The sequence below is a fragment of the Oncorhynchus tshawytscha genome, linkage group LG30, assembly GCF_018296145.1.
Source record: "Oncorhynchus tshawytscha isolate Ot180627B linkage group LG30, Otsh_v2.0, whole genome shotgun sequence".
Taxonomy (NCBI): Eukaryota; Metazoa; Chordata; class Actinopteri; order Salmoniformes; family Salmonidae; genus Oncorhynchus; species Oncorhynchus tshawytscha.
The window spans coordinates 51,696,432-51,768,520 of record NC_056458.1 but is presented as its reverse complement, the minus strand read 5'-3'; the positions used below and the strand labels follow the sequence as shown (position 1 = coordinate 51,768,520).

Sequence of the window (72,089 nt, the reverse complement as noted above, 5' to 3'; positions counted from 1 at the left end):
TCAATGTGGAGGCTATATACAGGGTATTACGGTACAGAGTCAATGTGGAGGCTATATACAGGGTATTACGGTACAGAGTTAGTGTGGAGACTATATACAGGGTATTACGGTACAGAGTCAATGTGGAGGCTATATACAGGGTATTACGGTACAGAGTCAATGTGGAGGCTATATACAGGGTATTATGGTACAGAGTCAATGTGGAGGCTATATACAGGGTGTTACGGTAGAGAGTCAATGTGGAGGCTATATACAGGGGGTACCGGTACAGAGTCAATGTGGAGGATATATACAGGGTATTACGGTACAGAGTCAATGTGGAGGCTATATACAGGGGGGTGCCGGTATAGAGTCAATGTGGGGGGGCATCAGTTAGTTGAGGTAATATGTACCTGTAGGTAGAGTTATTAAAGTGATTATGCATAGATAATAAACAGAGAGTAGCAGCAACGTATAGGAGGGGTCTCGGTAGCCCTTTGATTAGCTGTTCAGGATCTGTTTGGGCGGTATGCAAATTGGAGTGGGTCTAGGGTTTCTGGAATAATGGTGTTGATGTGAGCCATTACCAGCCTTTCAAAGCACTTCATGGCTACAGACGTGAGTGCTACAGGTCGGTAGTTATTTAGGCAGGTTGCCTTTGTGTTCTTGGGCACAGGGACTATGGCGGTCTGATTGAAACATGTTAGATGTCAGCAAAGGCTATTTTTCAGATGTTGCCCTACCGGAGTTACACAGTAATAGCGTCACTGCTATTAGTTTCACGACTGACATTTGGACAAGCGATATCAGCCCCATGCGCCTGCTGAGTCTGACAGCACAGTGGGTCGTCGAGGAAGTCGTACTGAGGAAAGTCGTATTGCTCATGAATATGCTGGTTGTCATACCACTGCTGCCATTTCAATGGCATTTGAGAACACGTTTGAAACTAGGAAACATGAACACACACTCCTAGCTCTATTCAAACAACTTACTGTAGAAATAAGCTCATCAACAGCGCCTGCAGCAGACGTGATGCCCTCTGTCATGGCGTTGAAATATGGAACGCACGTAAAATAACACTATTTGTCGTGTGAAATAAGCTTGTCGACCAATCAGGACCTGCATATGACTGCACGTCACATAATAATTTAGTGCATTCTTCCTTTTTTTTTACATAGTTATTACACATTGATTACACTATCACTCGTATTTCATATGTCACAGGGATTCATCGATACGTATGCTATGATGCTGGTAAAGTTGTCTCACTCAGCTACAGTGCTGCTCATTAAAAAAGCAGGCTAGCTCATTGGATGCAAACAATATTATTCCCCAAAAACAAGGACATCTGTTTCCGTAGCTATAGCTAGCTAACTATATACAGTGGGTCAAAAAAGTATATCTGTACTGTATCTGTACTGTATCTGCTCTGTACTGTATCTGCTCTGTATCTGTACTGTACTGTATCTGCTCTGTACTGTATCTGTACTGTATCTGTACTGTATCTGCTCTGTACTGTATCTGCTCTGTATCTGCTCTGTACTGTATCTGCTCTGTACTGTATCTGTACTGTATCTGTACTGTATCTGCTCTGTACTGTATCTGCTCTGTACTGTATCTGTACTGCATCTGTACTGTATCTGTACTGTATCTGCACTGTACTCTATCTGCTCTGTACTGTATCTGCTCTGTATCTGCTCTGTACTGTATTTGCTCTGTACTGTATCTGTACTGTATCTGCTCTGTACTGTATCTGCTCTGTACTGTATCTGTACTGTATCTGCTCTGTACTGTATCTGTACTGTATCTGTACTGTATCTGCTCTGTACTGTATTTGCTCTGTACTGTATCTGCTCTGTACTGTATCTGCTCTGTATCTGCTCTGTACTGTATTTGCTCTGTACTGTATCTGTACTGTATCTGCTCTGTACTGTATCTGCTCTGTACTGTATCTGCTCTGTACTGTATCTGCTCTGTATCTGTACTGTCTCTGTACTCTATCGGCTCTGTACTGTACTGTATCTGTACTCTATCTGCTCTGTACTGTATTTGCTCTGTACTGTATCTGTACTGTATCTGCTCTGTACTGTATCTGCTCTGTATCTGCTCTGTACTTTATCTGCTCTGTACTGTATCTGCTCTGTACTGTATCTGTACTGTATCTGCTCTGTACTGTATCTGTACTGTATCTGCTCTGTACTGTATCTGCTCTGTATCTGCTCTGTACTTTATCTGCTCTGTACTGTATCTGCTCTGTATCTGCTCTGTTACTGTATCTGTACTGTATCTGCTCTGTACTGTATCTGCTCTGTACTGTATCTGCTCTGCTCTGTACTGTATCTGTACTGTATCTACACTATCTGTACTGTATCTGTATCTGTACTGTATCTGCTCTGTACTGTATCTGTACTGTATCTGCTCTGTACTGTATCTGCTCTGTATCTGCACTGCACTGTATCTGTGCTGTATCTGTACTGTATCTGCACTGCATCTGTATTGTATCTGTATCTGCACTGTACTGTATCTGCACTGTACTGTATCTGCTCTGTACTGTATCTGCTCTGTATCTGTACTGTCTCTGTACTCTATCGGCTCTGTACTGTACTGTATCTGTACTGTATCTGTACTGTATCTGTACTGTATCTGTGCTGTATCTGCACTGCACTGTATCTGCTCTGTATCTGCTCTGTACTGTATCTGTGCTGTATCTGCTCTGTACTGTATCTGTACTGTATCTGTACTGTATCTGCACTGTACTGTATCTGCACTGTATCTGTATTGCATCTGCACTGTGCTGTATCTGCACTGTATCTGCACTGTACTGTATCTGTACTGTATCTGCTCTGTATCTGCAATGCACTGTATCTGTACTGTATCTGCACTGTATCTGTATCTGCACTGTACTGTATCTGCTCTGTATCTGTACTGTATCGGCACTGTACTGTATCTGCACTGTATCTGTACTGTATCTGTACTGTATCTGCACTGTACTGTATCTGCACTGTGCTGTATCTTTACTGTATCTGTGCTGTCTCTGTACTGTATCTGCTCTGTATCTGTACTGTATCTACTCTGTACTGTATCTGCTCTGTACTGTATCTGCACTGTATCTGTACTGTATCTGTACTGTATCTGTGCTGTATCTGCTCTGTATCTGCACTGCACTGTATCTGTACTGTATCTGTTCTCTATCTGCTCTGTATCTGCACTGTACTGTATCTGTACTGTATCTGCTCTGTACTGTATCTGCACTGTACTGTATATGCACTGTATCTGTACTGTATCTGTACTGTATCTGTACTGTATCTGCACTGTACTGTATCTGCACTGTGCTGTATCTGTACTGTATCTGTACTGTATCTGCACTGCATCTGTATTGTATCTGCTCTGTACTGTATCTGCACTGCACTGTATCTGTACTGTATCTGTTCTGTATCTGCACTGTACTGTATCTGTACTGTATCTGTACTGTATCTGCTCTGTACTGTATCTGCTCTGTATCTGCACTGCATCTGTATTGTATCTGCTCTGTACTGTATCTGCACTGTACTGTATATGCACTGTATCTGTACTGTATCTGTACTGTATCTGTACTGTATCTGCACTGTACTGTATCTGCACTGTGCTGTATCTGTACTGTATCTGTACTGTATCTGCACTGCATCTGTATTGTATCTGCTCTGTACTGTATCTGCACTGTACTGTATATGCACTGTATCTGTACTGTATCTGCACTGCATCTGTATTGTATCTGCTCTGTACTGTATCTGTACTGTACCTGTACTGTATCTGTACTGTATCTGCACTGTACTGTATCTGCACTGTGCTGTATCTGTACTGTATCTGTACTGTATCTGCACTGTATCTGTATCTGTATCTGCACTGTACTGTATCTGTATCTGTACTGTATCTGCACTGTATCTGTATCTGCTCTGTATCTGCACTGCACTGTATCTGTACTGTTTCTGCACTGTATCTGCACTGTATCTGTACTGTATCTGTATCTACACTGTATATGTATCTGCACTGTATCTGTATCTGTACTGTATCTGTACTGTATCTGCACTGTATCTGTATCTGCTCTGTATCTGTGTCTGCTCTGTATCTGTACTGTATCTGCTCTGTATCTGCTCTGTATCTGTATCTGTACTGTATCTGTATCTGCTCTGTATCTGTACTGTATCTGGACTGTATCTGTACTGTATCTGCACTGTATATGCACTGTAGCTGCACTGTATATGTACTGTATCTGTACTGTATCTGCACTGTACCTGTACTGTATCTGCTCTGTACTGTATCTGCACTGTATCTGTACTTTATCTGCACTGTATCTGCACTGTATCTGTACTGTATCTGCTCTGTACTGTATCTGTACTTTATCTGTACTTTATCTGTACTGTATCTGTACTTTATCTGCACTGTCTGCACTGTATCTGCACTGTATCTGTACTGTATCTGCTCTGTACTGTATCTGCACTGTATCTGTACTGTATCTGCACTGTATCTGCTCTGTACTGTATCTGCACTGTATCTGTACTGTATCTGTACTGTATCTGCACTGTATTTGCACTGTATCTGCCAAAGTGGATGACATTTAGATTTGTTCGTCAAATTAATTTAAAATGATAATGTCTTGAGTCAAGTATTTAACCCCCTTTGTTTTGGCCTAAATACATCCAGGAGACAACATTTGCTTAACAAGTCACATAAACTGCATGGACTCACTCTGTGTGCAATAATAGCGTTTAACATGATTTTTAAATAACTACCTCATCTCTGTACCCCACAAATACAATTGTCTGTAAGGTTCTTCAGTCTAGCAGTGAATTTAAATCTGATTGAACCACAAAGACCAGGTTTTTTTTCTAATGCCTCACAAAGAAGGGCACCTATTGGTAGGTGAGTAAATATGAAAAAAAGCAGACATTGAATATCCGTTTGAGCATTAATTACACTTTGGATGGTGTATCAATACAACCAGTCACTACAAAGATACAGGTGTCCTTCCTAACTCAGTTGCCGGAGAGGAAAGAAGCCGCTCAGGGATTTCACCATGAGGACAATGGTGACTTTGAAACAGTAACAGAGTTTAATGTCTGTGATAGGAGACAACGGAGGATGGATCAACAACATTGTAGTTACTCCACAATATTAACCTAAATGACAGAGAGAAAGGAAGGAAGCCTGTACAGAATAAAAATATTCCAAACATGTATCCTGTTTACAATAAGGCACTAAAGTAAAACTGTAAATATAAATATGGCAAAGAAATTAACTTTAAGTCCTGAATACAAAGTGTTATGTTTGGGGTAAATCCAGCACTTAATATTTTCAAGCATGGCGGTGGCTGCATCATGTTATGGGTATGCTTGTCATCGGCAAGGACTAGGGAGTTTAAGGTAAATGAAACAGAATAGAGCGAAGCATGTTTGGGGCAAATCAGGGAGTACCACTCTTCATATTTTCAAGCATGGTGGTGGCTGCATCATGTTATGGACATGCTTGTCATCGGCATAGGAGGGTTTTTTTGTATGAAAACAAATGGAATAGAGTTAAGCTCAGGCAAAATTTTAAGAGGAAAACCTGCTTCAATCTGCTGTCCAACAGAAACTGGGAGACAAATTCACCTTTCAGCAGGAAAATAACCTAAAACACAAGGCCAAATAAACACTGAAGTAGCTTACCAATATGACAGTGAATGTTCCAGAGTGACCCAGTTTTGACTGAAATTGGCTTGGAAAACTATGGCAAGACTTTAAAATAGCTGTCTCACAATGATCAACAACCAATTTGACAGAGCTTGAAGAATTTTTAAAACAAATAATGTGCAAATATTGTACAATACTGGTGTGCAAAGTTTTTAGAGAATTACCCTGAAAGACTCACAGCTGTAATCGCTGCCAAAGGTGTTGGTGACATCATACGGTGTAGTTTTATCCGCACATCCTTAGCTTTTAACTTATACATAAATGCTTCCAAAATGTTAAAAGATGTTAATCGATGAAGATTATCTCATAGAACAAAACGGATCAGATCTCCTAAGCCTGTGTTTACCACAGAACTTATTTTTCGTCATTTATCCAAAAAAACTTTTCATTTCGCCACGAGTCATTTCACACACTGGGTCGCCTGCTCCGATCAGCCTTGTGACTGTTCAAGACAGTTCAAAGGAGCTTACCCACTGGGCAAAAACTGGTTAAATCAACATTGTTTCCATGTCAATTTAAACAAAAATAATCGATGGGATGACGTTGAATCAAAGTGGAAATGTAATTGGATTTTCAAAAAGTAATCAATGTAAAGGCATTTAGTCTTTTTTTTCACCCAACTTTGACAACTCAACAAAGTGTAAATCAAAACTAGATGTTGATCTGTGCGCAGTTGGTCAGTCTAGGGACTGTTTGAGAAGTTATTGGTTTTCAGTCTGCTCCTCTTCGCCCTGTTCCTCTTGTAGGTCTCACCTATTAGTCCCCCTGCTCTGCGCTTCACCTCAAATGGGCTCCATTTCACATGGAAGAAATGTAGACTCCCTTTAATACAGTGAATATGCCAATATAAATGTGATGCATCTTTTCACGTAACAAAAACACTATTTTTTTCCTCAGTTGCAGCTGGTAAGGATTCTGAGAAAACATCTGGAATAAATAACTGGAATGACTGGTTCTGTTGATGGAAAAAAAACACAGAAAACTACCTGATACGGAAACTAAAAGAACACTTCCATTTCAAATGTAGGATGATGCCTCATGTGTTTCCAGGACCAGACTGAGTGGTAGGATGATGCCTCATGTGTTTCCAGGACCAGACTGAGTGGTAGAATGATGCCTCATGTGTTTCCAGGACCAGACAGAGTGGTAGGATGATGCTTCAATTTGTTTCCAGGACCAGACAGAGGAGAGTGGTAGGATGATGCATCATGTTATTTCCAGGACCAGACTGAGTGGTAGGATGATGCATCATGTTGTTTCCCAGGACCAGACTGGGGAGAGTGGTAGGATGATACATCATGTTGTTTCCAGGACCAGACTGAGGAGAGTGGTAGGATGATGCCTCATGTTGTTTCCCAGGACCAGACTGAGTGGTAGGATGATGCATCATGTTGTTTCAAAGGACCAGACAGAGGAGAGTGGTAGGATGATGCCTCATGTTGTTTCCAGGACCAGAGAGAGGAGAGTGGTAGGATGATGCATCATGTGTTTCCAGGACCAGACAGAGGAGAGTGGTAGGATGATGCCTCATGTTTTTCCAGGACCAGACTGAGTGGTAGGACGATGCATCATGTTGTTTCCCAGGACCAGACTGGGGAGAGTTGTAGGATGATGCCTCATGTTGTTTCCCAGGACCAGACTGAGTGGTAGGATGATGCATCATGTTGTTTCCCAGGACCAGACAGAGGAGAGTGGTAGGATGATGCCTCATGTTGTTTCCAGGACCAGAGAGAGGAGAGTGGTAGGATGATGCATCATGTTGTTTCCCAGGACTAGACTGAGTGGTAGGATGATGCATCATGTGTTTCCAGGACCAGACAGAGGAGAGTGGTAGGATGATGCCTCATGTTGTTTCCAGGACCAGACTGAGTGGTAGGATGATGCCTCATGTTTTCCAGGACCAGACTGAGTGGTAGGATGATGCATCATGTTGTTTCCATGACCAGACTGGGGAGAGTGGTAGGATGATACATCATGCTGTTTCCAGGACCAGACAGAGTGGTAGGATGATGCCTCATGTGTTTTCAGGACCAGACAGAGTGGTAGGATGATGCCTCATGTGTTTCCAGGACCAGACTGAGTGGTAGGATGATGCCTCATGTTGTATCCAGGACCAGACAGAGGAGAGTGGTAGGATGATACATCATGTTGTTTCCAGGACCAGACTGAGGAGAGTGGTAGGATGATGCATCATGTTTTTCCAGGACCAGACTGAGTGGTAGGATGATGCCTCATGTTGTTTCCAGGACCAGACAGAGGAGAGTGGTAGGATGATGCATCATGTTTTTCCAGGACCAGATTGAGTGGTAGGATGATGCATCATGTTGTTTCCAGGACCAGACTGAGGAGAGTGGTAGGATGATGCATCATGTTTTTCCAGGACCAGACTGAGTGGTAGGATGATGCCTCAAGTTGTTTCCAGGACCAGACAGAGGAGAGTGGTAGGATGATGCATCATGCTATTTCCAGGACCAGACAGAGTGGTAGGATGATGCATCATGTGTTTCCAGGACCAGACTGAGTGGTAGGATGATGCCTCATGTGTTTCCAGGACCAGACAGAGTGGTAGGATGATGCCTTATGTGTTTCCAGGACCAGACAGAGTGGTAGGATGATGCCTCATGTGTTTCCAGGACCAGACAGAGTGGTAGGATGATGCCTCGTGTGTTTCCAGGACCAGGCTGAGTGGTAGGATGATGCCTCATGTGTTTCCAGGACCAGACAGAGTGGTAGGATGATGCATCATGTGTTTCCAGGACCAGACTGAGTGGTAGGATGATGCCTCATGTTGTTTCCAGGACCAGACAGAGGAGAGTGGTAGGATGATGCATCATGTTTTTCCAGGACCAGACTGAGTGGTAGGATGATGCATCATGTTGTTTCCAGGACCAGACTGAGTGGTAGGATGATGCATCATGTTGTTTCCCAGGACCAGACTGGGGAGAGTGGTAGGATGATACATCATGTTGTTTCCAGGACCAGACAGAGTGGTAGGATGATGCCTCATGTGTTTCCAGGACCAGACTGAGTGGTAGGATGATGCCTCATGTTGTATCCAGGACCAGACAGAGGAGAGTGGTAGGATGATGACTCATGTTGTTTCCAGGACCAGAGAGAGGAGAGTGGTAGGATGATGCATCATGTTTTTCCAGGACCAGACTGAGTTGTAGGATGATGCCTCATGTTTTTCCAGGACCAGACTGAGTGGTAGGATGATGCATCATGTGTTTCCAGGACCAGACTGAGTGGTAGGATGATGCCTCATGTTGTTTCCAGGACCAGACTGAGGAGAGTGGTAGGATGATGCATCATGTTTTTCCAGGAACAGACTGAGTGGTAGGATGATGCCTCATGTGTTTCCAGGACCAGACAGAGTGGTAGGATGATGCCTCATGTGTTTCCAGGACCAGACAGAAGGGTAGGATGATGCCTCATGTGTTTCCAGGACCAGACAGAGTGGTAGGATGATGCCTCACGTGTGTCCAGGACCAGACAGAGTGGTAGGATGATGCCTCATGTGTTTCCAGGACCAGACAGAGTGGTAGGATGATGCCTCATGTGTTTCCAGGACCAGACAGAGTGGTAGGATGATGCATCATGTTTTTCCAGGACCAGATTGAGTGGTAGGATGATGCATCATGTTGTTTCCAGGACCAGACAGAGGAGAGTGGTAGGATGATGCATCATGTTTTTCCAGGACCAGATTGAGTGGTAGGATGATGCATCATGTGTTTCCAGGACCAGACTGAGTGGTAGGATGATGCCTCATGTGTTTCCAGGACCAGACAGAGTGGTAGGATGATGCCTCATGTGTTTCCAGGACCAGACAGAGTTGTAGGATGATGCCTCATGTGTTTCCAGGACCAGACAGAGTGGTAGGATGATGCATCATGTTGTTTCCCAGGACCAGACAGAGGAGAGTGGTAGGATGATGCCTCATGTTGTTTCCAGGACCAGACAGAGGAGAGTGGTAGGATGATATATCATGTTGTTTCAAGGACCAGACTGACTGGTAGGATGATGCCTCATGTTGTTTCCAGGACCAGACTGGGGAGAGTGGTAGGATGATGCATCATGTTTTTCCAGGACCAGACAGAGAGAGTGGTAGATGATTCATCATATTGTTTCCAGGACCAGACAGAGGAGAGTGGTAGGATGATGCCTCATGTTTTTCCAGGACCAGACTGAGGAGAGTGGTAGGATGATGCATCATGTTTTTCCAGGACCAGACTGAGTGGTAGGATGATACATTATGTTGTTTCCCAGGACCAGACTGAGTGGTAGGATGATGCCTCATGTTGTTTCCAGGACCAGAGAGAGGAGAGTGGTAGGATGATGCATCATGTTGTTTCCCAGGACCAGACTGAGTGGTAGGATGATGCATCCAGGACCAGACAGAGTGGTAGGATGATGCCTCATGTTGTATCCAGGACCAGACAGAGGAGAGTGGTAGGATGATACATCATGTTGTTTCCAGGACCAGACTGAGTGGTAGGATGATTTCTGATGTTGTTTCCAGGACCAGACAGAGGAGAGTGGTAGGATGATGCATCATGTTGTTTCCCAGGACCAGACTGAGTGGTAGGATGATGCATCATGTGTTTCCAGGACCAGACAGAGTGGTAGGATTATCCCTCATGTGTTTCCAGGACCAGACAGAGTGGTAGGATGATGCCTCATGTGTTTCCAGGACCAGACAGAGTGGTAGGATGATGCCTCATGTGTTTCCAGGACCAGACTGAGTGGTAGGATGATGCATCATGTGTTTCCAGGACCAGACTGAGTGGTAGGATGATGCATCATGTTGTTTCCAGGACCAGACTGAGGAGAGTGGTAGGATGATGCATCATGTTTTTCCAGGACCAGACTGAGTGATAGGATGATGCCTCATGTTGTTTCCAGGACCAGACAGAGTGGTAGGATGATACATCATGTTGTTTCCAGGACCAGACTGAGGAGAGTGGTAGGATGATGCCTCATGTTGTTTCCCAGGACCAGACTGAGTGGTAGGATGATGACCAGGACCAGACCAGGACCAGACTGAGGAGAGTGGTAGGATGATGCCTCATGTTGTTTCCCAGGACCAGACTGAGTGGTAGGATGATGCATCATGTTATTTCCAGGACCAGACAGAGTGGTAGGATGATGCCTCATGTGTTTCCAGGACCAGACAGAGTGGTAGGATGATGCCTCATGTGTTTCCAGGACCAGACAGAGTGGTAGGATGATGCCTCATGTGTTTCCAGGACCAGACTGTGTGGTAGGATGATGCTTCAAGTTGTTTCCAGGACCAGACAGAGGAGAGTGGTAGGATGATGCATCATGTTGTTTCCAGGACCAGACTGAGTGGTAGGATGATGCATCATGTTGTTTCCCAGGACCAGACTGGGGAGAGTGGTAGGATGATACATCATGTTGTTTCTAGGACCAGACTGAGGAGAGTGGTAGGATGATGCCTCATGTTGTTTCCCAGGACCAGACTGAGTGGTAGGATGATGCATCATGTTGTTTCCCAGGACCAGACAGAGGAGAGTGGTAGGATGATGCCTCATGTTGTTTCCAGGACCAGAGAGAGGAGAGTGGTAGGATGATGCATCATGTGTTTCCAGGACCAGACAGAGGAGAGTGGTAGGATGATGCCTCATGTTTTTCCAGGACCAGACTGAGTGGTAGGCCGATGCATCATGTTGTTTCCCAGGACCAGACTGGGGAGAGTTGTAGGATGATACATCATGTTGTTTCCAGGACCAGACTGAGGAGAGTGGTAGGATGATGCCTCATGTTGTTTCCCAGGACCAGACTGAGTGGTAGGATGATGCATCATGTTGTTTCCCAGGACCAGACAGAGGAGAGTGGTAGGATGATGCCTCATGTTGTTTCCAGGACCAGAGAGAGGAGAGTGGTAGGATGATGCATCATGTTGTTTCCCAGGACTAGACTGAGTGGTAGGATGATGCATCATGTGTTTCCAGGACCAGACAGAGGAGAGTGGTAGGATGATGCCTCATGTTGTTTCCAGGACCAGACTGAGTGGTAGGATGATGCCTCATGTTTTCCAGGACCAGACTGAGTGGTAGGATGATGCATCATGTTGTTTCCATGACCAGACTGGGGAGAGTGGTAGGATGATACATCATGCTGTTTCCAGGACCAGACAGAGTGGTAGGATGATGCCTCATGTGTTTCCAGGACCAGACAGAGTGGTAGGATGATGCCTCATGTGTTTCCAGGACCAGACTGAGTGGTAGGATGATGCCTCATGTTGTATCCAGGACCAGACAGAGGAGAGTGGTAGGATGATACATCATGTTGTTTCCAGGACCAGACTGAGGAGAGTGGTAGGATGATGCATCATGTTTTTCCAGGACCAGACTGAGTGGTAGGATGATGCCTCATGTTGTTTCCAGGACCAGACAGAGGAGAGTGGTAGGATGATGCATCATGTTTTTCCAGGACCAGATTGAGTGGTAGGATGATGCATCATGTTGTTTCCAGGACCAGACTGAGGAGAGTGGTAGGATGATGCATCATGTTTTTCCAGGACCAGACTGAGTGGTAGGATGATGCCTCAAGTTGTTTCCAGGACCAGACAGAGGAGAGTGGTAGGATGATGCATCATGCTATTTCCAGGACCAGACAGAGTGGTAGGATGATGCATCATGTGTTTCCAGGACCAGACTGAGTGGTAGGATGATGCCTCATGTGTTTCCAGGACCTGACAGAGTGAGTGGTAGGATGATGCCTTATGTGTTTCCAGGACCAGACAGAGTGGTAGGATGATGCCTCATGTGTTTCCAGGACCAGACAGAGTGGTAGGATGATACCTCGTGTGTTTCCAGGACCAGGCTGAGTGGTAGGATGATGCCTCATGTGTTTCCAGGACCAGACAGAGTGGTAGGATGATGCATCATGTGTTTCCAGGACCAGACTGAGTGGTAGGATGATGCCTCATGTTGTTTCCAGGACCAGACAGAGGAGAGTGGTAGGATGATGCATCATGTTTTTCCAGGACCAGACTGAGTGGTAGGATGATGCATCATGTTGTTTCCAGGACCAGACTGAGTGGTAGGATGATGCATCATGTTGTTTCCCAGGACCAGACTGGGGAGAGTGGTAGGATGATACATCATGTTGTTTCCAGGACCAGACTGAGGAGAGTGGTAGGATGATGCCTCATGTTGTTTCCCAGGACCAGACTGAGTGGTAGGATGATGCATCATGTTGTTTCCCAGGACCAGACAGAGGAGAGTGGTAGGATGATGCCTCATGTTGTTTCCAGGACCAGAGAGAGGAGAGTGGTAGGATGATGCATCATGTTGTTTCCCAGGACCAGACTGAGTGGTAGGATGATGCATCATGTGTTTCCAGGACCAGACAGAGGAGAGTGGTAGGATGATGCCTCATGTTGTTTCCAGGACCAGACTGAGTGGTAGGATGATGCCTCATGTTTTCCAGGACCAGACTGAGTGGTAGGATGATACATCATGCTGTTTCCAGGACCAGACAGAGTGGTAGGATGATGCCTCATGTGTTTTCAGGACCAGACAGATGGTAGGATGATGCCTCATGTGTTTCCAGGACCAGACTGAGTGGTAGGATGATGCCTCATGTTGTATCCAGGACCAGACAGAGGAGAGTGGTAGGATGATACATCATGTTGTTTCCAGGACCAGACTGAGGAGAGTGGTAGGATGATGCATCATGTTTTTCCAGGACCAGACTGAGTGGTAGGATGATGCCTCATGTTGTTTCCAGGACCAGACAGAGGAGAGTGGTAGGATGATGCATCATGTTTTTCCAGGACCAGATTGAGTGGTAGGATGATGCATCATGTTGTTTCCAGGACCAGACTGAGGAGAGTGGTAGGATGATGCATCATGTTTTTCCAGGACCAGACTGAGTGGTAGGATGATGCATCATGTTGTTTCCAGGACCAGACTGAGGAGAGTGGTAGGATGATGCATCATGTTTTTCCAGGACCAGACTGAGTGGTAGGATGATGCATCATGTGTTTCCAGGACCAGACTGAGTGGTAGGATGATGCCTCATGTGTTTCCAGGACCAGACAGAGTGGTAGGATGATGCCTTATGTGTTTCCAGGACCAGACAGAGTGGTAGGATGATGCCTCATGTGTTTCCAGGACCAGACAGAGTGGTAGGATGATGCCTCGTGTGTTTCCAGGACCAGGCTGAGTGGTAGGATGATGCCTCATGTGTTTCCAGGACCAGACAGAGTGGTAGGATGATGCATCATGTGTTTCCAGGACCAGACTGAGTGGTAGGATGATGCCTCATGTTGTTTCCAGAACCAGACAGAGGAAAGTGGTAGGATGATGCATCATGATTTTCCAGACCAGACTGAGTGGTAGGATGATGCATCATGTTGTTTCCAGGACCAGACTGAGTGGTAGGATGATGCATCATGTTGTTTCCCAGGACCAGACTGGGGAGAGTGGTAGGATGATACATCATGTTGTTTCCAGGACCAGACTGAGGAGAGTGGTAGGATGATGCCTCATGTTGTTTCCCAGGACCAGACTGAGTGGTAGGATGATGCATCATGTTGTTTCCCAGGACCAGACAGAGGAGAGTGGTAGGATGATGACTCATGTTGTTTCCAGGACCAGAGAGAGGAGAGTGGTAGGATGATGCATCATGTTTTTTCCAGGACCAGACTGAGTTGTAGGATGATGCCTCATGTTTTTCCAGGACCAGACTGAGTGGTAGGATGATGCATCATGTGTTTCCAGGACCAGACTGAGTGGTAGGATGATGCCTCATGTTGTTTCCAGGACCAGACTGAGGAGAGTGGTAGGATGATGCATCATGTTTTTCCAGGAACAGACTGAGTGGTAGGATGATGCCTCATGTGTTTCCAGGACCAGACAGAGTGGTAGGATGATGCCTCATGTGTTTCCAGGACCAGACAGAAGTGGTAGGATGATGCCTCATGTGTTTCCAGGACCAGACAGAGTGGTAGGATGATGCCTCACGTGTGTCCAGGACCAGACAGAGTGGTAGGATGATGCCTCATGTGTTTCCAGGACCAGACAGAGTGGTAGGATGATGCCTCATGTGTTTCCAGGACCAGACAGAGTGGTAGGATGATGCCTCATGTTTTTCCAGGACCAGACTGAGTGGTAGGATGATGCCTCATGTGTTTTCAGGACCAGACAGAGTGGTAGGATGATGCCTCATGTGTTTCCAGGACCAGACTGAGTGGTAGGATGATGCCTCATGTTGTATCCAGGACCAGACAGAGGAGAGTGGTAGGATGATACATCATGTTGTTTCCAGGACCAGACTGAGGAGAGTGGTAGGATGATGCATCATGTTTTTCCAGGACCAGACTGAGTGGTAGGATGATGCCTCATGTTGTTTCCAGGACCAGACAGAGGAGAGTGGTAGGATGATGCATCATGTTTTTCCAGGACCAGATTGAGTGGTAGGATGATGCATCATGTTGTTTCCAGGACCAGACTGAGGAGAGTGGTAGGATGATGCATCATGTTTTTCCAGGACCAGACTGAGTGGTAGGATGATGCCTCAAGTTGTTTCCAGGACCAGACAGAGGAGAGTGGTAGGATGATGCATCATGCTATTTCCAGGACCAGACAGAGTGGTAGGATGATGCATCATGTGTTTCCAGGACCAGACTGAGTGGTAGGATGATGCCTCATGTGTTTCCAGGACCTGACAGAGTGGTAGGATGATGCTATGTGTTTCCAGGACCAGACAGAGTGGTAGGATGATGCCTCATGTGTTTCCAGGACCAGACAGAGTGGTAGGATGATACCTCGTGTGTTTCCAGGACCAGGCTGAGTGGTAGGATGATGCCTCATGTGTTTCCAGGACCAGACAGAGTGGTAGGATGATGCATCATGTGTTTCCAGGACCAGACTGAGTGGTAGGATGATGCCTCATGTTGTTTCCAGGACCAGACAGAGGAGAGTGGTAGGATGATGCATCATGATTTTCCAGGACCAGACTGAGTGGTAGGATGATGCATCATGTTGTTTCCAGGACCAGACTGAGTGGTAGGATGATGCATCATGTTGTTTCCCAGGACCAGACTGGGGAGAGTGGTAGGATGATACATCATGTTGTTTCCAGGACCAGACTGAGGAGAGTGGTAGGATGATGCCTCATGTTGTTTCCCAGGACCAGACTGAGTGGTAGGATGATGCATCATGTTGTTTCCCAGGACCAGACAGAGGAGAGTGGTAGGATGATGACTCATGTTGTTTCCAGGACCAGAGAGAGGAGAGTGGTAGGATGATGCATCATGTTTTTCCAGGACCAGACTGAGTTGTAGGATGATGCCTCATGTTTTTCCAGGACCAGACTGAGTGGTAGGATGATGCATCATGTGTTTCCAGGACCAGACTGAGTGGTAGGATGATGCCTCATGTTGTTTCCAGGACCAGACAGAGGAGAGTGGTAGGATGATGCATCATGTGTTTCCAGGACCAGACTGAGTGGTAGGATGATGCCTCATGTGTTTCCAGGACCAGACAGAAGGGTAGGATGATGCCTCATGTGTTTCCAGGACCAGACAGAGTGGTAGGATGATGCCTCACGTGTGTCCAGGACCAGACAGAGTGGTAGGATGATGCCTCATGTGTTTCCAGGACCAGACAGAGTGGTAGGATGATGCCTCATGTGTTTCCAGGACCAGACAGAGTGGTAGGATGATGCATCATGTGTTTCCAGGACCAGACTGAGTGGTAGGATGATGCATCATGTTGTTTCCACGACCAGACAGAGGAGAGTGGTAGGATGATGCATCATGCTGTTTCCAGGACCAGACAGAGTGGTAGGATGATGCATCATGTGTTTCCAGGACCAGACTGAGTGGTAGGATGATGCCTCATGTGTTTCCAGGACCAGACAGAGTGGTAGGATGATGCCTCATGTGTTTCCAGGACCAGACAGAGTTGTAGGATGATGCCTCATGTGTTTCCAGGACCAGACAGAGTGGTAGGATGATGCATCATGTTGTTTCCCAGGACCAGACAGAGGAGAGTGGTAGGATGATGCCTCATGTTGTTTCCAGGACCAGACAGAGGAGAGTGGTAGGATGATGCATCATATTGTTTCCAGGACCAGACTGACTGGTAGGATGATGCCTCATGTTGTTTCCAGGACCAGACTGGGGAGAGTGGTAGGATGATGCATCATGTTTTTCCAGGACCAGACAGAGGAGAGTGGTAGTATGATTCATCATATTGTTTCCAGGACCAGACAGAGGAGAGTGGTAGGATGATGCCTCATGTTTTTCCAGGACCAGACTGAGGAGAGTGGTAGGATGATGCATCATGTTTTTCCAGGACCAGACTGAGTGGTAGGATGATGCATCATGTTGTTTCCCAGGACCAGACTGGGGAGAGTGGTAGGATGATACATCATGTTGTTTCCCAGGACCAGACTGAGTGGTAGGATGATTTCTGATGTTGTTTCCAGGACCAGACAGAGGAGAGTGGTAGGATGATGCATCATGTTGTTTCCCAGGACCAGACTGAGTGGTAGGATGATGCATCATGTGTTTCCAGGACCAGACAGAGTGGTAGGATGATGCCTCATGTTGTTCCAGGACCAGACCGAGGAGAGTGGTAGGATGATACATCATGTTGTTTCCAGGACCAGACTGAGTGGTAGGATGATTTCATGTTGTTTCCAGGACCAGACAGAGGAGAGTGGTAGGATGATGCATCATGTTGTTTCCCAGGACCAGACTGAGTGGTAGGATGATGCATCATGTGTTTCCAGGACCAGACAGAGTGGTAGGATGATGCCTCATGTGTTTCCAGGACCAGACAGAGTGGTAGGATGATGCCTCATGTGTTTCCAGGACCAGACAGAGTGGTAGGATGATGCCTCATGTGTTTCCAGGACCAGACAGAGTGGTAGGATGATGCATCATGTGTTTCCAGGACCAGACTGAGTGGTAGGATGATGCCTCATGTTGTTTCCAGGACCAGACAGAGGAGAGTGGTAGGATGATGCATCATGCTGTTTCCAGGACCAGACAGAGTGGTAGGATGATGCCTCATGTGTTTCCAGGACCAGACAGAGTGGTAGGATGATGCATCATGTGTTTCCAGGACCAGACTGAGTGGTAGGATGATGCCTCATGTTGTTTCCAGGACCAGACTGGGGAGAGTGGTAGGATGATGCATCATGTTTTTCCAGGACCAGACAGAGGAGAGTGGTATCATCATATTGTTTCCAGGAATTCCAGGAGGAGAGTGGTATTCATCATATTGTTTCCAGGACCAGACAGAGGAGAGTGGTAGGATGATGCCTCATGTTTTTCCAGGACCAGACTGAGGAGAGTGGTAGGATGATGCATCATGTTTTTCCAGGACCAGACTGAGTGGTAGGATGATGCATCATGTTGTTTCCCAGGACCAGACTGGGGAGAGTGGTAGGATGATACATCATGTTGTTTCCCAGGACCAGACTGAGTGGTAGGATGATTTCATGTTGTTTCCCAGGACCAGACAGAGGAGAGTGGTAGCATGATGCATCATGTTGTTTCCCAGGACCAGACAAAGGAGAGTGGTAGGATGATGCCTCATGTTGTTTCCAGGACCAGACTGAGTGGTAGGATGATGCCTCATGCTTTTCCAGGACCAGACTGAGTGGTAGGATGATGCATCATGTTGTTTCCAGGACCAGACTGGGGAGAGTGGTAGGATGATACATCATGTTGTTTCCAGGACCTGACAGAGTGGTAGGATGATGCATCATGTGTTTCCAGGACCAGACTGAGTGGTAGGATGATGCCTCATGCTTTTCCAGGACCAGACTGAGTGGTAGGATGATGCATCATGTTGTTTCCCAGGACCAGACTGGGGAGAGTGGTAGGATGATACATCATGTTGTTTCCCAGGACCAGACTGAGTGGTAGGATGATTTCTGATGTTGTTTCCAGGACCAGACAGAGGAGAGTGGTAGGATGATGCATCATGTTGTTTCCCAGGACCAGACTGAGTGGTAGGATGATGCATCATGTGTTTCCAGGACCAGACTGAGTGGTAGGATGATGCCTCATGTTGTTTCCAGGACCAGACAGAGGAGAGTGGTAGGATGATACATCATGTTTTTCCAGGACCAGATTGAGTGGTAGGATGATGCATGATGTTGTTTCCAGGACCAGACAGAGGAGAGTGGTAGGATGATGCATCATGTTTTTCCAGGACCAGATTGAGTGGTAGGATGATGCATCATGTGTTTCCAGGACCAGACTGAGTGGTAGGATGATGCCTCATGTGTTTCCAGGACCAGACAGAGTGGTAGGATGATGCCTCATGTGTTTCCAGGACCAGACAGAGTGGTAGGATGATGCCTCATGTGTTTCCAGGACCAGACAGAGTGGTAGGATGATGCATCATGTGTTTCCAGGACCAGACTGAGTGGTAGGATGATGCATCATGTTGTTTCCAGGACCAGACAGAGGAGAGTGGTAGGATGATGCATCATGCTGTTTCCAGGACCAGACAGAGTGGTAGGATGATGCATCATGTGTTTCCAGGACCAGACAGAGTGGTAGGATGATGCATCATGTGTTTCCAGGACCAGACTGAGTGGTAGGATGATGCCTCATGTTGTTTCCAGGACCAGACTGGGGAGAGTGGTAGGATGATGCATCATGTTTTTCCAGGACCAGACAGAGGAGAGTGGTATCATCATATTGTTTCCAGGAATTCCAGGAGGAGAGTGGTATTCATCATATTGTTTCCAGGACCAGACAGAGGAGAGTGGTAGGATGATGCCTCATGTTTTTCCAGGACCAGACTGAGGAGAGTGGTAGGATGATGCATCATGTTTTTCCAGGACCAGACTGAGTGGTAGGATGATGCATCATGTTGTTTCCCAGGACCAGACTGGGGAGAGTGGTAGGATGATACATCATGTTGTTTCCCAGGACCAGACTGAGTGGTAGGATGATTTCTGATGTTGTTTCCCAGGACCAGACAGAGGAGAGTGGTAGCATGATGCATCATGTTGTTTCCCAGGACCAGACAAAGGAGAGTGGTAGGATGATGCCTCATGTTGTTTCCAGGACCAGACTGAGTGGTAGGATGATGCCTCATGCTTTTCCAGGACCAGACAGAGTGGTAGGATGATGCATCATGTTGTTTCCAGGACCAGACTGGGGAGAGTGGTAGGATGATACATCATGTTGTTTCCAGGACCTGACAGAGTGGTAGGATGATGCATCATGTGTTTCCAGGACCAGACTGAGTGGTAGGATGATGCCTCATGCTTTTCCAGGACCAGACTGAGTGGTAGGATGATGCATCATGTTGTTTCCAGGACCAGACTGGGGAGAGTGGTAGGATGATACATCATGTTGTTTCCAGGACCAGACAGAGTGGTAGGATGATGCATCATGTGTTTCCAGGACCAGACAGAGTGGTAGGATGATGCATCATGTGTTTCCAGGACCAGACTGAGTGGTAGGATGATGCCTCATGTGTTTCCAGGACCAGACTGAGTGGTAGGATGATGCCTCATGTTGTTTCCAGGACCAGACAGAGGAGAGTGGTAGGATGATACGTCTTGTTGTTTCCAGGACCAGACTGAGGAGAGTGGTAGGATGATGCATCATGTTTTTCCAGGACCAGACTGAGTGGTAGGATGATGGCTCATGTTGTTTCCAGTACCAGACAGAGGAGAGTGTTAGGATGATGCATCATGTTTTTCCAGGACCAGATTGATTGGTAGGATGATGCATCATGTTGTTTCAAGGACCAGACTGAAGAGACTCGTAGGATGATGCATCATGTTTTTCCAGGACCAGACTGAGTGGTAGGATGATGCATCATGTTGTTTCCAGGACCAGACTGAGTGGTAGGATGATGCATCATGTTGTTTCCCAGGACCAGACTGGGGAGAGTGGTAGGATGATACATCATGTTGTTTCCAGGACCAGACTGAGGAGAGTGGTAGGATGATGCCTCATGTTGTTTCCCAGGACCAGACTGAGTGGTAGGATGATGCCTCATGCTTTTCCAGGACCAGACTGAGTGGTAGGATGATGCATCATGTTGTTTCCAGGACCAGACTGGGGAGAGTGGTAGGATGATACATCATGTTGTTTCCAGGACCAGACAGAGTGGTAGGATGATGCATCATGTGTTTCCAGGACCAGACAGAGTGGTAGGATGATGCCTCATGTGTTTCCAGGACCAGACAGAGGAGAGTGTTAGGATGATGCATCATGTTTTTCCAGGACCAGATTGAGTGGTAGGATGATGCATCATGTTGTTTCAAGGACCAGACTGAAGAGACTCGTAGGATGATGCATCATGTTTTTCCAGGACCAGACTGTGTGGTAGGATGATGCTTCAAGTTGTTTCCAGGACCAGACAGAGGAGAGTGGTAGGATGATGCATCATGTTGTTTCCAGGACCAGACTGAGTGGTAGGATGATGCATCATGTTGTTTCCCAGGACCAGACTGGGGAGAGTGGTAGGATGATACATCATGTTGTTTCCAGGACCAGACTGAGTGGTAGGATGATGCATCATGTTGTTTCCCAGGACCAGACAGAGGAGAGTGGTAGGATGATGCCTCATGTTGTTTCCAGGACCAGAGAGAGGAGAGTGGTAGGATGATGCATCATGTTGTTTCCCAGGACCAGACTGAGTGGTAGGATGATGCATCATGTGTTTCCAGGACCAGACAGAGGAGAGTGGTAGGATGATGCCTCATGTTGTTTCCAGGACCAGACTGAGTGGTAGGATGATGCCTCATGTTTTTCCAGGACCAGACTGAGTGGTAGGATGATGCATCATGTTGTTTCCATGACCAGACTGGGGAGAGTGGTAGGATGATACATCATGTTGTTTCCAGGACCAGACAGAGTGGTAGGATGATGCCTCATGTGTTTTCAGGACCAGACAGAGTGGTAGGATGATGCCTCATGTGTTTCCAGGACCAGACTGAGTGGTAGGATGATGCCTCATGTTGTATCCAGGACCAGACAGAGGAGAGTGTTAGGATGATACATCATGTTGTTTCCAGGACCAGACTGAGGAGAGTGGTAGGATGATGCATCATGTTTTTCCAGGACCAGACTGAGTGGTAGGATGATGCCTCATGTTGTTTCCAGGACCAGACAGAGGAGAGTGGTAGGATGATGCATCATGTTTTTCCAGGACCAGATTGAGTGGTAGGATGATGCATCATGTTGTTTCCAGGACCAGACTGAGGAGAGTGGTAGGATGATGCATCATGTTTTTCCAGGACCAGACTGAGTGGTAGGATGATGCCTCAAGTTGTTTCCAGGACCAGACAGAGGAGAGTGGTAGGATGATGCATCATGCTGTTTCCAGGACCAGACAGAGTGGTAGGATGATGCATCATGTGTTTCCAGGACCAGACTGAGTGGTAGGATGATGCCTCATGTGTTTCCAGGACCAGACAGAGTGGTAGGATGATGCCTCATGTGTTTCCAGGACCAGACAGAGTGGTAGGATGATGCCTCATGTGTTTCCAGGACCAGACAGAGTGGTAGGATGATGCCTCGTGTGTTTCCAGGACCAGGCTGAGTGGTAGGATGATGCCTCATGTGTTTCCAGGACCAGACAGAGTGGTAGGATGATGCATCATGTGTTTCCAGGACCAGACTGAGTGGTAGGATGATGCCTCATGTTGTTTCCAGGACCAGACAGAGGAGAGTGGTAGGATGATGCATCATGTTTTTCCAGGACCAGACTGAGTGGTAGGATGATGCCTCATGTGTTTCCAGGACCAGACTGTGGAGAGTGGTAGGATGATACATCTTGTTGTTTCCAGGACCAGACAGAGTGGTAGGATGATGCATCATGTTGTTTCCCAGGACCAGACTGAGTGGTAGGATGATGCATCATGTTGTTTCCCAGGACCAGACAGAGGAGAGTGGTAGGATGATGACTCATGTTGTTTCCAGGACCAGAGAGAGGAGAGTGGTAGGATGATGCATCATGTTTTTCCAGGACCAGACTGAGTTGTAGGATGATGCCTCATGTTTTTCCAGGACCAGACTGAGTGGTAGGATGATGCATCATGTGTTTCCAGGACCAGACTGAGTGGTAGGATGATGCCTCATGTGTTTCCAGGACCAGACTGAGTGGTAGGATGATGCCTCATGTTGTTTCCAGGACCAGACTGAGGAGAGTGGTAGGATGATGCATCATGTTTTTCCAGGACCAGACTGAGTGGTAGGATGATGCATCATGTTGTTTCCAGGACCAGACAGAGTGGTAGGATGATGCCTCATGTGTTTCCAGGACCACACAGAGTGGTAGGATGATGCCTCATGTGTTTCCAGGACCAGACAGAGTGGTAGGATGATGCCTCACGTGTGTCCAGGACCAGACAGAGTGGTAGGATGATGCCTCATGTGTTTCCAGGACCAGACAGAGTGGTAGGATGATGCCTCATGTGTTTCCAGGACCAGACAGAGTGGTAGGATGATGCATCATGTGTTTCCAGGACCAGACTGAGTGGTAGGATGATGCATCATGTTGTTTCCACGACCAGACAGAGGAGAGTGGTAGGATGATGCATCATGTGTTTCCAGGACCAGACAGAGTGGTAGGATGATGCATCATGTGTTTCCAGGACCAGACTGAGTGGTAGGATGATGCCTCATGTGTTTCCAGGACCAGACAGAGTGGTAGGATGATGCCTCATGTGTTTCCAGGACCAGACAGAGTTGTAGGATGATGCCTCATGTGTTTCCAGGACCAGACAGAGTGGTAGGATGATGCATCATGTTGTTTCCCAGGACCAGACAGAGGAGAGTGGTAGGATGATGCCTCATGTTGTTTCCAGGACCAGACAGAGGAGAGTGGTAGGATGATATATCATGTTGTTTCAGGACCAGACTGACTGGTAGGATGATGCCTCATGTTGTTTCCAGAACCAGACAGAGGAGAGTGGTAGGATGATGCATCATGTTTTTCCAGGACCAGACTGAGTGGTAGGATGATGCATCATGTTGTTTCCAGGACCAGACTGAGTGGTAGGATGATGCATCATGTTGTTTCCAGGACCAGACTGGGGAGAGTGGTAGGATGATACATCATGTTGTTTCCCAGGACCAGACTGAGTGGTAGGATGATACATCATGTTGTTTCCAGGACCAGACTGAGGAGAGTGGTAGGATGATGCATCATGTTCTTTCCAGGACCAGAGAGGAGAGTGGTAGGATGATGCATCATGTTTTTCCAGGACCAGACTGAGTTGTAGGATGATGCCTCATGTTTTTCCAGGACCAGACTGAGTGGTAGGATGATGCATCATGTGTTTCCAGGACCAGACTGAGTGGTAGGATGATGCCTCATGTTGTTTCCAGGACCAGACTGAGTGGTAGGATGATGCCTCATGTTGTTTCCAGGACCAGACTGAGGAGAGTGGTAGGATGATGCATCATGTTTTTCCAGGACCAGACTGAGTGGTAGGATGATGCCTCATGTGTTTCCAGGACCAGACAGAGTGGTAGGATGATGCCTCATGTGTTTCCAGGACCAGACAGAGTGGTAGGATGATGCCTCATGTGTTTCCAGGACCAGACAGAGTGGTAGGATGATGCCTCACGTGTGTCCAGGACCAGACAGAGTGGTAGGATGATGCCTCATGTGTTTCCAGGACCAGACTGAGTGGTAGGATGATGCCTCATGTTGTTCCAGGACCAGACAGAGGAGAGTGGTAGGATGATACGTCATGTTGTTTCCAGGACCAGACTGAGGAGAGTGGTAGGATGATGCATCATGTTTTTCCAGGACCAGACTGAGTGGTAGGATGATGCCTCATGTTGTTTCCAGGACCAGACAGAGGAGAGTGGTAGGATGATGCATCATGTTTTTCCAGGACCAGATTGAGTGGTAGGATGATGCATCATGTTGTTTCCAGGACCAGACTGAGGAGAGTGGTAGGATGATGCATCATGTTTTTCCAGGACCAGACTGAGTGGTAGGATGATGCCTCATGTTGTTTCCAGGACCAGACAGAGGAGAGTGGTAGGATGATGCATCATGCTGTTTCCAGGACCAGACAGAGTGGTAGGATGATGCATCATGTGTTTCCAGGACCAGACTGAGTGGTAGGATGATGCCTCATGTGTTTCCAGGACCAGACAGAGTGGTAGGATGATGCCTCATGTGTTTCCAGGACCAGACAGAGTGGTAGGATGATGCCTCATGTGTTTCCAGGACCAGACAGAGTGGTAGGATGATGCCTCGTGTGTTTCCAGGACCAGGCTGAGTGGTAGGATGATGCCTCATGTGTTTCCAGGACCAGACAGAGTGGTAGGATGATGCATCATGTGTTTCCAGGACCAGACTGAGTGGTAGGATGATGCATCATGTTGTTTCCAGGACCAGACTGAGTGGTAGGATGATGCATCATGTTGTTTCCCAGGACCAGACTGGGGAGAGTGGTAGGATGATGCCTCATGTTGTTTCCAGGACCAGACTGAGTGGTAGGATGATGCATCATGTTGTTTCCCAGACCAGACAGAGGAGAGTGGTAGGATGATGACTCATGTTCTTTCCAGGACCAGAGAGAGAGAGTGGTAGGATGATGCATCATGTTTTTCCAGGACCAGACTGAGTGGTAGGATGATGCCTCATGTTTTTCCAGGACCAGACTGAGTGGTAGGATGATGCATCATGTGTTTCCAGGACCAGACTGAGTGGTAGGATGATGCCTCATGTGTTTCCAGGACCAGACTGAGTGGTAGGATGATGCCTCATGTTGTTTCCAGGACCAGACTGAGGAGAGTGGTAGGATGATGCATCATGTTTTTCCAGGACCATCATAGGATGATGCCTCATGTGTTTCCAGGACCAGACAGAGTGGTAGGATGATGCCTCATGTGTTTCCAGGACCAGACAGAGTGGTAGGATGATGCCTCATGTGTTTCCAGGACCAGACAGAGTGGTAGGATGATGCCTCACGTGTGTCCAGGACCAGACAGATAGGATGATGCCTCATGTGTTTCCAGGACCAGACAGAGTGGTAGGATGATGCCTCATGTGTTTCCAGGACCAGACAGAGTGGTAGGATGATGCATCATGTGTTTCCAGGACCAGACTGAGTGGTAGGATGATGCATCATGTTGTTTCCACGACCAGACAGAGGAGAGGTGGTAGGATGATGCATCATGCTGTTTCCAGGACCAGACAGAGTGGTAGGATGATGCATCATGTGTTTCCAGGACCAGACTGAGTGGTAGGATGATGCCTCATGTGTTTCCAGGACCAGACAGAGTGGTAGGATGATGCCTCATGTGTTTCCAGGACCAGACAGTGGTAGGATGATGCCTCATGTGTTTCCAGGACCAGACAGAGTGGTAGGATGATGCATCATGTTGTTTCCAGGACCAGACAGAGGAGAGTGGTAGGATGATGCCTCATGTTGTTTCCAGGACCAGACAGAGGAGAGTGGTAGGATGATATATCATGTTGTTTCAAGGACCAGACTGACTGGTAGGATGATGCCTCATGTTGTTTCCAGGACCAGACTGGGGAGAGTGGTAGGATGATGCATCATGTTTTTCCAGGACCAGACAGAGGAGAGTGGTAGTATGATGCATCATATTGTTTCCAGGACCAGACAGAGGAGAGTGGTAGGATGATGCCTCATGTTTTTCCAGGACCAGACTGAGGAGAGTGGTAGGATGATGCATCATGTTTTTCCAGGACCAGACTGAGTGGTAGGATGATACATTATGTTGTTTCCCAGGACCAGACTGAGTGGTAGGATGATTTATGATGTTGTTTCCAGGACCAGACAGAGGAGAGTGGTAGGATGATGCATCATGTTGTTTCCCAGGACCAGACTGAGTGGTAGGATGATGCATCATGTGTTTCCAGGACCAGACTGAGTGGTAGGATGATGCCTCATGTTGTTTCCAGGACCAGACAGAGGAGAGTGGTAGGATGATACGTCTTGTTGTTTCCAGGACCAGACTGAGGAGAGTGGTAGGATGATGCCTCATGTTGTTTCCAGTACCAGACAGAGGAGAGTGTTAGGATGATGCATCATGTTTTTCCAGGACCAGATTGAGTGGTAGGATGATGCATCATGTTGTTTCAAGGACCAGACTGAGGAGAGTCGTAGGATAATGCATCATGTTTTTCCAGGACCAGACTGTGTGGTAGGATGATGCTTCAAGTTGTTTCCAGGACCAGACAGAGGAGAGTGGTAGGATGATGCATCATGTTGTTTCCAGGACCAGACTGAGTGGTAGGATGATGCATCATGTTGTTTCCCAGGACCAGACTGGGGAGAGTGGTAGGATGATACATCATGTTGTTTCCAGGACCAGACTGAGGAGAGTGGTAGGATGATGCCTCATGTTGTTTCCCAGGACCAGACTGAGTGGTAGGATGATACATCATGTGTTTCCAGGACCAGACAGAGGAGAGTGGTAGGATGATGCCTCATGTTGTTTCCAGGACCAGACTGAGTGGTAGGATGATGCCTCATGTTTTTCCAGGACCAGACTGAGTGGTAGGATGATGCATCATGTTGTTTCCAGGACCAGACTGGGGAGAGTGGAAGGATGATACATCATGTTGTTTCCAGGACCAGACAGAGTGGTAGGATGATGCCTCATGTGTTTCCAGGACCAGACAGAGTGGTAGGATGATGCCTCATGTGTTTCCAGGACCAGACTGAGTGGTAGGATGATGCCTCATGTTGTATCCAGGACCAGACAGAGGAGAGTGGTAGGATGATACATCATGTTGTTTCCAGGACCAGACTGAGGAGAGTGGTAGGATGATGCATCATGTGTTTCCAGGACCAGACTGAGTGGTAGGATGATGCCTCATGTTGTTTCCAGGACCAGACAGAGGAGAGTGGTAGGATGATGCATCATGTTTTTCCAGGACCAGACTGAGTGGTAGGATGATGCCTCATGTGTTTCCAGGACCAGACTGTGGAGAGTGGTAGGATGATACATCTTGTTGTTTCCAGGACCAGACTGAGTGGTAGGATGATGCATCATGTTGTTTCCAGGACCTGACTGACTGGTAGGATGATGCCTCATGTTGTTTCCAGTACCAGACAGAGGAGAGTGTTAGGATGATGCATCATGTTTTTCCAGGACCAGATTGAGTGGTAGGATGATGCATCATGTGTTTCCAGGACCAGACAGAGTGGTAGGATGATGCCTCATGTGTTTCCAGGACCAGACAGAGTGGTAGGATGATGCCTCATGTGTTTCCAGGACCAGACAGAGTGGTAGGATGATGCATCATGTGTTTCCAGGACCAGACTGAGTGGTAGGATGATACATCTTGTTGTTTCCAGGACCAGACAGAGTGGTAGGATGATGCATCATGTTGTTTCCAGGACCTGACTGACTGGTAGGATGATGCATCATGTGTTTCCAGGACCAGACTGAGTGGTAGGATGATGCCTCATGTGTTTCCAGGACCAGACAGAGTGGTAGGATGATGCCTCATGTGTTTCCAGGACCAGACAGAGTGGTAGGATGATGCCTCATGTGTTTCCAGGACCAGACTGTGTGGTAGGATGATGCTTCATGTTGTTTCCAGGACCAGACAGAGGAGAGTGGTAGGATGATGCATCATGTTGTTTCCAGGACCAGACAGAGTGGTAGGATGATGCCTCATGTGTTTCCAGGACCAGACTGAGTGGTAGGATGATGCCTCATGTTGTATCCAGGACCAGACAGAGGAGAGTGGTAGGATGATACATCATGTTGTTTCCAGGACCAGACTGAGGAGAGTGGTAGGATGATGCATCATGTTTTTCCAGGACCAGACTGAGTGGTAGGATGATGCCTCATGTTGTTTCCAGGACCAGACAGAGGAGAGTGGTAGGATGATGCATCATGCTGTTTCCAGGACCAGACAGAGTGGTAGGATGATGCCTCATGTTGTTTCCAGGACCAGACAGAGGAGAGTGGTAGGATGATACGTCTTGTTGTTTCCAGGACCAGACTGAGGAGAGTGGTAGGATGATGCATCATTTTCCAGGACCAGACTGAGTGGTAGGATGATGCCTCATGTTGTTTCCAGTACCAGACAGAGGAGAGTGTTAGGATGATGCATCATGTTTTCCAGGACCAGATTGAGTGGTAGGATGATGCATCATGTTGTTTCAGGACCAGACCGTAGGATAATGCATCATGTTTTTCCAGGACCAGAGTGGTAGGATGATGCTTCAGTTGTTTCCAGGACCAGACAGAGGAGAGTGGTAGGATGATACATCATGTTGTTTCCAGGACCAGACTGAGGAGAGTGGTAGGATGATGCCTCATGCTGTTTCCAGGACCAGACAGAGTGGTAGGATGATGCCTCATGTTGTTTCCAGGACCAGACTGAGGAGAGTGGTAGGATGATGCATCATGTTTTTCCAGGACCAGACTGAGTGGTAGGATGATGCCTCAAGTTGTTTCCAGGACCAGACAGAGGAGAGTGGTAGGATGATGCATCATGCTGTTTCCAGGACCAGACAGAGTGGTAGGATGATGCCTCATGTTGTTTCCAGGACCAGACAGAGGAGAGTGGTAGGATGATACGTCTTGTTGTTTCCAGGACCAGACTGAGGAGAGTGGTAGGATGATACATCATGTTGTTTCCAGGACCAGACTGAGGAGAGTGGTAGGATGATGCCTCATGTTGTTTCCCAGGACCAGACTGAGTGGTAGGATGATACATCATGTGTTTCCAGGACCAGACAGAGGAGAGTGGTGATGATGCCTCATGTTGTTTCCAGGACCAGACTGAGTGGTAGGATGATGCCTCATGTTTTTCCAGGACCAGACTGAGTGGTAGGATGATGCATCATGTTGTTTCCAGGACCAGACTGGGGAGAGTGGTAGGATGATACATCATGTTGTTTCCAGGACCAGACAGAGTGGTAGGATGATGCCTCATGTGTTTTCAGGACCAGACAGAGTGGTAGGATGATGCCTCATGTGTTTCCAGGACCAGACTGAGTGGTAGGATGATGCCTCATGTTGTATCCAGGACCAGACAGAGGAGAGTGGTAGGATGATACATCATGTTGTTTCCAGGACCAGACTGAGGAGAGTGGTAGGATGATGCATCATGTTTTTCCAGGACCAGACTGAGTGGTAGGATGATGCCTCAAGTTGTTTCCAGGACCAGACAGAGGAGAGTGGTAGGATGATGCATCATGCTGTTTCCAGGACCAGACAGAGTGGTAGGATGATGCCTCATGTTGTTTCCAGGACCAGACAGAGGAGAGTGGTAGGATGATACGTCTTGTTGTTTCCAGGACCAGACTGAGGAGAGTGGTAGGATGATGCATCATTTTTTCCAGGACCAGACTGAGTGGTAGGATGATGCCTCATGTTGTTTCCAGTACCAGACAGAGGAGAGTGTTAGGATGATGCATCATGTTTTTCCAGGACCAGATTGAGTGGTAGGATGATGCATCATGTTGTTTCAAGGACCAGACTGAGGAGAGTCGTAGGATGATGCATCATGTTTTTCCAGGACCAGACTGTGTGGTAGGATGATGCTTCAAGTTGTTTCCAGGACCAGACTGGGGAGAGTGGTAGGATGATACATCATGTTGTTTCCAGGACCAGACTGAGGAGAGTGGTAGGATGATGCCTCATGCTGTTTCCAGGACCAGACAGAGTGGTAGGATGATGCCTCATGTTGTTTCCAGGACCAGACTGAGGAGAGTGGTAGGATGATGCATCATGTTTTTCCAGGACCAGACTGAGTGGTAGGATGATGCCTCAAGTTGTTTCCAGGACCAGACAGAGGAGAGTGGTAGGATGATGCATCATGCTGTTTCCAGGACCAGACAGAGTGGTAGGATGATGCCTCATGTTGTTTCCAGGACCAGACAGAGGAGAGTGGTAGGATGATATGTCTTGTTGTTTCCAGGACCAGACTGAGGAGAGTGGTAGGATGATGCATCATTTTTTCCAGGACCAGACTGAGTGGTAGGATGATGCATCATGTTGTTTCCCAGGACCAGACTGGGGAGAGTGGTAGGATGATACATCATGTTGTTTCCAGGACCAGACTGAGGAGAGTGGTAGGATGATGCCTCATGTTGTTTCCCAGGACCAGACTGAGTGGTAGGATGATACATCATGTTGTTTCCCAGGACCAGACAGAGGAGAGTGGTAGGATGATGCCTCATGTTGTTTCCAGGACCAGAGAGAGGAGAGTGGTAGGATGATGCATCATGTTGTTTCCCAGGACCAGACTGAGTGGTAGGATGATGCATCATGTGTTTCCAGGACCCAGACAGAGGAGAGTGGTAGGATGATGCATCATGTTGTTTCCAGGACCAGACAGAGTGGTAGGATGATGCATCATGTGTTTCCAGGACCACACAGAGGAGAGTGGTAGGATGATGCCTCATGTTGTTTCCAGGACCAGACTGAGTGGTAGGATGATGCCTCATGTTTTTCCAGGACCAGACTGAGTGGTAGGATGATGCATCATGTTGTTTCCAGGACCAGACTGGGGAGAGTGGTAGGATGATACATCATGTTGTTTCCAGGACCAGACAGAGTGGTAGGATGATGCCTCATGTGTTTTCAGGACCAGACAGAGTGGTAGGATGATGCCTCATGTGTTTCCAGGACCAGACTGAGTGGTAGGATGATGCCTCATGTTGTATCCAGGACCAGACAGAGGAGAGTGGTAGGATGATACATCATGTTGTTTCCAGGACCAGACTGAGGAGAGTGGTAGGATGATGCATCATGTTTTTCCAGGACCAGACTGAGTGGTAGGATGATGCCTCAGTTGTTTCCAGGACCAGACAGAGGAGAGTGGTAGGATGATGCATCATGCTGTTTCCAGGACCAGACAGAGTGGTAGGATGATGCCTCATGTTGTTTCCAGGACCAGACAGAGGAGAGTGGTAGGATGATACATCTTGTTGTTTCCAGGACCAGACTGAGGAGAGTGGTAGGATGATGCATCATTTTTCCAGGACCAGACTGAGTGGTAGGATGATGCCTCATGTTGTTTCCAGTACCAGACAGAGGAGAGTGGTTAGGATGATGCATCATGTTTTTCCAGGACCAGATTGAGTGGTAGGATGATGCATCATGTTGTTTCAAGGACCAGGATAATGCATCATGTTTTTCCAGGACCAGACTGTGTGGTAGGATGATGCTTCATGTTGTTTCCAGGACCAGACTGGGGAGAGTGGTAGGATGATACATCATGTTGTTTCCAGGACCAGACTGAGGAGAGTGGTAGGATGATGCCTCATGCTGTTTCCAGGACCAGACAGAGTGGTAGGATGATGCATCATGTTGTTTCCAGGACCAGACAGAGTGGTAGGATGATGCATCATGTGTTTCCAGGACCAGACTGAGTGGTAGGATGATGCCTCATGTGTTTCCAGGACCAGACAGAGTGGTAGGATGATGCCTCATGTGTTTCCAGGACCAGACAGAGTGGTAGGATGATGCCTCATGTTGTTTCCAGGACCAGACAGAGGAGAGTGGTAGGATGATACGTCTTGTTGTTTCCAGGACCAGACTGAGGAGAGTGGTAGGATGATGCATCATTTTTTTCCAGGACCAGATTGAGTGGTAGGATGATGCATCATGTTGTTTCCAGGACCAGACTGGGGAGAGTGGTAGGATGATACATCATGTTGTTTCCAGGACCAGACTGAGGAGAGTGGTAGGATGATGCCTCATGTTGTTTCCCAGGACCAGACTGAGTGGTAGGATGATACATCATGTTGTTTCCCAGGACCAGACAGAGGAGAGTGGTAGGATGATGCCTCATGTTGTTTCCAGGACCAGAGAGAGGAGAGTGGTAGGATGATGCATCATGTTGTTTCCCAGGACCAGACTGAGTGGTAGGATGATGCATCATGTGTTTCCAGGACCAGACAGAGGAGAGTGGTAGGATGATGCCTCATGTTGTTTCCAGGACCAGACTGAGTGGTAGGATGATGCATCATGTTGTTTCCAGGACCAGACTGGGGAGAGTGGTAGGATGATACATCATGTTGTTTCCAGGACCAGACTGAGGAGAGTGGTAGGATGATGCCTCATGTTGTTTCCCAGGACCAGACTGAGTGGTAGGATGATACATCATGTGTTTCCAGGACCAGACAGAGGAGAGTGGTAGGATGATGCCTCATGTTGTTTCCAGGACCAGACTGAGTGGTAGGATGATGCCTCATGTTTTTCCAGGACCAGACTGAGTGGTAGGATGATGCATCATGTTGTTTCCAGGACCAGACTGGGGAGAGTGGAAGGATGATACATCATGTTGTTTCCAGGACCAGACAGAGTGGTAGGATGATGCCTCATGTGTTTTCAGGACCAGACAGAGTGGTAGGATGATGCCTCATGTGTTTCCAGGACCAGACTGAGTGGTAGGATGATGCCTCATGTTGTATCCAGGACCAGACAGAGAGAGTGGTAGGATGATACATCATGTTGTTTCCAGGACCAGACTGAGGAGAGTGGTAGGATGATGCATCATGTTTTTCCAGGACCAGACTGAGTGGTAGGATGATGCCTCAAGTTGTTTCCAGGACCAGACAGAGGAGAGTGGTAGGATGATGCATCATGATTGTTTCCAGGACCAGACATCGATGGAACAGTAGTGGTAGGATGATGTTTCCACTCATCATGAGTCGGCTTGTCACCAGGACCAGATGATGGAGAGATCCTCGGGCTGGCCTTTAGGGAGGATGATGCATCATGTGTTTCCAGGACCAGATGACAGGAAGGCCATAAAGATCATCAAGGACATCAACCATGAGCCACTTGTTTTCAGCTGATCCAGAAGGCGAGGTCAGTACAGGTGCATCAAAGCTGGGAGAGAGATGATGCTTCTATCTCAAGGCCATCAGACTTTCCAGGACATTGAGTGGCTACTGCCAACACACTGTCAATGACTCTACTCCAGCCACTTTAATCATGGGAATTGATGGGAAATGATGTAAATATATCACTAGCCACTTTAAGATGCTACCTTATATAATGTTACTTACCCTACATTGTTCATCTCAGGACCATGATACTGTACTCTATATCATCGATGATCCTTGTTTCCAGGACCAGCCACTTGGTTTACATAGAGTGGTATGATGATGCATCATCTACTGTTTCCCTATGCTGACATTCATATATCCTTATGTACATATTCTTTATCCCACTGTGTATAAGACAGTAGTGGAATTGGATGATAGAAGCACCTCATCGCATTGTTTCCAGGACCATGTGTATGTGACAAATAAGTGGTTGGATGATGCATCATGCTGTTTCCAGGACCAGACAGAGTGGTAGGATGATGCCTCATGTTGTTTCCAGGACCAGACAGAGGAGAGTGGTAGGATGATACATCATGTTGTTTCCAGGACCAGACTGAGGAGAGTGGTAGGATGATGCATCATGTTTTTCCAGGACCAGACTGAGTGGTAGGATGATGCCTCATGTTGTTTCCAGACCAGACAGAGGAGAGTGGTTAGGATGATGCATCATGTTTTTCCAGGACCAGATTGAGTGGTAGGATGATGCATCATGTTGTTTCAGGACCAGACTGAGGAGAGTGGTAGGATGATGCATCATGTTTTTCCAGGACCAGACTGTGTGGTAGGATGATGCATCATGTTGTTTCCAGGACCAGACTGAGAGAGTGGTAGGATGATGCCTCATGTTTCCAGGACCAGACAGAGTGGTAGGATGATGCCTCATGTTGTTTCCAGGACCAGACTGAGGAGAGTGGTAGGATGATGCATCATGTTTTTTCCAGGACCAGACTGAGTGGTAGGATGATGCCTCATGTTGTTTCCAGGACCAGACAGAGGAGAGTGGTAGGATGATGCATCATGCTGTTTCCAGGACCAGACAGAGTGGTAGGATGATGCCTCATGTTGTTTCCAGGACCAGACAGAGGAGAGTGGTAGGATGATACGTCTTGTTGTTTCCAGGACCAGACTGAGGAGAGTGGTAGGATGATGCATCATTTTTCCAGGACCAGACTGAGTGGTAGGATGATGCATCATGATGTTTCCAGGACCAGACTGGGGAGAGTGGTAGGATGATACATCATGTTGTTTCCAGGACCAGACTGAGGAGAGTGGTAGGATGATGCCTCATGTTGTTTCCCAGGACCAGACTGAGTGGTAGGATGATACATAATGTTGTTTCCCAGGACCAGACAGAGGAGAGTGGTAGGATGATGCCTCATGTTGTTTCCAGGACCAGAGAGAGGAGAGTGGTAGGATGATGCATCATGTTGTTTCCAGGACCAGACTGAGTGGTAGGATGATGCATCATGTGTTTCCAGGACCAGACAGAGGAGAGTGGTAGGATGATGCATCATGCTGTTTCCAGGACCAGACAGAGTGGTAGGATGATGCCTCATGTTGTTTCCAGGACCAGACAGGAGAGTGGTAGGATGATGCATCATGTTGTTTCCAGGACCAGACTGAGGGAGAGTGGTAGGATGATGCATCATGTTTTTCCAGGACCAGACTGAGTGGTAGGATGATGCCTCATGTTGTTTCCAGGACCAGACAGAGGAGAGTGGTAGGATGATGCATCATGTTTTTCCAGGACCAGATTGAGTGGTAGGATGATGCATCATGTGTTTCCAGGACCAGACTGAGTGGTAGGATGATGCCTCATGTGTTTCCAGGACCAGACAGAGTGGTAGGATGATGCCTCATGTGTTTCCAGGACCAGACAGAGTGGTAGGATGATGCCTCATGTTGTTTCCAGGACCAGACAGAGGAGAGTGGTAGGATGATGCCTCATGTTGTTTCCAGGACCAGACAGAGGAGAGTGGTAGGATGATGCATCATGTTGTTTCCAGGACCAGACTGAGTGGTAGGATGATGCCTCATGTTGTTTCCAGGACCAGACAGAGGAGAGTGGTAGGATGATGCATCATGATTTTCCAGGACCAGACTGAGTGGTAGGATGATGCATCATGTTGTTTCCAGGACCAGACTGAGTGGTAGGATGATGCATCATGTTGTTTCCCAGGACCAGACTGGGAGAGTGGTAGGATGATGCCTCATGTTGTTTCCCAGGACCAGACTGAGTGGTAGGATGATGCATCATGTTGTTTCCCAGGACCAGACAGAGGAGAGTGGTAGGATGATGCCTCATGTTGTTTCCAGGACCAGAGAGAGGAGAGTGGTAGGATGATGCATCATGTTTTTCCAGGACCAGACTGAGTGGTAGGATGATGCCTCATGTTTTTCCAGGACCAGACTGAGTGGTAGGATGATGCATCATGTTGTTTCCAGGACCAGACTGGGGAGAGTGGTAGGATGATGCATCATGTTGTTTCCCAGGACCAGACTGAGTGGTAGGATGATGCCTCATGTTGTTTCCAGGACCAGACAGAGGAGAGTGGTAGGATGATGCATCATGTTTTTCCAGGACCAGACTGAGTGGTAGGATGATGCCTCATGTGTTTCCAGGACCAGACAGAGTGGTAGGATGATGCCTCATGTGTTTCCAGGACCAGACAGAGTGGTAGGATGATGCCTCATGTGTTTCCAGGACCAGACAGAGTGGTAGGATGATGCCTCATGTGTTTCCAGGACCAGACAGAGTGGTAGGATGATGCCTCATGTGTTTCCAGGACCAGACAGAGTGGTAGGATGATGCCTCATGTGTTTCCAGGACCAGACAGAGTGGTAGGATGATGCATCATGTGTTTCCAGGACCAGACTGAGTGGTAGGATGATGCATCATGTTGTTTCCAGGACCAGACAGAGGAGAGTGGTAGGATGATGCATCATGCTGTTTCCAGGACCAGACAGAGTGGTAGGATGATGCATCATGTGTTTCCAGGACCAGACTGAGTGGTAGGATGATGCCTCATGTGTTTCCAGGACCAGACAGAGTGGTAGGATGATGCCTCATGTGTTTCCAGGACCAGACAGAGTTGTAGGATGATGCCTCATGTGTTTCCAGGACCAGACAGAGTGGTAGGATGATGCATCATGTTGTTTCCAGGACCAGAGGAGAGTGGTAGGATGATGCCTCATGTTGTTTCCAGGACCAGACAGAGGAGAGTGGTAGGATGATGCATCATGTTGTTTCAAGGACCAGACTGACTGGTAGGATGATGCCTCATGTTGTTTCCAGGACCAGACAGAGGAGAGTGGTAGGATGATGCATCATGTTTTTCCAGGACCAGACTGAGTGGTAGGATGATGCCTCATGTTGTTTCCAGGACCAGACAGAGGAGAGTGGTAGGATGATGCATCATGTTGTTTCCAGGACCCAGATGATGCCCAGTTGTTTCCAGGACCAGACAGAGGAGAGTGGTAGGATGATACATCATGTTGTTTCCAGGACCAGACTGAGGAGAGTGGTAGGATGATGCATCATGTTTTTCCAGGACCAGACTGAGTGGTAGGATGATGCCTCATGTTGTTTCCAGTACCAGACAGAGGAGAGTGTTAGGATGATGCATCATGTTTTTCCAGGACCAGATTGAGTGGTAGGATGATGCATCATGTTGTTTCAAGGACCAGACTGAGGAGGTAGGATGATGCATCATGTTTTTCCAGGACCAGACTGTGTGGTAGGATGATGCATCATGTTGTTTCCAGGACCAGACTGGGGAGAGTGGTAGGATGATACATCATGTTGTTTCCAGGACCAGAGGAGAGTGGTAGGATGATGCCTCATGTTGTTTCCAGGACCAGACAGAGGAGAGTGGTAGGATGATGCATCATGTGTTTCCAGGACCAGACAGAGTGGTAGGATGATGCCTCATGTTGTTTCCAGGACCAGACAGAGGAGAGTGGTAGGATGATGCATCATGTTGTTTCCAGGACCAGACTGAGGAGAGTGGTAGGATGATGCATCATGTTTTTTCCAGGACCAGACTGAGTGGTAGGATGATGCATCATGTTGTTTCCAGGACCAGACTGGGGAGAGTGGTAGGATGATACATCATGTTGTTTCCAGGACCAGACTGAGGAGAGTGGTAGGATGATGCCTCATGTTGTTTCCAGGACCAGACTGAGAGTGGTAGGATGATGCATCATGTTGTTTCCCAGGACCAGACAGAGGAGAGTGGTAGGATGATGCCTCATGTTGTTTCCAGGACCAGAGAGTGGTAGGATGATGCATCATGTTGTTTCCAGGACCAGACTGAGTGGTAGGATGATGCATCATGTGTTTCCAGGACCAGACAGAGGAGAGTGGTAGGATGATGCATCATGCTGTTTCCAGGACCAGACAGAGTGGTAGGATGATGCCTCATGTTGTTTCCAGGACCAGACTGAGTGGTAGGATGATGCCTCATGTTGTTTCCAGGACCAGACAGAGGAGAGTGGTAGGATGATGCATCATGTTGTTTCCAGGACCAGACAGAGTGGTAGGATGATGCCTCATGTTGTTTCCAGGACCAGACAGAGGAGAGTGGTAGGATGATGCCTCATGTTGTTTCCAGGACCAGACTGAGGAGAGTGGTAGGATGATGCATCATGTTTTTCCAGGACCAGACTGAGTGGTAGGATGATGCATCATGTTGTTTCCAGGACCAGACTGGGGAGAGTGGTAGGATGATACATCATGTTGTTTCCAGGACCAGACTGAGGAGAGTGGTAGGATGATGCCTCATGTTGTTTCCAGGACCAGACTGAGTGGTAGGATGATACATCATGTTGTTTCCAGGACCAGACAGAGGAGTGGTAGGATGATGCCTCATGTTGTTTCCAGGACCAGAGGAGAGTGGTAGGATGATGCATCATGTTGTTTCCAGGACCAGACTGAGTGGTAGGATGATGCATCATGTGTTTCCAGGACCAGACAGAGGAGAGTGGTAGGATGATGCATCATGTTGTTTCCAGGACCAGACAGAGGAGAGTGGTAGGATGATACATCATGTTGTTTCCAGGACCAGACTGAGGAGAGTGGTAGGATGATACATCATGTTGTTTCCAGGACCAGACTGAGGAGAGTGGTAGGATGATGCATCATGTTTTTCCAGGACCAGACTGAGTGGTAGGATGATGCCTCATGTTGTTTCCAGGACCAGACAGAGGAGAGTGGTAGGATGATGCATCATGTTTTTCCAGGACCAGATTGAGTGGTAGGATGATGCATCATGTTGTTTCCAGGACCAGACTGAGGAGAGTGGTAGGATGATGCATCATGTTTTTCCAGGACCAGACTGAGTGGTAGGATGATGCTCAAGTTGTTTCCAGGACCAGACAGGGGAGAGTGGTAGGATGATACATCATGTTGTTTCCAGGACCAGACAGAGTGGTAGGATGATGCCTCATGTGTTTCCAGGACCAGACTGAGTGGTAGGATGAGAGGAGAGTGGTAGATGATGCACATCATGTTTTTCCAGGACCAGACTGAGTGGTAGGATGATGCCTCATGTTGTTTCCAGGACCAGACAGAGGAGAGTGGTAGGATGATGCATCATGTGTTTCCAGGACCAGACAGAGTGGTAGGATGATGCCTCATGTTGTTTCCAGGACCAGACAGAGGAGAGTGGTAGGATGATACATCATGTTGTTTCCAGGACCCAGAGGAGAGTGGTAGGATGATGCCTCATGTTGTTTCCAGGACCAGACTGAGTGGTAGGATGATGCCTCATGTTGTTTCCAGGACCAGACTGAGTGGTAGGATGATGCATCATGTTGTTTCCAGGACCAGACTGGGGAGAGTGGTGATGCATCATGTTGTTTCCAGGACCAGACAGAGTGGTAGGATGATGCCTCATGTTGTTTCCAGGACCAGACAGAGTGGTAGGATGATGCCTCATGTTGTTTCCAGGACCAGACTGAGTGGTAGGATGATGCCTCATGTTGTTTCCAGGACCAGACAGAGTGGTAGGATGATGCATCATGTTGTTTCCAGGACCAGACTGAGGAGAGGGGTAGGATGATGCATCATGTTGTTTCCAGGACCAGACTGAGTGGTAGGATGATGCATCATGTTGTTTCCAGGACCAGACTGAGGAGAGTGGTAGGATGATGCATCATGTTTTTCCAGGACCAGACTGAGTGGTAGGATGATGCATCATGTTGTTTCCAGGACCAGAGAGGAGAGTGGTAGGATGATGCATCATGTTTTTCCAGGACCAGACTGAGTGGTAGGATGATGCCTCATGTTGTTTCCAGGACCAGACAGAGAGAGTGGTAGGATGATACATCATGTTGTTTCCAGGACCAGGAGAGTGGTAGGATGATGCATCATGTTGTTTCCAGACCAGACTGAGGAGAGTGGTAGGATGATGCATCATGTTTTTCCAGGACCAGACTGAGTGGTAGGATGATGCATCATGTTGTTTCCAGGACCAGACTGAGTGGTAGGATGATGCCTCATGTTGTTTCCAGGACCAGACAGAGGAGAGTGGTAGGATGATGCATCATGTTGTTTCCAGGACCAGACTGAGTGGTAGGATGATGCATCATGTGTTTCCAGGACCAGACTGAGTGGTAGGATGATGCCTCATGTTGTTTCCAGGACCAGACAGAGGAGAGTGGTAGGATGATACATCATGTTGTTTCCAGGACCAGACTGGGGAGAGTGGTAGGATGATGCATCATGTTGTTTCCAGGACCAGACTGAGTGGTAGGATGATGCCTCATGTTGTTTCCAGGACCAGACAGAGGAGATAGGATGATGCATCATGTTTTTCCAGGACCAGACTGAGTGGTAGGATGATGCATCATGTTGTTTCCAGGACCAGACTGAGTGGTAGGATGATGCATCATGTTGTTTCCAGGACCAGACTGAGTGGTAGGATGATGCATCATGTTGTTTGAGGGATGATGATGCATCATGTTGTTTCCAGGACCAGACTGAGTGGTAGGATGATGCATCATGTTGTTTCCAGGACCAGACTGAGGAGAGTGGTAGGATGATGCATCATGTTGTTTCCAGGACCAGACTGAGTGGTAGGATGATGCCTCATGTTGTTTCCAGGACCAGACTGAGTGGTAGGATGATACATCATGTGTTTGACCAGACAGTGGTAGGATGATACCTCATGTTGTTTCCAGACAGAGGAGAGTGGTAGGATGATGCATCATGTTTTTCCAGGACCAGACTGATAGGATGATGCATCATGTTGTTTCCAGGACCAGACAGAGGAGAGTGGTAGGATGATGCATCATGTTTTTCCAGGACCAGACTGAGTGGTAGGATGATGCCTCATGTTTTCAGGACCAGACAGAGTGGTAGGATGATGCCTCATGTGTTTCCAGGACCAGACAGAGTGGTAGGATGATGCCTCATGTTGTTCCAGGACCAGACAGAGTGGTAGGATGATGCATCATGTTGTTTCCAGGACCAGACTGAGGAGAGTGGTAGGATGATGCATCATGTTTTTCCAGGACCAGACTGAGTGGTAGGATGATGCCTCATGTTGTTTCCAGGACCAGACAGAGGAGAGTGGTAGGATGATGCATCATGTTGTTTCCAGGACCAGACAGAGTGGTAGGATGATGCCTCATGTTGTTTCCAGGACCAGACAGAGGAGAGTGGTAGGATGATACATCATGAGGAGAGTGGTAGGATGATGCATCATGTTGTTTCCAGGACCAGACTGAGTGGTAGGATGATGCATCATGTGTTTCCAGGACCAGACTGAGTGGTAGGATGATGCCTCATGTTGTTTCCAGGACCAGACAGAGGAGAGTGGTAGGATGATGCCTCATGTTGTTTCCAGGACCAGACAGAGTGGTAGGATGATGCATCATGTGTTTCCAGGACCAGACTGAGTGGTAGGATGATGCCTCATGTTGTTTCCAGGACCAGACTGAGAGTGGTAGGATGATGCATCATGTTGTTTCCAGGACCAGACAGAGTGGTAGGATGATGCCTCATGTGTTTCAGGACCAGACAGAGTGGTAGGATGATGCCTCATGTGTTTCCAGGACCAGACAGAGTGGTAGGATGATGCATCATGTTGTTTCCAGGACCAGACAGAGGAGAGTGGTAGGATGATACATCATGTTGTTTCCAGGACCAGACTGAGGAGAGTGGTAGGATGATGCATCATGTTTTTCCAGGACCAGACTGAGTGGTAGGATGATGCCTCATGTTGTTTCCAGGACCAGACAGAGGAGAGTGGTAGGATCATCATGTGTTTCCAGGACCAGACAGAGTGGTAGGATGATGCATCATGTTGTTTCCAGGACCAGACAGAGGAGAGTGGTAGGATGATACATCATGTTGTTTCCAGGACCAGACTGAGGAGAGTGGTAGGATGATGCATCATGTTGTTTCCAGGACCAGACTGAGTGGTAGGATGATGCATCATGTTTTTCCAGGACCAGACTGAGTGGTAGGATGATACATCATGTTGTTTCCCAGGACCAGACAGAGGAGAGTGGTAGGATGATGCCTCATGTTGTTTCCAGGACCAGAGAGAGGAGAGTGGTAGGATGATGCATCATGCTGTTTCCAGGACCAGACAGAGTGGTAGGATGATGCATCATGTGTTTCCAGGACCAGACAGAGGAGAGTGGTAGGATGATGCATCATGTTGTTTCCAGGACCAGACAGAGTGGTAGGATGATGCATCATGTTGTTTCCAGGGATGAGTGGTAGGATGATGCATCATGTTGTTTCCAGGACCAGACTGAGGAGAGTGGTAGGATGATGCATCATGTTTTTCCAGGACCAGACTGAGTGGTAGGATGATGCCTCATGTTGTTTCCAGGATGATGATGATGCATCATGTTGTTTCCAGGACCAGACTGAGGAGAGTGGTAGGATGATGCATCATGTTTTTCCAGACCAGATCTGTTTTTCCAGTGGTAGGATGATGCCTCATGTTGTTTCCAGGACCAGATGAGTGGTAGGATGATGCATCATGTTGTTTCCAGGACCAGACTGGGGAGAGTGGTAGGATGATACATCATGTTGTTTCCCAGGACCAGACTGAGTGGTAGGATGATGCATCATGTTGTTTCCAGGACCAGACTGAGGAGAGTGGTAGGATGATGCATCATGTTTTTCCAGGACCAGACTGAGTGGTAGGATGATGCCTCATGTTGTTTCCAGGACCAGACAGAGGAGAGTGGTAGGATGATGCATCATGTTTTTCCAGGACCAGACAGAGTGGTAGGATGATGCATCATGTTGTTTCCAGGACCAGACAGAGGAGAGTGGTAGGATGATGCATCATGTTGTTTCCAGGACCAGACTGAGGAGAGTGGTAGGATGATGCATCATGTTTTTCCAGGACCAGATTGAGTGGTAGGATGATGCATCATGTTGTTTCCAGGACCAGACAGGGGAGAGTGGTAGGATGATGCATCATGTTGTTTCCAGGACCAGACTGAGGAGAGTGGTAGGATGATGCCTCATGTGTTTCCAGGACCAGACAGAGTGGTAGGATGATGCCTCATGTGTTTCCAGGACCAGACAGAGTGGTAGGATGATGCATCATGTGTTTCCAGGACCAGACTGAGTGGTAGGATGATGCATCATGTGTTTCCAGGACCAGACAGAGGAGAGTGGTAGGATGATGCCTCATGTTGTTTCCAGGACCAGACAGAGTGGTAGGATGATGCATCATGTGTTTCCAGGACCAGACTGAGTGGTAGGATGATGCATCATGTGTTTCCAGGACCAGACTGGGGAGAGTGGTAGGATGATGCATCATGTTGTTTCCAGGACCAGACAGAGTGGTAGGATGATGCCATCATGTTTTTCCAGGACCAGACTGAGTGGTAGGATGATGCCTCATGTGTTTCCAGGACCAGACTGAGTGGTAGATGATACATATGCCTCATGTTGTTTCCAGGACCCAGACAGAGTGGTAGGATGATGCATCATGTTGTTTCCAGGACCTGACTGAGTGGTAGGATGATGCATCCAGGACCAGACTGAGTGGTAGGATGATGCCTCATGTGTTTCCAGGACCAGACAGAGTGGTAGGATGATGCCTCATGTGTTTCCAGGACCAGACTGAGTGGTAGGATGATGCATCATGTGTTTCCAGGACCAGACAGAGTGGTAGGATGATGCATCATGTGTTTCCAGGACCAGACTGAGTGGTAGGATGATGCCTCATGTGTTTGGAGTGGTAGGATGATGCATCATGTTGTTTCCAGGACCAGACTGGAGGATGATGCCTCATGTGTTTCCAGGACCAGGATGATGATGCCTCATGTGTTTCCAGGACCAGACAGTGGTAGGATGATGCCTCATGTGTTTCCAGGACCAGACTGAGTGGAGGAGATGGTAGGATGATAGTGGTAGGATGATGCATCATGTTGTTTCCCAGGACCAGACTGAGGAGAGTGGTAGGATGATACATCATGTTGTTTCCAGGACCAGACTGAGGAGAGTGGTAGGATGATACATCATGTTGTTTCCAGGACCAGACTGAGGAGAGTGGTATGTGAAAAATGTTGTTTCATGCACCGAGTGTCCCAAATGGAACTCTATTCCCTACTTAGTGCACTCCGTTTGATCAAAGCGCTATGGGCCCTGGTCAAACGTACTACACCACATAAAAAATTGGGACAATCCTCAAATCTTCCCCACAGAGGAGCAGCCAGCCTCGACACAGGTGGTCGGTGGGGTCACTGATCTGAGATCAGCGTATCCACACCAACTCCCTACCTTGACCACCAGGGGGAGAAGGCAAACTGATCTTCCATCAGATTTCTTGGGTAACTCCATTCTTCTCTTTCTCTTAACGTGAACCATGCGGAACCAAGCAGACCGCGTCTGGGCTGATAAATCACCGATATAACGGGCACAGTATCTGAACACACTGCACCTAGAAGACAGACCTTCTTTAACTCACCAACGGAAGAAACGCTGAAGAAGTTAAGGTAGGCTCTAGATATCCATGTTTCTGTTTTTATAAACTTTATGTTAAATGGGAAATATTAAACTATTTCATATATTCAATTCTATGTAATGTAGCCTAATATCAGTGTTACTTTTTAGCCTAGATACAGAGCATTTGGAAAGTATACAGACCCCTTGGCTTTTTCCACAGTTTGTTACCTCACAGCCTTAGTTTAAAATTGATTAAATTGTTTTTTTCAATCTACACACAATACCCCATAATGACAAAGCAAAAACTGAAATATCCCATTTACGTAAATATTCAGACCCTTTACTCAGTACTTTGTTGAAGCACCTTTGGCAGTGATTACAGCATGGATTCTTCTTGGGTCTGACGCTACAAGCTTGGCGCACCTGTATTTGGCGAGTTTCTCCCATTCTTCTGTCAGGCTGGAAGGGGAGCGTCGTTGCACAGCTGTTTTCAGGTCTCCCCAGAGATGTTCCATCGGTTTCAAGTCCAGACTCTGGCCGGGCCACTCAAGAACATTCAGAGACTTGTCCCGAAGCCAGTCCTGCGTTGTCTTGGCTGTGTGCTTAGGGCCATTGTCCTGTTGGAAGGTGAACCTTCGCCCCAGTCTTAGGTCCTGAGCACTCTGGGGCAGGTTTTCATCAAGGATCTCTCTGTACTTTGCTCCGTTCGTCTTTCCCTCAATTCTGACAAGTCTCCCAGACAATGCCGCTGAACAACATCCCTACAGCATGACACTGAACCACCATGCTTCACCGTAGGGATGGTGCCAGGTTTCCTCCAGACGTGACACTTAGAATTCAGGCCAAAGACTTCAGTCATGGTTTCATGAGACCAGAGAATCTTGTATCTCTTGGTATTAGAGTCTTTAGGTTCCTTTTGGCAAACTCCAAGCGGCTGTCATGTGCCTTTTACTAAGGAGTGGCTTTTGTCTGGGCACTTTAGCATAAAGGCCTGATTGGTGGAGTGCTGCAGAGATGGTTTTCCTTCTGGAAGGGTCTCCCATCTCCACAGAGGAACTCTAGAGAGCTCTTTTAGAGTGACCACAGGGTTCTTGGTCATCTCCCTGACTGCTCAGTTTGGCCAGGCAGCCAGCTTTAGGAAGTCTTGGTGGTTCCAACTGTCAACTGTAAGACCTTATATAGACAGGTGCCTTTCCAAAAAATGTCCAATCAGTTGAATTTACCACAGGTGGAAAAAACATCTCTATGATGATCAATGGAAACAGGATGCACCTGAGCTCAATGTAGAGTCTAATAGCAAAGGATCTGAATACTTATGTAAGAAAGGTATTTCTGTTGTTTACTTTTTATACATTTGTAAAAATGTCTAAAAACCTGTTTTCGCTTATTCATTATGGGGTAATGTGTGATGAGGTAAAAACATTTATTTAATCCATTTTAGAATAAGGCGTAACAGAATGTGGAGAAAGTGAAGGGGTCTGAATACTTCCTGAATGCCCTGTACCTGCTACGTAGCCCTGTTGATAGATTAAATAGAGTTTAGCCTTTCATATTCGTTATTATTTTATCTTGTTATAGACTTCTAACTGAAGATCATGTCTCTGATGCTACTGCTGGTGTTGGTGTGCCAAACCATGGCGTCACCTCGACTCTCAGTATGTACCAATCACTGTGGGGAGCATTCTAAGCATACCATTCGCTGACTCTGTAGTCTTCCTTAGGCCCAGCTTCCTTTCAACAAGAAAGGGTGCTTTTGGGAAGCTTCTGTTTACTGCATACAAAGCCAATTTCTCTTTGGGGACACCATGATTTGATTTATTGATTGATTGAGTGAGTGAGTGATTGATTTAAATGTCCTCTATCTCCCACGAGGCATCAGACCCCTGTGTTCTAGAACTAGAGGAGTTGAGACGTGATGTCCGTATTCTGGAGAACAAACTGTTGATCGGAGTGTGGCAGCTCAACCATGTCAAGACACACAGCTACATCATCACCCCCCCACTACCCAGGTGTAGCATGACACACTACTTCTCTGTAGCTTGTATTCTGTTGAATCTCCCTGAACATAACATTATGGAGTCTCCCCTTCTAATCCTCCCTGGCCCCAACCCTGCTCTGACCCTGACCCCAACCCTGACCCCAACCCTGCCTCTGACCCTGACCCCAACCCTTCCTCTGACCCTGACCCCAACCCTGACCTCAACCCTGTCCCTGACCCCAACCCTGCCTCTGACCCCAACCCTGTCTCTGACCCCAACCCTGCCTCTGACCTCAAACCTGCCTCTGACCCTGACCTCAACCCTGACCCCAACCCTGCCTCCAACCCTAACCCCAATCCTGCCTCTGACCCTGACCCCAACCCTGACCCCAATCCTGCCTCTGACCCCAACCCTGCCTCTGACCCTGACACCAACCCTGACCCCAATCCTGACCCCAACCCCTCTGACCCTGACCCCAACCCTGCCTCTGACCCTGACCCCAACCCTGACCCCAACCCTGCCTCCGACCCTAACCCCAATCCTGCCTCTGACCCCAAGCCTGACCCCAATCCTGCCTCTGACCCCAACCCTGCCTCTGACCCCCACCCTGCCTCTGACCCCGACCCTAACCCCAATCATGCCTCTGACCCTGACCCCAACCCTGACCCCAATCCTGCCTCTGACCCTGACCCTAACTCTAACCAGTATTTCAATCTTTCGGGGAGAATTGGATATGGAAAAAAGCTAATTTCCTTTGCTTTATGCACGGACAATAAAGTAAAATTCTTCTTCTTCCTGACCAGTAACTCTACCTTCAACCTAACAGAGGAATACAGGACAGGAGCCTCTCTGCCTCCAGCAGGAAGCCTCATCGTACATGACAAGGGTGAGAGATTCATAGCCTTGTTTTGCCAACTCCTACAGTATAGTCATCATTGTCAATGACCAAGACAACACTTAAACTGATTTGGGATCAGGCTAAGAGGCTACATCCTCCGTTAGCCAACAGATCTGACCCATTGGCTTACAGCTGCGCTAGGGTCGGACAATGAGAAATGTGTTGTTCTCCGAATTGTCTAGCAGTCATTCAATATTCTCGGTGTAACAGTTGGGATAATGGGACAATTCGGAGTACAACGCATTTCTCATCCCTCTATAGAGGTATGTTTTCCCGAGCCGTATGTTGTGCTGGCTCCGTGGTGTCCTAATCTACACAGGAAGCCTGTCTGACCCTAGTGCAGCTGTAAGCAAGCGGATCTGCTAGCTACATCCTCCGGGAACCTTTCAACATTGTCTACTGTATGGCTGTGTCACCAGTATCTTCTGAGAACACAATATGGACACAAGGAGACACTACCAGGTGTAGAAAGAGTTGAACTCTACATCAGCTCTGTTCTGTTCCAGGCCACACTATTCTATAACACCTCATGACAACAGGAGGTGTAGAATCACCAAATCTATTCTTGTGTTTCTCATTCAAAACATTTCAGGCTATTTGTGTCTATTTCTATTTCAACTATTTCAGTTGACTTTATACAGTAGGGCAAAAAAGTATTTAGTCAGCCACCAATTGTGCAAGTTCTCCCACTTTAAAAGATGAGAGAGGCCTGTAATTTTCATCATAGGTACACTTCAGCTATGACAGACAAAAGGAGAAAAAAAATCTAGAAAATCACAAGGTAGGATTTTTAAGGAATTTATTTGCAAATTATGGTGGAAAATAAGTATTTGGTCACCTACAAACAAGCAAAATTTCTGGCTCTCATAGACCTTCTTTAAGAGGCTCCTCTGTCCTCCACTTGTTACCTGTATTAATGGCACCTGTTTGAACTTGTTATCAGTATAAAAGACACCTGTCCACAACCTCCAACAGTCCAAATCTCAGACCGGCCAATAAAAATAAAAGATTAAGATGGATAAAAGAACACAGACACTGGACAGAGGAACTCTGTCCTCTGGACAGAGGACAGAAGGCCAGCATCCCGGAGACACCTCTTCACTGTTGATGTTTAGACTGGTGTTTTGTGGGTACTATTTAATGAAGCTGCCAGTTGAGGACTTGTGAGGTGTCTGTTTCTAAAACTAGACACTCTAATGTACTTGTCCTCTTGCTCAGTTGTGCACCGGGGCCTCCCACTCCTCTTTCTATTCTGGTTAGAGACAGTTTGTGCTGTTCAGTGAAGGGAGTAGTACACAGCGTTGTACGAGATCTTCAGTTTCTTGTGATTTTCTTGCATGGAAAAGCCTTCATTTCACAGAACAAGAAAAGACTGACGAGTTTCAGAAGAAAGGTCTTTGTTTCTGGCCATTTTGAGCCTGTAATCGAACCCACAAATGCTGATGCTCCAGATACTCAACTAATCTAAAAAAGGCCCGTTTTATTGCTTCTTTAATCAAGACAACAGATTTCAGCTGTGCTAACATAATTGCAAAATGGTTTTCTAATGATCAATGAGCCTTTTAATGATAAACTTGGATTAGCTAACACAACGTGCCATTGGAACACAGGAGTGATAACGGGCCTCTGTACATCTATGTAGATATTCCATAAAAATAAAATCTGCCGTTTCCAGCTACAATAGTCATTTACAACACTAACAATGTCTACACTGTATTTCTGATCAATTTGATGTTATTTTAATGGACAAAAAAATTGCTTTTCTTTCTAAAACAAGGACATTTCTAAGTGACCAAAACCTTTTGAACGGTAGTGTACAGATACAATACAGGAACATGGACACAAGCAGAGGAGGCTGGTGGAGGAGCTATAGGAGGATGTGCTCATTGTAAAAACTGGAATGGAATGAATGGAACGGCATCAAACACATCATTTATTTATTCCATTCCAGCCAATGAGCCTGTCCTCCTATAACTCCTCCCACCAGTCTCCTCTGCTCCTCTTGGAAACTTCTCTGTTTCTGGTAAAAGAAAACCACATCCTGTTTCTGGTAAAAGAAAACCACATCCTGTTTCTGGTAAAAGAAAACCACATCCTGTTTCTGGTAAAAGAAAACCACATCCTGTTTCTGGTAAAAGAAAACCACATCCTGTTTCTGGTAAAAGAAAACCACATCCTGTTTCTGGTAAAAGAAAACCACATCCTGTTTTTGTCCATTTTGCTTGCCAAATTTCTACAATTTCTGCCAAATTTCTACATAGTTTGTTCTAAAAAAAATATCTAATCAAATACGCTATCGGTCAAAAGTTTTAGAACACCTACTCATTCAAGGGTTTTTCTTTATTTTTACTATCTTTTTCATTGTAGAATAATAGTGAAGACATCAAAACTATGAAATAACACATATGGAATCATGTAGTAAGCAATAAAGTGTTAAACAAATCAAATTATATTTCATTTGATGTCGCTCTTGTCTCTGATCCACCTCTACGCATACGCCACCATTCTGTATACTTCTGGCCCTTCTTTGGACACTGTGTTAACAAACCTCCAGACGAGCTTCAATGCCATACAATACTCCTTACATGGCCTCCAGCTGCTCTTAAATGCTAGTAAAACTAAATGCATGCTCTTCAACCGATCACTGCCGCACCTGCTCGCCCGTCCAGCATCACTACTCTGGACGGTTCTGACTTAGAATATGTGGACAACTACAAATACCTAGGTGTCTGGTTAGACTGTAAACTCTCCTTCCAGACTCACATTCAAACATCTCCAATCCAAAGTTAAATCTAGAATCTAGAATCTAGAACCTATTTCGCAACAAAGCATCCTTCACTCATGCTGCCAAACATACCATTGTAAAACTGACGATCCTACCGATCCTTGACTTCGGCAATGTCATTTACAAAATAGCCTCCAACACTCTACTCAGCAAATTGAATGCAGTCTATCACAGTGCCATCCGTTTTGTCACCAATGCCCCATATACTACCCACTACTGCGACCTGTACGCTCTCGTTGGCTGGTCCTCGCTTCGTACTCATCGTCAAACCCACTGGCTCCAGGTAATCTACAAGACCCTGCTAGGTAAAGTCCCCCTTATCTCAGCTCGCTGGTCACCATAGCAGCACCCACCTGTAGCACGCGCTCCAGCAGGTATATCTCTCCAGTCACCCCCAAAAACCATTTCTTCCTTTGGCCGCCTCTCCTTCCAGTTCTCTGCTGCCAATGACTGGAACGAACTACAAAAATCTCTGAAACTGGAAACACTTATCTCCCTTACTAGCTTTAAGCACCAGCTGTCAGAGCAGCTCACAGATCACTGCACCTGTACATAGCCCATCTATAATTTAGCCCAAACAACAACCCCTTCCACTACTGTATTTATTTATTTATTTTGCTCCTTTGCACCCCATTATTTTTATCTCTACTTTGCACATTCTTCAACTGCAAATCTACCATTCCAGTGTTTTACTTGCTATATTGTATTTACTTTGTCACCATGGCCTTTTTTTTGCCTTTACCTCCCTTATCTCACCTCATTTGCTCACATCGTATATAGACTTATTTTTCTACTGTATTATTGACTGTATGTTTGTTTTACTCCATGTGTAACTCTGTGTCGTTGTATGTGTCGAACTGCTTTGCTTTATCTTGGCCAGGTCGCAATTGTAAATGAGAACTTGTTCTCAACTAGCCTACCTGGTTAAATAAAGGTGAAATAAAAAATAAATACAAAAGTTCGTGATGAACTCAACTGGTGAGCCTCTTTAGCAGATGGTTCCATGGACACACTGATTTCAATGTCCTTCGCCAAGGTCAGATTACTTTCAGTTATCAGTCTCTTTTGTGTAGCTTCACTCCGTAGCCCACATTCTAGTCTGTCTCTAATGATGTCATTTAGAACACCATTAAACTCACAGTGTTCTGATAGTTTCTTTAATGCAGCATCAAACATTGGCCCTGATCCTCCCTCTTCCTGATGTCTCCTGTGGAGCCTGAACCTTTCAGCATTAACTAGTGGTTCTGGTGAAAAATATCCTTTAAGTATCTCCACAATATCCCCGTACGTCGTATTGGTGCACAATTGGCCTAGCGTCGTCCAGGTTAGGGAGGGTTTGGCCGGTAGGGAAATCCTTGTCTCATCGCGCACCAGCGACTCCCGTGGCGGGCCGGGCGCAGTGCGTGCTAACCAAGGTTGCCAGGTGCACGGTGTTTCCTCCGACACATTGTTGCGGCTGGCTTCCGGGTTGGATGACACCTGTTCTTTCTGGCTGTGGTAGGCTGCCTAGTAAATTACATTTATTTGGCCCCAATACACACAAAAAAATTTAGCCACAATGTTGTCCTCATCAATGTCATTTACAAGAACAAAATATTTAAACCGTTCTGGATATGAGCTCCACTGCTCAATAGTTTCATCAATCTGTCCGATGTTTCCAACAATTACAGCTCCTGATTCTCACTCGCTTCAATAGTTTCCTCAGTCACGTGATCTTCATTCCCTTCAGTATGGTCCTCAACCAGATCAATAGTTTCCTCAGTCACGTGATCTTCATTCCCTTCAGTATGGTCCTCAACCAGATCAATAGTTTCCTCAGTCACGTGATCTTCATTCCCTTCAGTATGGTCCTCAACCAGATCAATAGTTTCCTCAGTCACGTGATCTTCATTCACTTCAGTATGGTCCTCAACCAGATAAATAGTTTCCTCAGTCACGTGATCTTCATTCCCTTCAGTATGGTCCTCAACCACAGCAATATGTTCCTCAGTCACGTGATCTTCATTCACTTCAGTATTGTCCTCAACCAGATCAATAGTTTCCTCAGTCACGTGATCTTCATTCACTTCAGTATTGTCCTCAACCAGATCAATAGTTTCCTCAGTCACGTGATCTTCATTCACTTCAGTATTGTCCTCAACCAGAGCAATATATTCCTCAGTCACGTGATCTTCATTCACTTCACTCATTGACGTTTCCCCCTCAAGTTCGCTCATTTAGCAGTTTTTAATTCCAAAGTTCGTCTTCACAGTTGAATAAATGTCCTTTCCGTTAATCGCAGTTTTTATTGGTTCCTTTTTAATCACGTTATTTTCCCGCTCCGACGTTTGTCTCGAGTCTTTTTCTGCCGCCCATGACGATGTTAACTCTCTCTGTCTTAGCTAGCTCGGCTATGTACTTGCCTCTGCTAGCAATACACTGTGCTAACATTAGCCTAGACTGTACCACAGAAAATAACCGTTTTAAACAGTTGAAAAAAATGACTTCTTCCAGACAGAATAGTTCCTGTAGATTCAGACTTACTCATCTTCCAGACAGAATAGTTCCTGTAGATTCAGACTTACTCATCTTCCAGACAGAATAGTTCCTGTAGATTCAGACCTACTCATCTTCCAGACAGAATAGTTCCTGTAGATTCAGACCTACTCATCACCAATCTTTTGTCTCGTGGGTTTCATAACCACGTCTGTATAACAATTCAATAACGATGAGATGGGAGACAGGAATCAGTTCAACCATTTATCTGGAATGTGATCACCTCAACACATATACAAACCCCCATGATGCTCTGCAGCACAAGCCCAATATACAACAAATACTTAAATAAATATGTAAATGGACACTAAACAAAACTCATAGAGGAATTTAAATGTTCGGTTCTTGAAAGTAGGGCCATGGGACAGGGTCAGAAAGGTCAGTATGTTTGATACCTGGTTACAGAGGTGACATAACAAGCATCAGGTCCATTATAACACAGTGAAGTAGGACCATGGGACAGGGTCAGAAAGGTCAGTATGTTTGATACCTGGTTACAGAGGTGACATAACAAGCATCAGGTCCATTATAACACAGTGAAGTAGGACCATGGGACCATGGGTCCATTATAACACAGTAGGACCATGGGACAGGGTCAGAAAGGTCAGTATGTTTGATACCTGGTTACAGAGGTGACATAACAAGCATAAGGTCCATTATAACACAGTGAAGTAGGACCATGGGACAGGGTCAGAAAGGTCATTATAACACAGTGAAGTAGGACCATGGGACAGGGTCAGAAAGGTCAGTATGTTTGATACCTGGTTACAGAGGTGACATAACAAGCATAAGGTCCATTATAACACAGGGAAGTAGGGCCATGGGACAGGGTCAGAAAGGTCAGTTACATCAGGTCCATTATAACACAGTGAAGTAGGGCCATGGGACAGGGTCAGAAAGGTCAGTATGTTTGATACCTGGTTACAGAGGTGACATAACAAGCATCAGGTCCATTATAACACAGTGAAGTAGGACCATGGGACAGGGTCAGAAAGGTCAGTATGTTTGATACCTGGTTACAGAGGTGACATAACAAGCATAAGGTCCATTATAACACAGTGAAGGTAGGGTCATGGGACAGGGTCAGAAAGGTCAGTTACATCAGGTCCATTATAACACAGTGAAGTAGGACCATGGGACAGGGTCAGAAAGGTCAGTATGTTTGATACCTGGTTACAGAGGTGACATAACAAGCATAAGGTCCATTATAACACAGTGAAGTAGGGCCATGGGACAGGGTCAGAAAGGTCAGTTACATCAGGTCCATTATAACACAGTGAAGTAGGGCCATGGGACAGGGTCAGAAAGGTCAGTATGTTTGATACCTGGTTACAGAGGTGACATAACAAGCATCGGGTCCATTATAACACAGTGAAGTAGAGGTGGGAGCTAAAAGCAGACATGGACAGTGAGATGGTGTGAGGAGGTCAGGGGTCAAACACTAGATCAGGACAGGTAGAAATGGCAGGGCTGGAAATAGACAGAGACACATTCTGATCATGGCTCAGACCTGACCTGAGACACCCAAACAGAAGATATTATAGAAAAGTCATGTCCAATAGGCTATATGCTATTGTAGCGACCCGCACAGACAGCTGTGTGTTATGTGTTAGGCTATTAGTTGGTTGTGTTGTACTTACCAGTACCCAGTGTTCGCGGGGTCCGACATGCCAATCAACCTGCTATCTGCCAATCACGGGAATGCCTGGAATGTTCTGATGCTGGGCATCCTGGCGGTTGGCGGAGTGGCGTGAAGGGAGGTTGGGCAGGGGGGTGGGGCATTGGAAGTTAAGACCAGGTTTAGCCTTTGTTCTCTCTCTTACGTCTGGGCTTCACAAGAGAAGGTCACGCTTGGTTTGTGGGGTATCTTTCATTTATTTGGCGTGGGCTACGGCCAAACAGTAGCCTGTGTTAAGTTGGGTTAATAAACTGTCAATTCGTAAACTCAATTCTCTGTCTGGACAATTGTTCCTTTATGATCTAGTCAGGTCATTACACTATATTCTATTCTACTGTATTTTAGTCAATACCATTCCGACATTGCTCATTCTAATATTTATGTATTTCTTAATTCCATTCTTTCATTTTTAGATTCATGTTTATTGTGGTATGTTGTTAGGTATTACTGCACTGTTGGAGATAGGAACACAAGCATTTCGCTATACCTGCAATAACATCTGCTAAATACGTGTATGTGACCAATAAAATGTGATATTATTTGTTTAAATAATATATTTTTTTATGGTAATTGAGTGTTACACCTTTTCAGTAAAATGTGCCTTCATAGTAAGTTGTGATAATATATCTGCGTGTGTCACTTCTCACCTCCAGACTGCTCTGAGCTGTATGACAGACAGAGGCCAGACTCCGGGTTTTACCGGATCAGACCTAGAGTGGATCAGGAGCCGGTCCTAGTCTTCTGTGACATGGAAGATGGAGGGGGATGGACTGTTATACAGCGACGAAGACATGGCAGGGTTGACTTCAACAGGTGTGTGTGTGTGTGTGTGTGTGTGTGTGTGTGTGTGTGTGTGTGTGTGTGTGTGTGTGTGTGTGTGTGTGTGTGTGTGTGTGTGTGTGTGTGTGTGTGTGTGTGTGTGTGTGTGTGTGTTGTGTGTGTGTGTGTGTGTGTGCAATCTTTGGAAAGCTGGCCTGTTTAACCTCTGCAATCAGCTAGTAGTTTATCACATCAGCACTGTGGCATCCAGCTGCTGTGTTTCAAATCAAATTGTATTAGTCCTCCTCCTTTCCCTGTAGTCCACAATCATCTCCTTTGTCTTGATCACGTCAGCATAGTGATGCAAGGGGAAGCAGTAAGTGTGAGACTTTAACCAGTGAATGTTCTCTCCTCCATAGAGACTGAACCAGTGAATGTTCTCTCCTCCATAGAGACTGAACCAGTGAATGTTCTCTCCTCCATAGAGACTGAACCAGTGAATGTTCTCTCCTCCATAGAGACTGAACCAGTGAATGTTCTCTCCTCCATAGAGACTGAACCAGTGAATGTTCTCTCCTCAATAGTGTCTGAACCAGTGCATGTTCTCTCCTCCATAGAGACTGAACCAGTGAATGTTCTAGACTGAACCAGTGAATGTTCTAGACTGACCCAGTGAATGTTCTCTCCTCCATAAAGACTGAACCAGTGAATGTTCTAGACTGACCCAGTGATTGTTCTAGACTGACCCAGTGAATGTTCTCTCCTCCATAGAGACTGAACCAGTGAATGTTCTAGACTGATCCAGTGAATGTTCTCTCCTCCGTAGAGACTGACCCAGTGAATGTTCTAGACTGAACCAGTGAATGTTCTCTCCTCCATAGAGACTGACCCAGTGAATGTTCTAGACTGAACCAGTGAATGTTCTCTCCTCCATAGAGGCTGAACCAGTGAATGTTCTCTCCTCCATAGAGACTAACCCAGTGAATATTCTAGACTGACCCAGTGAATGCTCTCTCCTCCATAGAGACTGGGTGGACTACAGAGACGGGTTTGGAGACTTTAAGCTGTGGAACGATGAATTCTGGCTGGGCAACGAACACATCCATTCTCTGGTGAAGGAAGGTAAGATGTGGGGCCATATGTAGGCTGTCAACCCTAACACAATGAGAGGCTTGATACATACGGCCCCAGAACACATTCACTCTCTGGTTTTAGGGCGGCAGATAGCCTAGCGGTTAAGGGCCAGTAAGAGCCGGTAAGGGCCATTAAAAGCCAGTAAGGACCAGTAAGAGACGGTAAGGGACGGTAAGAGACAGTAAGGACCAGTAAGGGACAGTAAGAGCCAGTAAGGGACAGTAAGAGCCAGTAAGGACCAGTAAGGGACAGTAAGAGCCAGTAAGGGACAGTAAGGGACAGTAAGAGCCAGTAAGGGACAGTATGGGATGGTAAGAGCCAGTAAGGGACAGTAAGGGACAGTAAGGGCCAGTAAGGACCAGTAAGGGACAGTAAGAGCCGGTAAGGGACAGTAAGAGCCAGTAAGGACCAGTAAGGACCAGTAAGGACCAGTAAGGGACAGTAAGGGACAGTAAGAGCCGGTCTCCTGTGTCCCCGCATGCTCTCCCTTATGTCAGGAATTAGGCATTTTCCCATGTTTACTACCGTATGTACTGTAGGCTATGTTTACTTGTCACACTGCACAGTAGCCTAATAAACAAATGTAGGTGGCTTATATCTTTAAAATACTTTATTATCCAAATGTATAAGCATGTACTGTACAGTACTGTATTTCTTCATCAGTATCTTTATTCTTCGTTAATAAAATAATGATAAAAATACTCTTTCAAAATGCAGATGTTGATTTAGTTATGGATCCATAACGAATTACTATGGGAATAAATATCACTGATTTACAGAAATATTGGAATCCTCCAATCCTCTTCTGCTGTAGCCTACTCCCGACCATCACGTTGTACAGCGCCATATTTTCCATTCCATCCTGACGGAAACCCGGAGGATTTCATTTTTCTCGGGAATAAAAACACCATAATATTAATCAAATTAATTAAGGCAAGTTTCTTAAAATCAGTCCCATATACTATGTTATTTCAAAACAGGTTTTATATTCTCTGGTAATGCCAATATGGGAGACTATCAAATGCTTCTCAAAGATGCCCTCTGGTGGTCAAACTAGCACTAACTAGCATTAATGGTAAAAATGGCCGACAATTAAAAAAGGTGCCACAGAATGCTGCAGCAGCACTAAAGGTGCAGTATGGCGCAACTTTTAAAGGAGGAACCACTGTGTGTGTGTGTGTGTGTGTGTAATAACGTGTATGTGTGTGTTTAATAATGTGTGTGTGTAATAATGTGTGTGTGCGTGTGTGTGTAATAGTGTGTGTGTGTAATAGTGTGTGTGTGTGTGTAATAACGTGTGCGTGTGTGTAAATACTTGTGTGTGTGTAATAGTGTGTGTGTGTATGTGTAATAACGTGTGTGTGTAATATGTGTGTGTAATAATGTGTGTGTGTAATAATGTGTGTGTGTAATATGTGTGTGTGTGTAATAATGTGTGTGTGTAATAATGTGTGTGTGTGTGTAATAATGTGTGTGTGTAATATGTGTGTGTGTAATAATGTGTGTGTGTGTAATAATGTGTGTGTGTAATATGTGTGTGTGTGTGTAATAATGTGTGTGTGTAATATGTGTGTGTGTAATAATGTGTGTGTGTAATGTGTGTGTGTGTAATAATGTGTGTGTGTAATATGTGTGTGTGTAATAATGTGTGTGTGTGTAATAATGTGGGTGTGTAATAATGTGTGTGTGTAATATGTGTGTGTGTGTAATAATGTGTGTGTGTAATAGTGTGTGTGTGTAATAATGTGTGTGTGTGTGTAATAACGTGTGTGTGTGTGTAAATACTTGTGTGTGTGTAATAATGTGTGTGTGTGTGTAATATGTGTGTAATAATGTATATATGTGTGTGTGTGTAATAATGTGGGTGTGTAATAATGTGTGTGTGTAATATGTGTGTGTGTGTAATAATGTGTGTGTGTAATAATGTGTGTGTGTGTGTAATAATGTGTGTGTGTAATATGTGTGTGTGTGTAATAATGTGTGTGTGTGTAATAATGTGTGTGTGTAATAATATGTGTGTGTGTGTAATAATGTGTGTGTGTAATAATGTGTGTGTGTAATATGTGTGTGTGTGTAATAATGTGTGTGTGTAATAGTGTGTGTGTGTAATAATGTGTGCGTGTGTGTAATAACGTGTGTGTGTGTGTAAATACTTGTGTGTGTGTAATAATGTGTGTGTGTGTGTAATATGTGTGTGTGTAATATATGTGTGTGTGTGTAATAATGTGGGTGTGTAATAATGTGTGTGTGTAATATGTGTGTGTGTGTAATAATGCATACCACCCTGCATACCACTGCTGGCTTGCTTCTGAAACTAAGCAGGGTTGGTCCTGGTCAGTTCCTGGATGGGAGACCAGATGCTGCAGGAAGTGGTGTTGGAGGGCCAGTAGGAGGCACTCTTTCCTCTGGTCTAAAAAATATCCCAATTCCCCAGGGCAGTGATTGGGGACACTGCTATGTGTAGGGTGCTGTCTTTCGGATGGGACGCTAAACGGGTGTCCTGACTCTCTGAGGTCATTAAAGATCCCATGGCACTTATCGTAAGAGTAGGGGTGTTAACCCCGGTGTCCTGGCTAAATTCCCAATCTGGCCCTCAAACCATCACGGTCACCTAATAATCCCCAGTTTACAATTGGCTCATTCATCCCCTCCTCTCCACTGTAACTATTCCCCAGGTCATTGCTGCAAATGAGAACATGTTCTCAGTCAACTTACCTGGTAAAATAACGGATAAATAAAAAATAAAAAATAAAAAAAAATGTGTGTGTAATAATGTTTGTGTGTGTAATATGTGTGTGTAATAATATGTGTGTGTAATAACGTGTGTGTGTAATATGCATGTATGTGTATGTGTGTGTAATAATGTGTGAATGTGTATGTGTGTGTGTATGTGTGTGTAATGTGTGTGTAATGTGTGTGTGTGTGTAATGTGTGTGTATGTGTGTGTAATGTGTGTGTGTGTGTGTGTGTGTGTGTGTGTGTAATGTGTGTGTATGTGTGTGTAATGTGTGTGTGTGTGTGTGTGTAATGTGTGTGTATGTGTGTGTAATGTGTGTGTATGTGTGTGTAATGTGTGTGTATGTGTGTGTATGTGTGTGTAATGTGTGTGTATGTGTGTGTAATGTGTGTGTGTGTGTGTGTATGTGTGTGTAATGTGTGTGTGTGTGTGTGTATGTGTGTGTAATGTGTGTGTATGTGTGTGTATGTGTGTGTATGTGTGTGTGTATGTGTGTGTATGTGTGTGTAATGTGTGTGTATGTGTGTGTATGTGTGTGTAATGTGTGTGTATGTGTGTGTATGTGTGTGTATGTGTGTGTAATGTGTGTGTATGTGTGTGTATGTGTGTGTAATGTGTGTGTATGTGTGTGTATGTGTGTGTAATGTGTGTGTAATGTGTGTATGTGTGTGTATGTGTGTGTATGTGTGTGTATGTGTTTGTATGTGTGTATGTGTGTGTAATGTGTGTGTATGTGTGTGTATGTGTGTATGTGTGTGTATGTGTGTGTATGTGTGTATGTGTGTGTATGTGTGTGTAATGTGTGTGTAATGTGTGTGTATGTGTGTGTATGTGTGTGTAATGTGTGTGTATGTGTGTGTATGTGTGTGTATGTGTGTATGTGTGTGTATGTGTGTGTATGTGTGTAATGTGTGTGTATGTGTGTATGTGTGTGTATGTGTGTGTAATGTGTGTGTATGTGTGTATGTGTGTGTATGTATGTGTGTGTAATGTGTGTGTATGTGTGTGTATGTGTGTATGTGTGTGTAATGTGTGTGTATGTGTGTAATGTGTGTGTATGTGTGTAATGTGTGTGTATGTGTGTAATGTGTGTGTGTGTGTGGGTTTGAGGTGAGAACCTGGTGAAGATAGATCTGATGGACTGGAGCGGAGCCAAGACTCATACCTACTACCAGAACTTCAGGATCACAGATGAGAAGGTAAGAAACTCTGATCACTGTGTATAGTCTGGGGGAGGAGAAGGTAAGACACTGAACACTGTGTATAGTCTGGGGAGGAGAAGATAAGACACTCAGAACACTGTGTATAGTCTGGGGGAGGAGAAGGTAAGACACTGAACACTGTGTATAGTCTGGGGAGGAGAAGATAAGACACTGGCTGTGTAATGGTCTGTGGGATGGCTGGTAATGGTCTGTGGGATGACTGGTAACAGTCTGTGGGATGACTGGTAACAGTGTGGATGGCTGTGTATGTGGTCTGTGGGATGGTTTGTACAGACTGTGGATGGCTGGTAACAGACTGTGGGATGGCTGGTAACAGTCTGTGGGATGGCTGGTAACGTTCTGTGGGATGGCTGGTAACAGTCTGTGGGATGGCTGGTAATGTCTTTGGGATGGCTGGTAACAGTCTGTGTGGATGGCTGGTAACAGTCTGTGGGATGGCTGGTAACAGACTGTGGGATGGCTGGTAACGTTCTTTGGGATGGCTGGTAACGGTCTGTGGGATGGCTGGTGTCTGTGGGATGGCTGGTAACGGTCTGTGGGATGGCTGGTAACAGTCTGTGGGATGGCTGGTAACGTTCTTTGGGATGGCTGGTAACGGTCTGTGGGATGGCTGGTAACAGTCTGTGGGATGGTTTGTAACAGTCTGTGGATGGCTGGTAACAGACTGTGGGATGGCCAGTAACAGTCTGTGGGATGGCTGGTAACGTTCTGTGGGATGGCTGGTAACAGTCTGGGGGATGGCTGGTAAGTTCTTTGGGATGGCTGTGTAACAGTCTGTGGGATGGCTGGTAACAGTCTGTGGGAACACTGTGAGTCTGGGGATGGCTGGTAAGTTCTGGGATGGCTGGTAAGTCGGTCTGTGGGATGGCTGGTAACGTTCTTTGGGATGGCTGAAGATAAGGTCTGTGGATGGCTGGTAACAGTCTGTGGGATGGCTGGTAACGTTCTTTGGGACTGGCTGGTAACGTCTGGGATGGCTGGTAACAGTCTGTGGGATGGCTGTGTAACAGTCTGTGGGATGGTTTGTAACAGTCTGTGGGATGGCTGGTAACAGACTGTAAGGGATGGCTGGTAACAGTCTGTGGGATGGCTGGTAACGTCTGTGGGATGGCTGGTAACAGTCTGTGGGATGGCTGGTAACGGTCTGTGGGATGGCTGGTAACGTTCTGTGGGATGGCTGGTAACGGTCTGTGGGATGACTGGTAACAGTCTGTGGGATGGCTGGTAACGGTCTGTGGGATGGCTGGTAACAGTCTGTGGGATGGCTGGTAACGGTCTGTGGGATGGCTGGTAACAGTCTTTGGGATGGCTGGTAACAGTCTTTGGGATGGCTGGTAACAGTCTGTGGGATGGCTGGTAACAGTCTGTGGGATGGCTGGTAACAGTCTGTGGGATGGCTGGTAACAGTCTGTGGGATGGCTGGGATGGCTGGTAACAGACTTTGGGATGGCTGGTAACAGACTTTGGGATGGCTGGTAACAGACTTTGGGATGGCTGGTAACAGTTCTTTGGGATGGCTGGTAACAGACTTTGGGATGGCTGGTAACAGACTTTGGGATGGCTGGTAACGTTCTTTGGGATGGCTGGTAACAGACTTTGGGATGGCTGGTAACAGACTTTGGGATGGCTGGTAACAGACTTTGGGATGGCTGGTAACAGACTTTGGGATGGCTGGTAACAGACTTTGGGATGGCTGGTAACGGTCTGTGGGATGGCTGGTAACGGTCTGTGGGATGGCTGGTAACAGTCTGTGGGATGGCTGGTAACAGACTTTGGGATGGCTGGTAACAGACTTTGGGATGGCTGGTAACGGTCTGTGGGATGGCTGGTAACGGTCTGTGGGATGGCTGGTAACAGTCTGTGGGATGGCTGGTAACGGTCTTTGGGATGGCTGGTAACAGACTTTGGGATGGCTGGTAACAGTCTGTGGGATGGCTGGTAACAGACTTTGGGATGGCTGGTAACAGACTTTGGGATGGCTGGTAACAGACTTTGGGATGGCTGGTAACAGACTTTGGGATGGCTGGTAACAGACTTTGGGATGGCTGGTAACAGACTTTGGGATGGCTGGTAACAGACTTTGGGATGGCTGGTAACAGACTGTGGGATGGCTGGTAACAGACTGTGGGATGGCTGGTAACAGACTTTGGGATGGCTGGTAACAGACTGTGGGATGGCTGGTAACAGTTTGGGATGGCTGGTAACAGACTGTGGGATGGCTGGTAACAGTCTGTGGGATGGCTGGTAACGACTCTTTGGGATGGCTGGTAACAGACTGTGGGATGGCTGGTAACGTTCTTTGGGATGGCTGGTAACAGACTGTGGGATGGCTGGTAACAGACTTTGGGATGACTGGTAACAGTCTGTGGGATGGCTGGTAACAGACTGTGGGATGGCTGGTAACAGACTGTGGGATGGCTGGTAACAGACTGTGGGATGGCTGGTAACAGACTTTGGGATGGCTGGTAACAGACTTTGGGATGGCTGGTAACAGTCTGTGGGATGGCTGGTAACAGACTGTGGGATGGCTGGTAACAGTCTGTGGGATGGCTGGTAACAGTCTGTGGGATGGCTGGTAACAGACTTTGGGATGGCTGGTAACAGACTTTGGGATGGCTGGTAACAGACTTTGGGATGGCTGGTAACAGACTTTGGGATGGCTGGTAACAGACTGTGGGATGGCTGGTAACAGTCTGTGGGATGGCTGGTAACAGACTGTGGGATGGCTGGTAACAGACTTTGGGATGGCTGGTAACAGACTTTGGGATGGCTGGTAACAGACTGTGGGATGGCTGGTAACAGTCTGTGGGATGGCTGGTAACAGTCTGTGGGATGGCTGGTAACAGACTTTGGGATGGCTGGTAACAGTCTGTGGGATGGCTGGTAACAGACTTTGGGATGGCTGGTAACAGACTTTGGGATGGCTGGTAACAGACTTTGGGATGGCTGGTAACAGACTTTGGGATGGCTGGTAACAGACTTTGGGATGGCTGGTAACAGACTTTGGGATGGCTGGTAACAGACTTTGGGATGGCTGGTAACAGACTGTGGGATGGCTGGTAACAGACTTTGGGATGGCTGGTAACAGACTTTGGGATGGCTGGTAACAGACTTTGGGATGGCTGGTAACAGACTTTGGGATGGCTGGTAACAGACTTTGGGATGGCTGGTAACAGACTTTGGGATGGCTGGTAACAGACTTTGGGATGGCTGGTAACAGTCTGTGGGATGGCTGGTAACAGACTTTGGGATGGCTGGTAACAGACTTTGGGATGGCTGGTAACAGACTGTGGGATGGCTGGTAACAGTCTGTGGGATGGCTGGTAACAGACTGTGGGATGGCTGGTAACAGACTTTGGGATGGCTGGTAACAGACTGTGGGATGGCTGGTAACAGTCTGTGGACTTCTGATTGAACTAATTTCATTATCTTTAGTAGTCGTAGGGGCTACTCTGTCAGGTGGACAGAAAGTATTTAAAAGACAGATCTGTCTGACACTTTTACTTTTAATTAATTTGTACAAATTTCCACTTTGACATTATGGGGTACTGTGTGTCGGCCGGTGACGAAAGAACATCTAAATTTAAGCTATTTTAATATCAGGCTGTAACACAACAAAATGTGGGAAAAGTCAAGGTGTGTGAATATTTTCTGAAAAGCCTCTACTTCCTGTAGATTATACACATTTTCTGATCTCTATGAAGTTCAAATGGTTGGAGACGTGAAACCAGTCATACAGTATGGCAGCATATTGAAACACGCTAGCACGTTAGCACGTTAGCTTTCCCACAGTAAAGTATAGGAAATGCATGGGCCATTATGCATAATTTAAATCATACGGCCTTTTCACTTGCAGAAATGTCTTTAATTTATAGGCTACCGAGACTTTCTCTGTTTCCTTTAAGTATCGTGTTCAATACCAGTCACTATCAGTATCGACCGTCAGTAGGTCTAATAACAAATATTCAACTGCCAATCGACTGTTAGTTCCCTTCAGTTGGCATAGCCTACATGGTACTACTGTACTCTAACCTTAACTATCTACCCCCTGTACCTCCCTTCCCTTTCCTCCCCTCTCTCTCCCTCTCCCTCTCCTCCCCTCCTCCCCAGGATAGCTATCGTCTATGGTACGGTGTGCATAGCGGTCGTGGAGGAGATGCTTTATCAGGAGGAAGGGGGATGGTGGAGCAGTGGTCTTCCTCTCTCAGTGGGATGCAGTTCAGCACCAGAGACCAGGTTAGTCACAGCTACCCAATCAATCAACCAATTATTCCCAGGTTAGTCACAGCTATCTAATCAATCATTCCCAGATTAGTCACAGCTAACTAATCAATCATTCCCAGGTTAGTCACAGCTATCTAATCAATAAATCATTTCCAGGTTAGTCACAGCTATCTAATCAATAAATCATTCCCAGGTTAGTCACAGCTACATAATCAATAAATCATTACCAGGTTAGTCACAGCTATCTAATCAATAAATCATTACCAGGTTAGTCACAGCTATCTAATCAATAAATCATTTCCAGGTTAGTCACAGCTATCTAATACATCATTCCCAGGTTAGTCAGAGCTACCTAATCAATAAATCATTTCCAGGTTAGTCACAGCTACATAATCAATACATCATTCCCAGGTTAGTCAGAGCTACCTAATCAATAAATCATTCCCAGGTTAGTCACAGCTAAATAATCAATAAATCATTACCAGGTTAGTCACAGCTACATAATAAATACTTCATTCTCAGGTTAGTCACAGCTATCTAATCAATAAATCATTACCAGGTTAGTCACAGCTATCTAATCAATAAATCATTCTCAGGTTAGTCACAGCTATCTAATCAATAAATCATTACCAGGTTAGTCACAGCTATCTAATCAATAAATCATTAAAACACTCATAGTGTATTGAGCACAGTGAAAACACTCATAGTGTATTGAGTACAGTGAAGACACTCATAGTGTATTGAGCACAGTGAAGACACTCATAGTGTATTGAGCACAGTGAAGACACTCATAGTGTATTGAGCACAGTGAAGACACTCATAGTGTATTGAGCACAGTGAAGACACTCATAGTGTATTGAGCACAGTGAAGACACTCATAGTGTATTGAGCACAGTGAAGACACTCATAGTGTATTGAGCACAGTGAAGACACTCATAGTGTATTGAGCACAGTGAAGACACTCATAGTGTATTTAGCACACTGAAAACACTCAGTGTATTTAGCACACTGAAATGCACTACAATTTGGTAGTGAAAAGCAGAATGTAAACATGTGTTATCCTGATGATTCCTATAGGACCATGACCGCTACCTACAGGGCAGCTGTGCCCAGGAGAACAGAGGAGGCTGGTGGTACAACAGGTGGGTGAGGAGACAAATGTAGCCTCTCGCTTCTCCAATTTCAGCTTTTTCATTTGCAAATAATTAGTAAACGTTTCTAAAAACACATATTAATTCCACTTTGACATTATGGGGTGTTGTGAGATCGTCAGTGACACAACATCTCAACATCATCCATTTGATGTTCGAATTTTTGTCAAATATATCATAAATGTGACTGGTGGAGTTATGTCACACATACAGCTAACTTAAACATATGGAAAATTCTGCTCTACCCAAAATCACAACCAACTAATTGCAGCATCACCACAGAAACGGAGGAGGCAAGTGGAAGGAGGAAAAAGTAAGGAACTTGTCTGTCGGCTCTACATTAAAGACAATAATTAGTTAAAGATTATTGTGATAAATAAAAAAGGATGAATAAATTGACAGCCATATAGATTGCAAAATAGTTGGGAAGAGATTTTCGATGTGCCGATTCCATGGCACATGATTTACGAACTGGTACACAGAACAACACCGGATTCAAAACGTAGTTTTCTAATTTAAATGATTATACAAACTTCTCTATATGGGGGATACAACCTTTCCAGCTCTGCCTATTTTGTTGTGAAGAGACATAATCACTAGATAATTTGTTTTGGTACCGTCCTTATGTAGCTAGTTTTTGGATCGATGTTCAGGAATGGCTGAAGATTTGTAATATTTACCTGGAGCTAACTCTGCAGACAGCACTACTGGGTGATCTGGAAAGTCATAGTCAATCAATCAATTATATAATAATACTTACTTAATACTTAATAATACTTTTAGTAAAAATATGAATCTTTAATGTATAATCTGTAGAAAGTATGAGAATGGAAAGGTTCAAGACTTTTGTGAAACATTACATCACAGTTATATACAGTGTGGCAATAACATTGATAGAACCAACAATCTATCTGCAATATTAACAAGTGCATTTAAAGGTCCATTTGATTCAGTACTTTTGATTTTAGTTGAGATAGAGACGTGAAATTATTAATGTGTATACACAAACTGATTCTATAATTGTGTTTGGTTGTCAACGCAACCAAATATCACCATTTGAAGGAGATGTATCTTCTGATTGGATAGTTCCATCTGTACCACTGACTTAGTTGTGATTGGATAGTTCCACCTGTACCACTGAGTTATTTCTGATTGGATAGTTCCATCTGTACTACTGACTTAGTTCTGATTGGATAGTTCCATCTGTACCACTGACTTAGTTGTGATTGGATAGTTCCATCTGTACCACTGACTTAGTTGTGATTGGATAGTTCCATCTGTACCACTGAGTTAGTTCTGATTGGATAGTTCCATCTGTACCACTGACTTAGTTGTGATTGGATAGTTCCATCTGTACCACTGAGTTAGTTCTGATTGGAAGGTCCATCTGTACCACTGACTTAGTTGTGATTGGATAGTTCCATCTGTACCACTGACTTAGTTCTGATTGGATAGTTCCATCTGTGTCACGCCCTGGTCGAAGTATTTTGTGTTTATCTTTATTTATTTGGTCAGGCCAGGGTGTGGCATGGGTTTTTGTATGTGGTGTGTATATATGGGGGATTGTAGCTAGTGGGGTGTTCTAGATAAGTCTATGGCTGTCTGAAGTGGTTCTCAATCAGAGGCAGGTGTTTATCGTTGTCTCTGATTGGGAACCATATTTAGGCAGCCATATTCTTTGAGTTTGGTGTGGGTGATTGTCCTTAGTGTCTTTGTTCCTGTCGCTGTGTTAGTTGACACAAGTATAGGCTGTTTCGGTTTTCGTTACGTTTATTGTTTTGTAGTGTTTTGTGTGTATTCGTGTTATGTTTGTTTGATTAAACATGGATCGCAATCTACACGCTGCATTTTGGTCCGACTCTCCTTCACCACAAGAGAACCGTTACAGAATCACCCACCACAAACGGACCAAGCAACGTGTCAACAGGCAGGAGCAGCCCAAAGAGGAGATGCGTAAGAAGGATTTCTGGACATGGGAGGAGATCCTCGACGGGAGAGGACCCTGGGCTAAACCAGGGGAGTGTAGCCGCCCAAAGGTGAAACAGGAGAAGAGGCAACAGAGGCAGCAGCAGAGGAGCAGCAGCAGCTACAGTGGGAGAGGTTGCACCACCTGGAGAAATGGACATGGGAGGAGGAACTGGACGGTAAAGGAACCCTGGGATCAGCCTGGAGATTATTGTCGCCCCAAAGCCGAGCTGGAGGCAGCAAAAGCAGAGAGGCGGCATTATGAGGAGCTAGCACGGCAGAGCGGATGGAAGCCCGGGAGTCAGCCCCAAAAAATTCTTGGGGGGGGGGCTCATAGGGAGTATGGCTACGCCAGGTAGGAGACCTGCGCAAACTCCCTGTGCTTACCGGGGGGCTAGAGAGACCGGGCAGGCACCGTGTTATGCAGTGGTGCGCACGGTGTCCCCAGTGCGGGTGCATAGCCCGGTGAGGTATATTCCAGCTCCTCTGATCGGCCGGGCTAGAGTGGGCATCGAGCCAGGTAAGGTTGGGCAGGCTCGGTGCTCAAGAGCTCCAGTGCGCCTGCACGGTCCGGTCTATCCAGTACCACCTCCACACCCCAGCCCTCCGGTAGCAGCTCCCCGCACCAGGCTTCCTGTGCGTGTCCTCGGTCCAGTACCACCAGTACCAGCACCACGCATCAGGCCTACAGTGCGCCTCGCCTCTCCAGCGCTGTCGGAGCCTTTCTCCTCTCCTGCGCTGCCGGAGTCTCCCGCCTATCTAGCGCTGTTAGAGCTTTCCTCATCTCCAGCGCTGCCGGAGTCTCCCGCCTGTTCAGCGCAGCCAGAGCCTTCCTCCGACACAGCGCTGCAGGAGTCTCCCGCCTGTTCAGCGCAGCCAGAGCCTTCCTCCTCTACAGCGCTGCCGGAGTCTCCCGCCTGGTCAGCGCAGCCAGAGCTGCCAGTCTGCATGAAGCAGCCAGAGCCGTCAGTCTGCATGGAGCAGCCAGAGATGTCAGTTTGCATGAAGCAGCCAGAGCTGTCAGTTTGCATGAAGCAGCCAGAGCTGTCAGTCTGCATGGAGCAGTCAGAGCTGTCAGTCTGCATGAAGCAGCCAGAGATGTCAGTCTGCATGGAGCAGCCAGAGCTGTCAGTCTGCAAGGAGCTGTCAGTCTGCAAGGAGCTGTCAGTATGCAAGGAGCTGTCAGTATGCAAGGAGCTGCCAGTCTGCAAGGAGCTGCCAGTCTGCAAGGAGCTGCCAGTCTGCAAGGAGCTGCCAGTCTGCACGGAGCTGCCAGTCTGCACGGAGCTGCCAGTCTGTAAGGAGCTGCCAGTCTGTAAGGAGCTGCCAGTCTGCAAGGAGCTGCCAGTCTGCACGGAGCCGCCAGAGCTGCCAGTCTGTAAGAAGCCGCCAGAGCTGTCAGCCTACATGGAGCAGCCAGAGCCGCCAGTCAGCGTGGAGCAGCCAGAGCCGCCAGTCAGCATGGAGCAGCCAGATCTTTCAGTCTGCCAGGATCCGCCAGTCAGCCAGACTCTTCCAGATCCGCCAGTCAGCCAGACTCTTCCAGATCTGCCAGTCAACCAGACTCTTCCAGATCTGCTAGTCAACCAGACTCTTCCAGATCTGCTAGTCAACCAGACTCCTCCAGATCTGCTAGTCAACCAGACTCTTCCAGATCCGCCAGTCAGCCGGGATCTGCCAGAACTGCCAGTCGGCCAGGATCCGCCAGTCGGCCAGTATCCGCCAGTCAGCCAGGATCCGCCAGTCAGCCAGGATCTGCCAGATCCGCCAGTCAGCCAGGATCTGCCAGTCAGCCGGGATCTGCCAGTCAGCCAGGATCTGCCGAAACCACCAGCCAGCCAGGATCTGGTAGATTTATCTACATGCCTGAGCTTCCTCTCACTCCTGAGCTTCCTCTCACTCCTGAGCTTCCTCTCACTCCTGAGCTTCCCCACAGTCCCGAGCTGCCTCAGTCCCGAGCTGCCCCTCAGTCCCGATCTGCTCCTCAGTCCAGTGGGTTTCTGGGTGAGGACTACTAGGCCATGGTCGGCGGCGAGGGTGGACTATCCAGGGACGCGAGGAGAGGGGACTAAGACATTAATTGAGTGGGGTCCACGCCCCGCGCCGGAGCCGCCACCATGGACAGACGCCCACCCGGACCCTCCCTATTTGTTTTGAGGTTCGTTCGGGAGTCCGCACCTTAGGGGGGTTCTGTCACGCCCTGGTCGAAGTATTTTGTGTTTATCTTTATTTATTTGGTCAGGCCAGGGTGTGGCATGGGTTTTTGTATGTGGTGTGTATATATGGGGGATTGTAGCTAGTGGGGTGTTCTAGATAAGTCTATGGCTGTCTGAAGTGGTTCTCAATCAGAGGCAGGTGTTTATCGTTGTCTCTGATTGGGAACCATATTTAGGCAGCCATATTCTTTGAGTTTGGTGTGGGTGATTGTCCTTAGTGTCTTTGTTCCTGTCGCTGTGTTAGTTGACACAAGTATAGGCTGTTTCGGTTTTCGTTACGTTTATTGTTTTGTAGTGTTTTGTGTGTATTCGTGTTACGTTTGTTTGATTAAACATGGATCGCAATCTACACGCTGCATTTTGGTCCAACTCTCCTTCACCACAAGAGAACCGTTACAATCTGTATCACTGACTTAGTTCTGATTGGATAGTTCCATCTGTACCACTGACTTAGTTGTGATTGGATAGTTCCATCAGGAAAGGGAGGAGCCTAGCACTATGGAACATACAGAAAGGGAGGAGCCTAGCTCTATGGAACATAAGGAAAGGGAAGAGCCTAGCACTATGGAACATACAGAAAGGGAGGAGCCTAGCTCTATGGAACATAAGGAAAGGGAAGAGCCTAGCACTATGGAACATACAGAAAGGGAGGAGCCTAGCACTATCGAACATAAGAAAAGGGAGGAGCCTAGCTCTATGGAACATAAGGAAAGGGAAGAGCCTAGCACTATGGAACATACAGAAAGGGAGGAGCCTAGCACTATCGAACATAAGAAAAGGGAGGAGCCTAGCTCTATGGAACATAAGGAAAGGGAGGAGACTAGCACTATGGAACAAACGGAAAGGGAGGAGACTAGCACTATGGAACAAACGGAAAGGGAGGAGACTAGCACTATGGAACAAATGGAAAGGGAGGAGCATATGGCTCTGTGTCCATCTCTTTCTCTTGGCTGGGCTTAACAGAGTGTAACATTATAAATGTCTATGTCCCCCTCTGTGTATCCAATCAGATCTCCCTCCTGGCAGCGCTGGGCAAACCTAGTGCTCCAACTCTGTACATGTCGTGTCCCTTTCCTCCTCCCTATCCAGCTGTCATGTCTTCCTGTCTGTCACTCTCTCTTTATCCGTATTGCTTACTATCTCTTGGCTGCACTTGATAAGCTCTAACACTGTAATGTATTTCTCTCGCCCTGTACTCAGAACTCAGTACGTGTTGTGTGTTCACCTGTCTCTCCAGGTGTCATGCAGCCAACCTGAATGGGAAGTTCTACCGCGGCGGAGTCTACAATGGTCTCTATGACAACGGTGTGGTGTGGGGCACCTGGAGAGGCCTGTGGTACTCCCTCCGACACACCACCATCAAAATACGGCCCCTGCTCTCCCTGGACAGCCTGGCAGGCAGCGGAGCAGGGCCAGATGGGTAGAGGGTCCAGGAAATACTGAGGCTTCAGCCAGCGCTAGGCCTCAACACATGGAGCCAGTCAACCACCGAATCACCTGCAGTAGAAAGTATTAGGGGCTTTAAAAAACATTATTTTAAAAATATATTTTCATTTATTATTTGTTATTTTCCAAATCTTTTGTCAAATTCTTTGTAAATATATAAAATGTTAATGAGGCTTTGTCTTCCCAGTTTCATAGTATTGTTGACACATTAAGGTCACAGCAGGGGAATGATGTAGTTCAGACGTATATGTTTTGAACTAAATGCAATTCTGCAATAATAATAAATGAGAGTTATAAACTAACACGTCTCTCTGATGTTTAAATGAGCAGTATAAACTAACACGTCTCCCTGATGTTTAAATGAGCAGTATAAACTAACACGTCTCCCTGATGTTTAAATGAGCAGTATAAACTAACACGTCTCCCTGATGTTTAAATGAGCAGTATAAACTAACACGTCTCCCTGATGTTTAAATGAGCAGTATAAACTAACACGTCTCCCTGATGTTTAAATGAGCAGTATAAACTAACACGTCTCCCTGATGTTTAAATGAGCAGTATAAACTAACACGTCTCCCTGATGTTTAAATGAGCATTTAATCCACAGAATCCACAGAATCCCTGTGGGATGCAGAAACTGGCAGAGAACTTTTTTGTGCAACAATGTCTCTGGAAAACTTCCGTATTAGTTCCAGGATTATCCGCTTCGATAACCAAGACACCAGACCAGCTCAGCGGCAGAGAGACAAGCTAGCTGTAATCAGGTCAGTGCAGAGAGACAAGCTAGCTGTAATCAGATCAGTGCAGAGAGACAAGCTAGCTGTAATCAGGTCAGTGCAGAGAGACAAGCTAGCTGCAATCAGGTCAGTGTAGAGAGACAAGCTAGCTGCTATCAGATCAAACAAGCTAGCTGTAATCATGTCAGTATA

General features: G+C 46.6%; 1 protein-coding gene across 1 annotated transcript; it reads left to right on the top strand.

Annotated features, from left to right (window-relative positions):
• The first annotated feature begins 44,393 nt into the window (after positions 1 to 44,393).
• fgl1b (fibrinogen like 1B) lies at positions 44,394 to 71,456 on the top strand. Its single transcript, XM_042309763.1, has 10 exons — positions 44,394 to 44,480; positions 46,009 to 46,085; positions 46,303 to 46,439; positions 47,213 to 47,295; positions 54,959 to 55,118; positions 56,089 to 56,186; positions 60,046 to 60,134; positions 64,269 to 64,394; positions 65,460 to 65,524; positions 70,952 to 71,456. The coding sequence occupies exons 2-10, from the start codon at positions 46,026 to 46,028 to the stop codon at positions 71,136 to 71,138; spliced, it is 1,005 nt and encodes a 334-aa protein (XP_042165697.1). The 5' UTR covers positions 44,394 to 44,480; positions 46,009 to 46,025; the 3' UTR covers positions 71,139 to 71,456.
• Positions 71,457 to 72,089: the final 633 nt, after the last annotated feature.

What these genes read in the sequence shown, in the direction of transcription:
- fgl1b (XM_042309763.1), top strand. Translation starts at nt 46,026, where the DNA reads ATGTCTCTGATGCTACTGCTGGTGTTGGTGTGCCAAACCATGGCGTCA. An exon ending in TGGCGTCACCTCGACTCTCA is followed by an intron (nt 46,086 to 46,302) that starts GTATGTACCAAT and finishes ATCTCCCACGAG; the next exon opens with GCATCAGACCCCTGTGTTCT. An exon ending in TCAGGATCACAGATGAGAAG is followed by an intron (nt 60,135 to 64,268) that starts GTAAGAAACTCT and finishes CCTCCTCCCCAG; the next exon opens with GATAGCTATCGTCTATGGTA.